General features: G+C 42.3%; 2 protein-coding genes across 8 annotated transcripts; one reads left to right on the top strand and one right to left on the bottom strand.

Annotated features, from left to right (window-relative positions):
* The first annotated feature begins 14,013 nt into the window (after positions 1-14,013).
* Positions 14,014-49,006, top strand: LOC139413615 (natural resistance-associated macrophage protein 2-like). Of its 7 annotated transcripts, none has more exons than XM_071161218.1 (17): positions 14,014-14,414; positions 18,999-19,094; positions 22,517-22,653; positions 27,190-27,309; positions 32,756-32,875; positions 32,992-33,098; positions 33,318-33,388; positions 33,504-33,571; positions 33,737-33,892; positions 34,164-34,322; positions 34,481-34,567; positions 34,745-34,864; positions 35,057-35,206; positions 35,597-35,670; positions 35,959-36,112; positions 36,320-36,382; positions 45,637-49,006. In XM_071161218.1, the coding sequence occupies exons 2-17, from the start codon at positions 19,061-19,063 to the stop codon at positions 45,706-45,708; spliced, it is 1,692 nt and encodes a 563-aa protein (XP_071017319.1). In that variant the 5' UTR covers positions 14,014-14,414; positions 18,999-19,060; the 3' UTR covers positions 45,709-49,006. The 7 variants fall into 7 exon arrangements, with proteins under 7 accessions (XP_071017319.1, XP_071017318.1, XP_071017320.1 ...); XM_071161217.1 differs by having other exon boundaries at positions 14,099-14,414; positions 18,995-19,094; positions 45,637-46,081; XM_071161216.1 differs by lacking the exon at positions 14,014-14,414 and adding an exon at positions 15,219-15,434 and having other exon boundaries at positions 18,995-19,094.
* On the bottom strand, positions 48,947-62,141 carry LOC139413617 (HIG1 domain family member 1A, mitochondrial-like). Its single transcript, XM_071161223.1, has 5 exons — positions 62,131-62,141; positions 51,818-51,870; positions 51,206-51,298; positions 50,528-50,662; positions 48,947-50,363 (listed from the first exon to the last, which is right to left on the bottom strand). The coding sequence occupies exons 3-5, from the start codon at positions 51,291-51,293 to the stop codon at positions 50,299-50,301; spliced, it is 288 nt and encodes a 95-aa protein (XP_071017324.1). The 5' UTR covers positions 51,294-51,298; positions 51,818-51,870; positions 62,131-62,141; the 3' UTR covers positions 48,947-50,298.
* Between the last annotated feature and the right edge of the window lie 4,592 nt (positions 62,142-66,733).

Below are 66,733 nucleotides of genomic sequence, written 5' to 3'. Positions count from 1 at the left end.
TGATGAGAGAGACAGGGAGGTGAGGGACACAGCTGAGTCTTGTCAAAACGAGGGGTATCTGTCTGAGACACAGGTGACAACACTGCAAATTGAGGAAAGGCATATAGTAGAGAGTCAGAAAGCTGGGGAAGTGAGAAACTCTGAGGGGGAGGAGAGCAGAGTTTTGGACAACGTAACCACTTCTAAAAATATATCTGGTGGCGTTATGGGTGATGAGGGTCAGTGTGGATGCGTGGCTAGAGGAAAGTGATAATGGGCAACACCATAACAATGGTGAAACAGTTTACAGTGCACAATGCACTGAGGTGGTGGAAAGTTTTAAGGAGATGTGTAGCAATGTGGCAACAGGAAATAACCTTTTGGACAAAAAAAATCCTGTGACTCATTCTTAATGGAGAAGTTCTCTCAGGAGGATATTCTCTGTCAGTCAAATCAAATCAAATCAAATTTATTTATATAGCCCTTCGTACATCAGCTGATATCTCAAAGTGCTGTACAGAAACCCAGCCTAAAACCCCAAACAGCAAGCAATGCAGGTGTAGAAGCACGGTGGCTAGGAAAAACTCCCTAGAAAGGCCAAAACCTAGGAAGAAACCTAGAGAGGAACCAGGCTATGTGGGGTGGCCAGTCCTCTTCTGGCTGTGCCGGGTGGAGATTATAACAAAACATGGTCAAGATGTTCAAATGTTCATAAATGACCAGCATGGTCGAATAATAATAAGGCAGAATAGTTGAAACTGGAGCAGCAGCACAGTCAGGTGGACTGGGGACAGCAAGGAGTCATCATGTCAGGTATTCCTGGGGCATGGTCCTATGGCTCAGGTCCTCCGAGAGAGAGAAAGAAAGAGAGAATTAGAGAGAGCATATGTGGGATGGCCAGTCCTCTTCTGGCTGTGCCGGGTGGAGATTATAACAGAACATGGCCAAGATGTTCAAATGTTCATAAATGACCAGCATGGTCGAATAATAATAAGGCAGAACAGTTGAAACTGGAGCAGCAGCACAGCCAGGTGGACTGGGGACAGCAAGGAGTCATCATGTCAGGTAGTCCTGGGGCATGGTCCTAGGGCTCAGGTCCTCCGAGAGAGAGAAAGAGAGAAGGAGAGAATTAGAGAACGCACACTTAGATTCACACAGGACACCGAATAGGACAGGAGAAGTACTCCAGATATAACAAACTGACCCTAGCCCCCCGACACATAAACTACTGCAGCATAAATACTGGAGGCTGAGACAGGAGGGGTCAGGAGACACTGTGGCCCCATCCGAGGACACCCCCGGACAGGGCCAAACAGGAAGGATATAACCCAGTCAGTCAATTCAATAGGACTGCAAGAGGTATTTCATGCTATCAGAGCATGAACTTGCATAACATTTTGAATTAGCTACTTAACATTTTAAATTCCTTCAGAGCCATATATTGAGATTGAGGAAACGTCTATGTGTGTGGGCTCTGACTATTTATAGATATACAGAATTTCAAATAGTAGAATAAGGGTATTTATTTTATTAAAGCGGCAATCAGCAGTTGAAACAATAACAAGGCGTCCCATCACAGTATTGCTAAAAAGCTGAGAGATGGTCTGGAGAAATGTAACCCTCAAATTCATATACAGAGCCAGGGATGCAAGGACTGACCAGCCATGATATATGGTTTTAAACATGTTTTGAGGCTATACAGTGTGTTTACATTTACTTTGTTTACAAATACTGGAGTAAAACAAGGTTATATTTTGGGTTCTGATGGGTTACGACAGTCAACCTATGCTTTTGAGGCATTACTAAGTTATATTTTTCAAGAATGAATGGGGACATATAATTCATTTATAAGTCAAATCTGTAGCAAATACAAATGCACCTTTAAAGGGCATTTTGCAAAACCTCTGAGATTTATTGTATGGCAGGGTGTAGTTATTGCCAAAGCATCTCTCAATGGTCACAATCTCTTTGCTGTGTTTGGGAATAGAGATACTTTTCCATTAATATTTATGATGTGAGATTATTGGCTTAGAGATGTGCATTTAGTATGATGCATTTTGGCGTAATTATGTTTCAATAATTGTGCCGTTTTAATAAAAAAAATACTTAATAAATGACAAGTGGACTACGGACGTAATCCGCCCGAGGGGTTCTTCAACTGGCTACTACGTCGCGACGTCCCCTGAATGCCCATCTGCTAGCCGTCTGGAGTATATTGGACTGTTAGCTGAAGAGATCCATCGGCCAATTTCTTGGGCCACTATACCTATTTTGCCAATTGGACTGGACCCGTTTACTACACTACTAATGCATCACAACTGGACTACTGACGTAACAGCACGAGGAGGCTCCGCACGAGGAGGCTATAACAGACTTCTTCCGTCGCGACGTCCCTCTAAGGCCCTTCTGCTAGCTTGCTAGCCCTGGCCTGCTAGCTGTCTGAATCGCTGTGTCGCTGTGTCTCCAGCCAGCCTAACTACTCACTGGACTCCTATGATCACATGCCTCTCCCTAATGTCAATATGCCTTGTCCATTGCTGTTCTGGTTAGTGATTATTGTCTTATTTCACTGTAGAGCCTCTAGCCCTGCTCAATATGCCTTAGCTAACCTATTAATTCCAACTCCCACACATGCGGTGACCTCACCTGGTTTAAATGATGTTTCTAGAGGCAATATATCTCTCATCATCACTCAATGCCTAGGTTTACCTCTACTGTATTCACATCCTACTATACCTTTGTCTGTACATTATGCATTGGATCTATTCTATCCCGCCCAGAAACCTGCTCCTTTTAGACTCTGTTCTGAACATACTAGACGACCAGTTCTTTTTTTTTTTTTTTATTTAAATTTTTTTTTTACCCCTTTTTCTCCCCAATTTCGTGGTATCCAATTGTTGTAGTAGCTACTATCTTGTCTCATCGCTACAACTCCCGTACGGGCTCGGGAGAGACGAAGGTTGAAAGTCATGCGTCCTCCGATACACAACCGAACCAGCCGCACTGCTTCTTAACACAGCGCGCATCCAACCCGGAAGCCAGCCGCACCAATGTGTCGGAGGCTACACCGTGCACTTGGTTAGCGCGCACTGCGCCCGGCCCGCCACAGGAGTCGCTGGTGCGCGATGAGACAAGGACATCCCTACCGACAAAGCCCTCCCTAACCCGGACGACGCTAGGCCAATTGTGCGTCGCCCCACGGACCTCCCGGTCGCGGCCGGTTATGACAGAGCCTGGGCGCGAACCCAGGGACTCTGATGGCACAGCTGGCGCTGCAGTACAGCGCCCTTAACCACTGCGCCACCCGGGAGGCCGACGACCAGTTCTTATAGCCTTTAGCTGTACCCTTATCCTACTCCTCCTCTGATCCTCTGGTGATGTAGAGGTTAATCCAGGCCCTGCAGTGCCTAGCTCCACTCCCATTCCCCAGGCACTTTCATTTGACTTCTGTAACCGTAAACGCCTTGGTTTCATGCATGTTAACCTTAGAAACCTCCTCCCTAAGTTTGTTTTATTCACTGCTTTAGCACACTCTGCCAACCCGGATGTCCTAGCCGTGTCTGAATCCTGGCTTAGGAAGACCACCAAAAATCCTTAAATTTCCATCCCTAACTACAACATTTTCCGACAAGATAGAATTGCTAAATGGGACAGAGTTGCAATCTACTGCAGAGATAGCCTGCAGAGTTCTGTCTTACTATCCAGGTCTGTGCCCAAACAATTTGAGCTTTTACTTTTAAAAATCCACCTTTCCAGAAACAAGTCTCTCACTGTTGCCGCTTGCTATAGACCTGCCTCTGCCCCCAACTCTAGAATAAGAGCACCTCCTCCCAGCTGCCCACTGCTCTGAGGCTAGGAAACACTGTCACTACCGATAAATCCACTATAATTGAGAATTTCAATAAGCATTTTTCTACAGCTGGCCATGCTTTCCACCTGGTTACACCTACCCCGGTTAACAGCCCTGCACCCCCCACAGCAACTCGCCCAAGCCTCCCCCATTTATCCTTCACCCAAATCCAGATAGCTGGTGTTCTGAAAGAGCTGCAAAATCTGGACCCCTACAAATCAGCTGGGCTAGACAATTTGGACACTCTCTTTTTAAAGTTATCTTCTGAAATTGTTGCAACCCCTATTACTAGCCTGTTCAACCTCTTTTTCATATCGTCTGAGATTCCCAAAGATTGGAAAGCTGCCACGGTCATCCCCCTCTTCAAAGGGGGTAACACTCTAGACCCAAACTGTTACAGACTATCTATCCTACCCTGCCTTTCTAAGGTCTTCGAAAGCCAAGTTAGCAAACAGATTACTGATCATTTCAAATCCCACTGTACCTTCTCCGATATGCAATCTGGTTTCAGAGCTGGTCATGGGTGCACCTCAGCCACGCTCAAGGTCCTAAACAATATCATAACCGCCATCGATAAGAGACAATACTGTGCAGCCGTATTCATCGACCTGGCCAAGGTTTTCGACTCCGTCAATCACCACATTCTTATCGGCAGACTCAACAGCCTTGATTTCTCAAATGACTGACTCGCCTGGTTCACCAACTACTTCTCTGATAGAGTTCAGTGTGTCAAATCGGATGGCCTGTTGTCCAGACCTCTGGCAGTCTCTATGGGGGTGCCATAGGGTTCAATTCTCGGGCCGACTCTCTTCTCTGTATACATCAATGATGTCACTCTTGCTTCTGGTGATTCTCTGATCCACCTCTACACAGACGACACCATTATGTATACTTCTGTCCCTTCTTTGGACACTGTGATAACTAACCTCCAGACAAGCTTCAATGCCATACACCTCTCCTTACATGGCCTCCAACTGCTCTTAAAAAATGCAAGTAAAACTAAATGCGTGCTCTTCAACCGATTTCTGCCCGCACCTGCCCGCCTGTCCAGCATCACTACTCTGGACGGTTCTGACTTAGAATATGTGGACAACTGCAAATACCTAGGTGTCTGGTTAGGCTGTAAACTCTCCTTCCAGGCTCACATTAAGCTTCTCCAATCCAAAATTAAATCTAGAATCAGCTTGGAGTTATTATCACACAGTGTCTCTTATACTAGTTGAATCTAGTTTTGAATGTAAATAATAATCAGCCTCATTGTCATGTTTCTGTTGAAGTTACTTATCGCAACAAGCATCCTTCACTCATGCTGCCAAACATACCCTCATAAAACTGACTATCCTACCAATCCTCAGCTTTGGCGATGTCATTTACAAAATAGCCTCCAACACTCTACTCAGAAAATTGGATGCAGTCTATCACAGTGCCATCCGTTTTGTCAACCAAGCCCCATATACTACCCACCACTGCGACCTGTATGCTCTCGTTGGCTGGCCCTCACTTCATACTCGTCGCCAAACCCACCAGGTCATCTACAAGTCTTTGCTAGGTAATGCCTTGCCTTATCTCAGCTCACTGGTCACCATAGCAGCACCCACCAGTAGCAAGCGCTCCAGCAGGTATATTTCACTGGTCACCCCCAAAGCCAATTCCTCCTTTGACCGCCTTTCCTTCCAGTTCTCTGCTGCCAATGACTGGAACCAACTGCAAAAATCACTGAAGCTGGAGACTCATATCTCCCTTACTAACTTTAAGCACCAGCTGTCAGAGCTACTACCTCATCCCCATACTGTATTTATTTATTTATCTTGCTCCTTTGCACCCCAGTATCTCTACTTGCACATTCATCTTCTGCACATTTATCACTCCAGTGTTTAATTGCTATATTGTGATTTCTTCGCCAGCATGGCCTATCTATTGCCTTACCTCCCTTATCTTACCTCATTTGCACACAATGTATGTAGACTTTTTTTCTACTGTATTATTGACTTCTATGTTTGTTTATTCCATGTGTAACTCTGTGTTGTTGTATGTGTCGAACTGCTTTGCTTTATCTTGGCCAGGTCGCAGTTGTAAATGAGAACTTGTTCTCAACTAGCCTACATGGTTAAATAATGGTGAAATAAATAAAATTATTTAAAAAATGTAGAAACTGTGTCAAAAGACACACCCTCGTCATTTTGGTGGGCGGTCCAAATGATGAGCCACGCTAGGGAAGTTTTCAACTTAAACCCTTCAGCCTTTGTTTTTCGTCAGCTTTGCTAGATTGCGGTCCAAACACTTAAAAGACACCCTATCCCCATAGCCATCAAATTAAGTGGACACTTCTGATGACGTTTGATGAGTATACACTTGCAGGGCAAGGAGCGAGGGAGGAAGGAATGACTTTTTTTATTTTTTTATTTTTTTATTAACAAAAAATCTATACATAAAGCACATGAGGGAACACAAGCATACATAGAATACAAACAATGGACAATCGAGCTAGGGGGTACAATATCACATTGCAATTACACAAGGACCTTAAGGGACATACATATACTTACAATTCTAACAGCTTTTTTGTTAGTAGAGCATTTAACAGTCTTAAAATACAGTTCAATTTATTTTTGTAGGGTACGAAAATGTGGTTTTCTGTTTGTAAATTTACATTTGTGCATATGAAATTTGGCCAAAAGAATAATGAAATGAATTACATAAAAATGTTTCAGCTTATTTCTATTGTATGTAAAGAATCCAAACAGTACATCTCTCCACAATAGTGTAAAATCTTCATAAATGTGTTCAATTATAAACCTACTGATGTCTTGCCACAGTTTTCTTATATGCATACAATGCCAAAAAAGATGCAACACTGTTTCTGGGTGGTCATTACAAAAGGAGCAATTTGAGCTGATGTTTTCCTTAAACTTCTTTATATAGTGGTTGGCAGGATAATATTTATGAATAATTTTAAAGGGAACTTCCTTAATTTTGTGGGTGGCAACATGCACACTTTTTTTCAACAGATATTATCAATAAATCCATTCCAATAAGGTTTGCATACAACATCCTGCTGAAACAAGGTTCGAATCGCTCTGTTGTTGAATGGACCAAAAGAGAAACAAATCTTTCCTACTGATGAGTCAACAGGGTCAATAGAAGGTAGGCTCTGAGGGTCAGGTCTTGACACGTTCCTGAATAACATAGCAACACCTGAGGAAATGCCATCTAAAACAATTGCAAAATCTTTAGGTGTTACAGGGACCTTGTAAAGTGATAAGAATTCTTTATAACTGAGTAAAATACCCTCTGCATTTACCAGTTGGCTCACCAATAAGATATTATTTCGGAACCAATATTCTAAAAACAAAGAAGTATTTTTATACAATATATCTCAATTATTCCATATATAATATCTGCGTGGAGAAAATTTGTGTTTATAAATTAAGGACCATGACAAGAAAACCTGCCGATGAAAAGCAGAAAGTTTCACTGGAACTTTGTCAATTATAATTGCAAAACAACATGAAGTTAAGGCCACCAAAAGTAGAGAAGACATGATGATGAATACAATTCCAGATAGAAGAGGGTCTTAGGAATTGTTTTATCCAATTGATCTTAAAAGTATTTTTTAAAGTAGTAAAGTCCAGAAAATTCAGTCCACCATTCTCATAAGTGTTCATTACAACAGTTTTCCTAATGTAATGGGTACGGTTTCTCCAAAGAAAGTTGAAAAGCATCTGGTCTATCTCCTTGCTTATTTTACTGTCAAGATATAAAGATAGAGTGCCATGTGTTAGTCTAGAGATACCTTCAGCCTTGGTTATTAGGACTCTACCTTTTAAAGATAAGTCCCTCTGTAGCCATTGATTTAGCTTCTTCTGGGTTTTTTAATAAGAGGGTTAAAATTTAGTAAGCCTCTAGACTTCTGATCCTTTGTAATGGTTATGCCTAAATATGTAAGTTCTTATTTTACTGGAATACCATAATATGAAGGTCTCACACAAGCTTTGACAGCTATGAGTTCACATTTATTAATGTTAACATATAGACCAGACGCTTTGGAAAAGGATTCTATCACATTGATCGATATGGGAATTTGGTTAGCGTCTTTCAGAAAAAGTGTAGTATCGTCAGCCAGCTGGCTTATAATAATTTATTTACCAGCTATGGAAATACCTTGTACAGGACTATTATTTAAAGAATTTGCAAGAAGTTGGGTGATTCATAAAAACAGGTACGGTGTCACGTTCTGACCATAGTTCCTTTGTGTTTTCTTTGTTTTAATGTTGGTCAGGACGTGAGCTGAGTGGGCATTCTATGTTGTGTGTCTAGTTTTCCCGTTTCTATGTTTGGCCTGATATGGTTCTCAATCAGAGGCAGGTGTTAGTCATTGTCTCTGATTGGGAAGCATATTTAGGTAGCCTGTTTTGTGTTGGGTTTGGTGGGTGGTTGTCTTCTGTCTTTGTGTGTTTGCACCAGACAGAACTGTTTCGGTTTTTCACATTTGTTGTTTTGTATTTTGTAGTGTTCATGTTTACCGTCTTTATTGAACATGATGAACACTAACCACACTGCGCTTTGGTCCTCTCCTTCGTCCACAGAAGAAAGCCGTTACAGAACCACCCACCAACCAAGGACCAAGCGGCGTGGTAACAGGCAGCGGCAGCAGGAGCAGCGCAAGAAGGAGGAATGGACATGGGAGGACGAGTTGGACGGAAAAGGACCCTGGGCAGAGCCAGGGGAATATCGCAGCCCCAAAGCAGAGCTGGAGGCAGCGAAAGCCGAGAGGCGGCATTACGAGGAGCTGGCGACCTGAGCCAACTCCCCCTGTTTTCCGTAGGAAGCCAAGGAGGAAACCAGAGCCGGTCAGCGCGGTAATGGAGCAGTAGGCGAAGTTGAGTGGTGAGTCTGAGATTGTCGAGGAGTTTTTGGACAGATTGGAGGAGAGTGAACGGAGGGGAGATTGAGACATTCGAGGAGTTGTTGATGAAATTGGAGGAGAGTGAGGAGAGAGAGCTGTTGGTTTGGCACAGTATGCACGGCACTCGTCCTGAGGTGCGTGCTAGCCATCTGGTTAAGACTGTGCCAGCCTCATGCACCAGGCCTCCTGTGCACCTTCCTAGCCCTGCACGTCCGGTGCCAGCTCAGCTCTACAGTGCTCCTAGCAGTGCTAACCGTGGCGGGCGTTGTACTGGTCAGGCACCGTGTTATACGGTGGAACGCACGGTGTCCCCAGTACGCGTGCTTAGCCCAGGGCGCTACATCCCAGCTCCCCACATCCAGCCAGGGCGGATGGTGCCAGCCCTGCTCTCAAGATCTCCAGTACGCCTTCACGGTCCGGTCCATCCAGTGCCACCTCCATGCACCAGCCCTCCGGTGGCAGCCCCCCGCACCAGGCTATCTCTCCGTCCTTTGGCTACAGGTGCTCCCGCCTCTCCAGAGCCGCCAGAGTCTCCCGCCTGGCCAGGGCCGCCGGAGTCTCCCGCCTGGCCAGGGCCGCCGGAGTCTCCCGCCTGGCCAGGGCCGCCGGAGTCTCCCGCCTGGCCAGGGCCGCCGGAGTCTCCCGCCTGGCCAGGGCCGCCGGAGTCTCCCGCCTGGCCAGGGCCGCCGGAGTCTCCCGCCTGGCCAGGGCCGCCGGAGTCTCCCGCCTGGTCAGCCAGGAGCCGCCAGAGCCGGCAGTCTGTCCGGAGCCGCCAGAGCCGGCAGTCTGTCCGGAGCCGCCAGAGCCGCCAGGTCAGCCAGGAGCCGCCAGTCAGCCAGGAGCCGCCAGAGCCGGCAGTCTGTCCTGAGCCGCCAGTCTGTTATGTGCCGCCAGAGCCGTCAGTCAGCCAGGAGCCGCCAGAGCCGTGAACCAGCCTGAGCTACCTCTCAGTCCTGAGCTACCCCTCAGTCCTGAGCTACCCCTCAGTCCTGAGCTACCCCTCAGTCCTGAGCTACCCCTCAGTCCTGAGCTACCCCTCAGTCCTGAGCTACCCCTCAGTCCTGAGCTACCCCTCAGTCCGGAGCTGCCCCTCAGGAATTTGTTAAGTCCAGAGGTGTCCCTCAGTCCTGTGGGTCTATTTATTAGGGTTCCCAAGTCAGGGTCGGCGGCAAGGGTCGTGAGCTGAGTGGGCATTCTATGTTGTGTGTCTAGTTTTCCCGTTTCTATGTTTGGCCTGATATGGTTCTCAATCAGAGGCAGGTGTTAGTCATTGTCTCTGATTGGGGACCATATTTAGGTAGCCTGTTTTGTGTTGGGTTTGGTGGGTGGTTGTCTTCTGTCTTCGTGTGTCTGCATCAGACAGAACTGTTTCGGTTTTTCACATTTGTTGTTTTGTATTTTGTAGTGTTCACGTTTACCGTCTTTATTAAACATGATGAACACTAACCACACCGTGCTTTGGTCCTCTCCTTCGCCCACAGAAGAAAGCCGTTACATACGGAGAGATAGGACAACCTTGCCTAATTCCTCTCTTTAACTCAAATCTAGGAGAGGTGCCATATTTCAATTTGATAGAGCTTTTACCATTTGCATAGAGAGTCTTAATAGCCTTACAGAAAAAGTCCCCAAAGCCAAGTCTCTCAAGGGAGTGGAAGAGAAACTGATGCTCTACTGTGTCAAATGCTTTATAAAAATCTAAAACTAATATGAAGCTATCCTCAGTTATTAGGTCTGAGTAGTCAAGTATGTCTAATACTAGCCTGACATTGTTAGAAATATGTCTGTTCCTCATGAAGCCAGACTGTGTTTCATCAATGATTGCATCCAGGACCTCTTTAATTATTTTTGCAAGTAGTAAGGCTAATATCTTATAGTCATTATTAAGAAGACAAATTGGACGCCAGTTATCGATGAGCAGCACTTCTGACTCATTGTAGGAGGGAGAACATTGTTTTTAATACTCTCTAAAAAGACTTCAAATAGGAAGGGAGCTACTTGTTCAGAAAATCATTTGTACAATTCTGATGTAATTCCATCAACACCTGGTGATTTATTGTTCTTTAGATGTTTGATAGACTCTATAATCTCTTCAACTTTGATGGGTTCATCAACACTGAGCGAACATTATTCAGTGAGTTAAAAAACATATCTGTGGATTCCTGACAGTACGTAGAGCTATACAATTTCCTGTAAAAATTGCTACAGTATTTAGCGATTAATATTTGGTCATCTGTAATAACACCAATGTTTAACTTATGGATAGTTTTATTTTTTGAGTGAAATTTCTCAAGTCTAAAGAAATAGGATGAATTCTGTTCTCCCTCCTCAATCCATTTTTTTCCTAGATCTAATAAAGGCTCCTTCTGCTTTTAATTTATATATCTTATCCAGTTTATTTTGTAACTCAATTAGTTCCATCGTCTCCTCCCCCGAGAGGTCGGCTGGGGACCTCTGAGAAAGGGAAGTTATCTTAATAATCACCTTTTCCTCCTCAGCTCTTCTGGTCTTAGCAAGTTTACTACCATATTTTCTAAGGTATTTGGACACCTCAAATTTAAAGAGCTCCCAGTTCTTGCAATAAGATTTTTCTTCACAAGCCCTTTCCCAAAAGTGTGAGAGCAGATTTTTAACCTCAAATTGAACTATATCATTATTTAATAATGAGCTATTTAGCTTCCAGTAGGATGCTCTACCAAGGTTAGTATCAGGGGTAAATATTTTGATATCAATGTAAATAGCCCTATGGTCTGTCAGGGGAGTAGTACAAATATTTGTAGTAACACACTCACTATCAATACATTTGGATTGAAGAAATTATTTTTAAATGGACTACTCTTGGCTTGAAATTCGTGACTCGTTCATGCCGCGATGATTGTGTTTTCAGCAACCGGTAGCTTGTGGGTGTTTTTTGATACATTCAATTGAGTGCATGTCTACTTATATTTAACATAATTATTAATATACGCCTACTGTATGATAGCTAGCAAATTAATTAGCTAACTAACGTTAGCCTGCCTAACTGGGACTGCTGAAGAAGGGAAATGTTTTAGTTCTACAATTTCCCAAATAATACTTTTTACGTAGTAGCGCAATTTCTAACTTATTTGCGTTTGTTTTTACTTTCACTTGTATGTTGACCCTTCCATCGATGTTGTTTTTAAGTTTTGGCGGACTTTCCTTAGCGGATGTACAATCGTCACTTATTGAATTATGGGGAGTAGTGATGGGTCGTTCGCGAATGAGTCGACATTAACAGCCGGCTCTTGTAGGTGAACGTTGGGAGGCGGCTCGCATATCAGAAGAGCCGAATCTATTTATTTAAACATTTTAAAATGAAGATATGAATAATCAAAATATTTAAATTAATATAATTAACTTATTCAAAGAACGAAAAAAATATATATAATATAGGCCTAAATGCTCAAGCACACACACATTCATTTTGACTGTCTGCTCAGACTAACAGCCTCACCTGTTGATCCTGTCAATCAGACACGCAGTGTCAACCAATGAACCAAAGACGTGTGAGGGAAGGCAGAGCCAACTCACTCACAGACACACACTTAGCAGCTGAGGAGAGAGAGGAAGGGGAGCTGTGAAAACAACAGCTGGAAAATGAGTCTGAAGCGCAGTAGCATGTGGATGCATTTTAATAATGTAGACAATGTCAGAGCACAGTGTAGAATTTGCCATAAACAAAATATCATATAAAGCCGGTTCTACGCACAACCTACATCGGAATATGCGAACTGTGCACACAACTGTGAAGCTAGCTGTAGCGGAGCTTCGAGGAACTAGCGGGCCTGCTAGTGATAGTGGTGGACCCAGCACCTCCACACGTGGAGATGTATCCACTCAGTCAAGTAGGCCTACTCCGCGACCCACGGCAAAGCAGTTTTCTATAGACCAGTTTATGCCAAAGTCTATGTCTGTAGCAAAACAAGGCCAAATTGATATTGCATTGGCTGAAATAATTGCCACCAATTTCGAGCCATTTTCGATTGTGGACAGAGATTTTAGAAATTATAGCAATAGTCTAAATCCAATGTACACAATTCCAAGCAGGAAAACCCTTTCAAAATCACTTATTCCACAACTGTATGAGAGCACCTAGGCTTCAGTGCGGGAAAGAGTCCAAAAAGCCTTACCACTGACTCCTGGACATCAAGGGTAACCACTTCTTACATGTCGGTTACATGTCACTTCATTGAAGATTTTTCGATGTCTAGCTGTCTTCTGGACTGCTTTGAGTTCAGCGACAGACACCTCAAAGAACTTGGCAGAGGAACTGTTGAGAGTGGCCAGAGAATGGCAAGTAATATGGAAAAGTGTTCTGTTGTGTTAGCGAAAATGCAGCTAACATAACCAAACTCATGAAAATCTTAAAATGGACCCATCATCCATGTCTTGCCCACACAATCAGCCTGATTGTAAGAGATGCTCTGAAGGTGATGAAGCCCACTGTGGACAAAGTGAAAGCAGCTGTGGAATACTTCCACAGGAGCACAGTAGGTGCTGAAAAACTCAAGTCTACCCAATGCCAGATGGGGATGCCGGAACTGAGGCCTAAACAAGACTGCACTACAAGGTGGAATTCAACATTTTATATGTTGAAGTGGTTTCTTGAGTCAAAGGATGCCATCACCTCTACCCTGGCCATTGTCAATGTACCTGTTGATGCTCTGACCCAAGAGGAATGGGAGGAGGTATGCAGAGTCCTGGAACCCTTTGAGCAGGTCACTGTGGAGATCAGTGGAGAGAGGTACAGTAAGCAGTTATTACTACATCGTTATTTAATCCAGTATTATATTATACATTTCTGAATGCAAATCTCTCAGAAAAGCAATATATGGTCAGCATTGCTGTGTGCTGCTGGTTATATGGCAATGAAGAAGAGAGAGAAAAGAGGGACCAGTTTAATGTTTTAAGTGGGATGCTGCAGTTTTGCACATTGTTATTTACTTTTCTTTGATATGGTGCAATATTATATTATTATGTTGTTCAGATTGTATTCGTTTTGAATTGTTACATGTATATGCACTTTGTTAATATACATTAAAAAGTTATACTTTAAATGCACATGTTTAATAGCATTATTTTCCATAACAAACCAATGCATTTGTAAATACATTGTGGTTAAGGTAGAGTATGATTTCATTTAATAATTTAATTAGAATTGTTTTAACACCAATCATAGTCAAACTATCGCAAACTGTTTGACTTGGAAAAAATACAAAACATATTTTTTTAAAGAGCCGTTTGGGAGTCAAAATAGCCGGCTCTTTTTGGTGAGCAGAGCCGAACGAGCCGGCTCACTGAAAAGACCCGGAATGCCCATCACTAATTGGTGAGTTTCGGGCCTCGGAGAGAACATAATTGTACACTCGCAAAGCCGAATGAAAACGAGGGCTGAGGGGCTTAAGTTGCAAACTTCCCTTGCTTGGCTAATCATTTGGACCACCCACCAAGATGGCGACGGGTATTCCCCCAAGGGTTTTAGGCGAGGGTTAGTGGACGAGGGTGTGTCTTTTAAGTGTTTGGACGGTAGACGGAGTGTGCATATAGGTTCACTCCAGGGCCTGAAACTCCCCATAATTAAATTCGCGACGATTGTACATCCGCTAAGAAATGTCCGCCAAAACTTAAAAACAACGTCAATAGAGAAGTCAACATACAAGTGTAAGTAAAAACGAATGCAAGTAAGTTAGAAATTGTGATACTAATGCACATGACGGCACAAACACGTCTTGTAAAAAGTACATATGTTTTTGTTGTGTTATCTTTTGGAAAATGTAGAAATAAAACATGTTATTTTTCAGAAGTTCCAGCTAGGCAAGCTAACTTTAGTTAGCTAATTAATTTGCTAGCAATCATACAGTAGGCGTATATTAATAATTATATATTAAATATATCGGTAGAAACGCTTTTATGCGAAAATATTGATATAATAACCATATCAAAGTAAACTTGGAGTCACGACATTTTGTGTGGTCCTCCCACTACGACTCGTCAGGAAAACATGCAGTTTGTTAGGGTACAGATTAAATGAATGATGATGAACTTCATAGGGAGGTGAAAGTGCAAGGAGATGAGCTTGTTGCACCTTTCCAATAAATATCGAGGGTCTTATTCTGGTGACATGATGATCGATGCTTGGCTGCATTTGACAAATACAAATAATCTCATAATGTAGGCTATACAAATATTGCCAGCAAACCAGAAATGCAAGGTGAAGCAATTCAGGCATTCTTAAAAGTCAGGACTATCATTGTCCTGCAAAGACACATTTTTATATTAGATTTTTTTTTTTTTTCGCATTTAGAATTAATCATGGAGTGGAGCTTTATGGTTACGTTACGCGGTTACATCGCGTGCCCCGTGTATCTTCAAATGATTCCGCAATCATTATTTATTCGAGGGAAAAAATGTTTCCATAATTTGTCGCAATGAAGAAAGTTCGACAAAATAAAAATCCACCTCAGTCTAACGGATAAAAATGTCGATCTTTAGAAATTGCCGTTTCCATTACACATGTCGCAATGACTTTCTTTTTTTGTTTTTGCGACATTGCTTTTTGTCGAATAAACCTGGGTCAATGGACAACGTCCTACTGTCCTAGTGTTATGTCAGTTTATCTATTCGTTATTTAACGTAATGAAATTGACAAGAACACACGTTTTGTACATAAGCTATATCCAGGTAAGACGACGCTGATACATTCATTCCGGTGCTTGTTTTACTTGAACTTTACATCTAGCTTTCTAGCCGGCTAACACCATGGCATCCAAGTTAGCTAGCTAGCTAAGCTAATTGCTTGCCACATCATAGGTCAAAGTGAACTAACTAGCTGGTTAGTTAGTTAGCTGTCAATTATTTACTGTAAAATGTAAGTAGACAGCTATATAAATTAAATAACACTTATTTGTGGTATTTTATATTATTAATGCAGCATAAGTTAGCTAGCTAAGTTACACGTTTGGTAACTAGCCAGCTAGAGTCCATGTTAACGTTAGTTGCCCAATGTTCCATCGCTAGCCGGGGAATGTAGTTAGTTTACCTGTGGTTTGCTAGCTACCTATCCAAGGTTTTGGCGATAATCTATGTTTCTTAAGATATATAACAGTTAGTTAGTATAGACGTCAGAATACTGTTCAGCCAGGAAATTTGGCTCATGTAGTTACTCAACTGACTTCTTACATTTGCTCAGATTCCATTGGTTTGTTATGGTACTCCTTTGACGCTTACTTTTACTTAATTTCAGATAGCTGCCATAGAAATGTCTAGACTTTCTGCTCCCCCTTCCTATCCAGTTTTAACCACACTTGCTTGCTAGTCATTTGTTATTGACTGGGTTTCAAAGTGAGCCCATGATTTGACTGCGTTCCAATGTCAAAGTGAGCCCATGATTTGACTGCGTTCCAATGTCAGTGAGCCCATGATTTGACTGCGTTCCAATGTCAAAGTGAGCCCATGCCACCAAACAGCTTAAAATAAATACATCTAGTATATGCAGTGTAGATGGAAATGAATGGACAGTTTTTACATTGCACAAGTTTGAATAAATATCAAATTACCTTTAATCACTTCACTGTTTAAACCACAACCTTTGAGACTTGATCTGAAAATGGTCAGTCTGACCTTGGGTTGACAGATATGTAGGCCTAATCATTGATTTGGACAAACTATAACATGTTCTAAACTTGCCAGACTGTTGCCACAGGCATTTATTCAGCCCTCAGACATTTCTAGGCCAAACTGTTCTGTTTCCTGATTTCAAGCCTACTCCTTGTGTCATGTGAGGAATATAGCCTAAAGGTTTGTGTTTTCTTCCTAGGCTGCTATACCTTAAAAGAGATGGGTGTGTGTGTGTGTGCGCAAGGTCCTTGTTCCGTTAGGGAGGTTATATAGAGTGAGCTGTTTTTCACAGATTAGGTCTGTTGGAGAGAGGAGGGGGGAGAGGAAAGGCCCCAGGTTAGGGGAAGAGCAAACTGCTCCCACTCTGTTCTCTCTCTCCCACCCCAAGTTTTCAATGAGTCATGACTTTATAGTTGCACGCTTTCACAACCCCCCATTCTCCTCAGCCTCATGCTTCTGTTTCTTGGGAAGAATGAATGATCAGGCTTCTTATTTGACAATTTTAACTGAGTATATACACAGGTGTTGTACAACTTATTTTATTTACATTGATAGGGGTGTTTGCCCAAGGTTGACAGGATAGCGTCTCCTGATTAGATTTTTTCTTGTTTGGGCATTTGTAAAGTGTTGAAGATACACTGTGTGAATGTCAGGAGGTTTTTGTTAACTTCCCATTGAGGGAAGTGAAATTTGCTCAGTGGCGACAGAATAATATGTATTCTAACCACAGAGACCATGTTGAGGTCAATTTAAGGCTTTTGTACCAAATATTCTCACAGGGTAATATTTTTTTGTATTACATTGTTATTGATTACGACACTGTTGGGGTTAGCGCTTGCTAGAAAGGCGTTACACTGTACTTGTACATGTGACTTTAAACTTGAATGAAGTAGTCATGTGCATTTGCTGAGTCATTTTGCTGTTGCAGAACTAGTTACTCAGCAGCATCAATATCAGTTGTCTCCTGTCATGGGTTATTGATACAAGTTTCAAGAGTGCTTATTTCCCATTGTAATGAATACCTTTTTTCTAGGTTACCTTTTTTTAGTTTATCTTGTCTTGTGTAAGATCTGGTCTAACGCTACAAATTAAAGCATGCACCAGTCAGCCTCTCACCATTTTCTATAGCGGTCCTGCTCTTCTCTGCCAGAGCAGTATTTAGACCCAAGTGGAGAAATGGTGGAAAGAAATGGAACTCTAACCCAGGTATTCACAAACTTTTTCACTCGGGGGCGCTTCCAGCATTGGAATTTTTCTGTGGACACAAGCACTGTTCATGACACAAACTGTTGACACCTGTTTTGTTGGTGGAGATAATATTGCAGGTTTAAAGTTTATTTCCTGCAATTCTACACATTTTGTCATGAGGTGCAAAGAAAACGTTGCAGTTTTAAAGCATTTTTTGTTGTTGTAATTTTATACATTTGACCTGTCTGTGTACTCGTGTTATTTGAGTGACAAAAAACAACAACAATATCTATGGGCTAAAAAAAAGCCAATAAAAAAAAAAACATTTGCTGACATAGGCTAGTTGAACTGGACATTTCTGCTAAGTTATAAATAGCTCTCTAAGGTAATGTAATGTAACAAAAGGAACTAATGATGCACTACTCAATTTCAAAATTGCACCACCTTGTGCATTGTACTATCAACCCCCCCCCCCCCCACACCCACACACACACACAGATCCCTTGGGCGTTTGGGAACCACTGCCCTAATATAGAGATGCTCAGTTTTTTTTTTTTTTGACACTACACTCCAAAAAGGCTCATGTTTTGTCTAATCTTGATTATAGTCCAGTCGTGTGGTCCAGTGCGACGAGGAAAGACCTAGTTAAGCTGCAGCTGGCCCAGAACAGAGCGGCACGTTTTGCTCTTCATTGTAATCAGAGGGCTGATATAAATACTATGCATGCCAGTCTCTCTTTGCCAAGAGTTGAGTAGAGACTGACTGCATCACTTCATCTTTTTATAAGAAACATTGTGTTGAAAATTCCAAATTGTTTGCATAGTCGTCTTACGCACAGCTCTGACATACACACATATCCTACCTGACATGCCACCAGGGGTCTTTTCATAGACCCAAATCCAGAACAAATTCAAGAAAACGTACAGTATTATATAGAGCCCTTACTGCATGGAACTTCTTTCCATCTCATATTGCTCAAATAAGCAGCAAACCTGGTTTCAAAAAACAGATAAAGCAACATCTCTCGGCACAACGCCTCTCCCCTATTTGACCTAGATAGTTTGTGTATGCATTGATATGTAGACTACGTGTGCCTTTAAAAAAAAGAAATGTATTTCTGTCCTTGCTGTTCTTGTCAAAGGATGTTTTGTGTGGACCTCAGGAAGAGTAGCTGCTGCTTTTGCAACAGCTAATGGGGATCCTAATAAAATCCCAAACCAACTGTTTACTAACACTGATCCTTCAGTGATTCAGTGGGTGACTGGACTGACAGCCTGCAGATACCCACAATGACCAGAGTTTAATTGGTCAGAAATTAAGGCTAGAGATGGAAGCATACTTTTTTCAAACCCAAAATAAGTGTTACTGGTCTCTGCAGTGTTGTATAATATATATTTCTCTTAATATTTAGTTTAATTTCAGTTGCCTGTTTCCAGACAGATCTCCAGTCTCTGCGTTTCCAGAGCTCTCCCTCCGCCCCCCTTTAACCCCAACCCTCACTGATGGAGACAGAGCGGGAAGCCGACCTTCTGGAAGGTAACGTTAACAGAAACAAGACATTCCACCACACTAACTCCCACGACTTACTGTGGTCAGCTTAGCAAACATGGTGCACTATAGGCTCTATGCCAGTATACACAATACATTGTAGAAAAAACAACTCCTGAACACACGATTTACCTCTGCACATTTTCGATTCAATACCTTTTTTCAAGACAAAGTGAGATTCACCTTGTTGTTTTTAGGGCATTAACTCCCAGCTCTACAATGAGATAATCTTGGTGGTAGTGTGTGTGATAACCCTCTTCTAAAGTGTCAAGAAGTGACACTGTGCTCTTTTGGGGAAACAGCATGGTCATGGTTTTCAATTTAGGAACTTGTGCCTTGGACTTAGAAGGGATGTGTTATTATGTTCTTGCATGACTGTTTTTGTGTGTGTGTGGGGGGATGATGATGATGTGGCAATAATCGAAATCAGGAGTTTGTGACCAAGCTTTCTTTCCATGGGTTGAAGGGGAATGGGTTAGTAAGTTAGTCTTTGTCATCCTGAGTCTGACTCGTGTATTGAAATAGGAAGTTATTGAGACATTCATTGAGTTAGGCTATATATAGCCTATGTAAGCAACGCTCCTGTTAGAAGAAGTAGACTTGGACCCAAAGAGACTGTAGTGCGAGAGGAACCTTTGGGAGATGAAGGAAGAGAAGCCCAATGAACATTCCAACCTGAGTAAGTACAGATCATTGTATCAGACCATCGGTAGAGTGGTACACTGTTAGTGTAAGGAGGAGGATGCATTAAGGGTCTAGAATTCTTGTGTAATGATGTGATTATTGGGCTTTTGATTCATATGATGTGACAATTCATGTGATCACTCTGTTCATATTTAACCTGTTACGCAAATAGATATTTGGCCTTAGTATTGCTCTTTGTTTAGCCTACTTTTCAGAGGTATGATGTAGCCTATTAATGTAAAAGGTGCATTGAAAGAGAAAAATGACACCTATTAAGCTATTGGGTGGCAGGTAGCCTAGCGGTTAGCGCATTGGTCTGGTAAAGGATAGGTCGCTGGTTCGAATGCCAGAGCCAACAAGGTGAAAAATTAGCCGACGTGCCCTTGAGCAAGGCACTTAACCCTAATTTGTTCCAAGGGCGCTGTATTACTATGGCTGGCCCTGTAAAACAACACATTTCACTGCACCTATCCGGTGTATGTGACAATAAAAATATTGTAAAAAAAAATGTTTTACAATACGTATCTTTTACTTTATAACCTGAAGTGTTTCAAAATGTGTCATAAAAACAGGTTTGTTGGCCCTTCCTGGAGACTCAGCCAGGTTAAGAGAGTTGATTGACACTCCATTTACAGTGGACTTTAATGTGGCACTTCCTTGTTGAAGTTGGCAAACGCTTCTGTCATTAGAGAGAGACTGAAAGTATGGCTTTCAATCTCTTTACTGTGGCAAGGTTGCCAATTAATGTCTGCTTTAATCTGCAGCTGAATCAAATCAAATGTTATTTGTCACATGCGCCGAATACAACAGGTGTAGATTAATAAACAGTGAAATGCTTATTTACAGGCTCTAACCAAAAGGTGTTAGGTGAACAATATGTAAATAAAGAAATAAAACAACAGTAAAAAGACAGGCTATATACAGTAGCGAGGCTATAAAAGCCCTTGACCAATAATACTATTTTCTTTTCTTAAAACTGCAAGTATTTACTCAAATAAACTGAAGTAAATTAAAAAATAATAATAATTAAGGAGTGACAAAATAACAGTAGCGAGGCTATATACAGGGGGTACCAGTACAGAGTCAATGTGCTGGGGCACTGGTTAGTCCAGGTAATTGAGGTAATATGTACATGTAGGTATAGGTAAAGTGACTATGTATGGAAAATAAACAGAGTAGCAGCAGTGTAAAGGGGGGAGGGGGGCGACAATGCAAATAGTCCCGGTAGCTGTGTGATTAGCTGTTCAGGAGTCTTGTGGCTTGGGGGTAGAAGCTGTTAAGAAGCATTTTGGACCTAGACTTGGCGCTCCGGTACCACTTGCCGTGCGGTAGAAGAGAGAACAGTCTATGACTAGGGTGGCTGGAGTCTTTGGCAATTGTTTGGGCCTTCCTCTGACATGCCTGGTATAGAGGTTCTGGATGGCAGGAAGCTTGTCCTGGGCCGTACGCACTACCCTCTGTAGTGCCTTGCGGTTGTACCAGGCGGTGAAGTAACCATGCTCTCGATGGTGTAGAACTTACTTTTTGAGAATTTGAGGACCCATGCCAATTCTTTTCAGTCTTCTGAGGAGGAATAGACTTTGTTGTGCCCTCTTCACGACTGTCTTAGTGTGTTTTGGACCATGATAGTTTGTTGGTGATTTGGACACCAAGGAACTTGAAGCTCTGAACCTGCTCGACTACAGCCCCGTCGATGAGAATGGGGGAATGCTCGGCCCTCCCTTTTCCTGTAGTCCACAATCATCTCCTTTGTCTTGATCGCATTGAGGGATAGGTTGTTATTCTGGCACCACACTGCCAGGTCTCTGACCTCCTCCCTATAGGCTCTCATCGTTGTCGGTGATCACTGTTGTGTCGTCAGCAGACTTAATGATGATGGTGTTGGTGTCGTGCCTGGCCATGCAGTCGTGGGTGAACAGGGAGTAGAGGAGGGGACTGAGCATGCACCCCTGAGGGCCCCCCCCCTTGTTGAGGATTAGCGTGGCAGATGTGGTGTTACCTACCCTTACCACCTGGGGGCAGCCCGTCAGGAAGTCCAGGATCCAGTTGCAGAGGGAGGTGTTTAGTCCCAGGGACCTTCGCTTAGTGATGAGCTTTGAGGGTACTATGGTGTTGAGCGCTGAACTGTAGTCACTGAGTAGCATTCTCACAAAGGTGTTCCTTTTGCCCAGGTGGGAAAGGGCAGTGTGGAGTGCAACCTCTGTGGATCTGTTTGTGCGGTATGCAAATTGGAGTGGGTTTAGGGTTTCTGGGATAATGGTGTTGATGTGAGCCATGACCAGCCTTTCAAAACACTTCATGGCTATGGTTCGGTATTCATTTAGGCAGGTTACCTTGGTGTTCTTGGGCACAGGGACTGCTGGTCTGCTTGAAATATGTTGGTATTTCAGACGCGGTCAGGGAGAGGTTAAATGTCAGTGAAGACACTTGCCAGTTGGTCAGCGCATGCTCGGAGTACACGTCCCGGTAATCCGTCTGGCCTTGTGAATGTTGACATGTTTAAAGGTATTACTCACATCGGCTACGGAGAGCATGATCACAGTCGTCAAGGAACAGCTGATTGTCTCATGCATGCTTCAGTGTTGCTTGTCTCGAATCAAATGGTGTGGAACATAGCTTGGTCATGGGAAGAGTGTGGGTAGAATAGAATCTCTCTTCATATTGCTCAGGTTCATGTGATCACAGTAGTTTTCATGTCTCTCACTCACTCTCTCTCACACACACAGAGGAACCTCCTCAGGAGAATGGGGTCATCCAGAGCACCCAGGGCCTGTACAGCTCCACCTCCGCTCCGGCTTCAGACGACGAGCCTTTCTCCACATACTTTGAGGAAAAGGTTCCCATTCCAGAGGATGTCACCCAGGTACTGAGGCCATGTGCCCTATGACCTCACAGGGATTATTAAAACAGAGCCCAGGACCTCACACAGACTATTAACACAGCCTAGAAAACCCCAGGGATTATTAACACAGAGCCTATGATCTCAGGGTCTATGACATCACAGTAAGTATTAACTCACAGAGGGTTATGACGTCAAGGTCTATGACCTCACACAGATGAACCCAGAGCCTATGGCATCACATGCGCAATTATGACCTTATAAAATACAGTACCAGTCAAAAGTTTGGACACACCTACTCATTCAAGGGTTTTTCTTTTCTTTTTACTATTTTCTACATTGTAAAATAATAGTGAAGACATCAGAACTATGAAATAACACATGGAATCATGTAGTAACCAAAACAGTGTTAATCAAAATATATTTTATAAATTAGATTATTTGAAGTAGCCACCCTTTGCCTTGATGACAGCTTTGCACCCTCTTGGCATTCTCTCAACCAACTTCATGAGGAATGCTTTTCCAAAAGTCTTGAAGGAGTTCCCACATATGCTGAGCACTTGTTTGCTGCGTTTCCTTCATTCTGCGGTCCAACTTATCCCAAACCATCAATCAAATCCAATTGTATTTGTCACATGCGCCGAATACAACAAGTGTAGTAGACCTTACAGTGGAATGCTTACTTTCAGGCCCTTAACCAACAATGCCATTTTAAGAAAATACCTAAAAAAATATTTAAAAAGAGAAAAGAATAACAAATGATTAAAGAGCAGCAGTAAATAACAATAGCGGGGCTATATACATGGGGTACGGTACAGAGTCAATGTGCGGAGGCACTGGTGTCGAGGTAATATGTAGGTATAGGTAAAGTGACTCTGCATAGATATAACAGAGTAGCAGCAGTGTTCCAGAGGGGGGAAGGTAATGCAAATACTCTGGGGAGCCATTTGATTAGCTGTTCAGGTGTCTTATGGCTTGGGGATAGAAGCTGTTTAGAAGCCTCTTGGACCTAGACTTGGCACTCTGGTACGGCTTGCTGTAGCAGAGGGAACAGTCTATCACTAGGGTGGCTGGAGTCTTTGGCAATTGTTTGGGCCTTCCTCTGACACCGCCTGGTATATAGGTCCTGGTTTGCAGGAAGCTTGGCCCCGGTGATGTACTGGGACGTACGGACTATCTCTGTAGTGCCTTGCGGTCAGAGGCCGAGCAGTTTCCATACCAGGCAGTGACGCAACCAGTCAGGATGCTCTTGATGGTGCAGCTGTAAAACCTTTTGAGGATCTGAGGACCCATGCCAAATCTTTTTAGTTTCCCGAGGGGGAATATGTTGTCGTGCCCTCTTCAAGACTGTCTTGGTGTGCTTGGACCATGTTAGTTTGTTGGTGATGTAGATGCCAAGGAACTTAAAGCTCTCAACCTGCTCCACTACAGCCCTGTTGATAAGAATGGGGGCGTGCTCGGTCCTCCTTTTCCTGTAGTCCACAATCATCTCCTTTGTCTTGATCCCGTTGAGGTTTGAGGAGGTTGTCCTGGCACCACAGGGTCAGGTCTCAGCCTATAGGGAGTAGGTCCCTCTCATCATTGTTGGTGATCAGGCCTAGCACTGTTGTGTCATCAGCAAACTTAATATTGATGTTGGAGTCGTGCCTGGCTGTGCAGTCATGAGTGAATAGGGAGTACAGGAGGGGACTGAGCTCGCACCCCTGAGGGACCCCCGTGTTGAGGATCAGAGTGGCGAATGTGTTGTCACCTAACCTTACCACCTGTGGGTGGCCTGTCAGGAAGTCCAGGATCCAGTTGCAGAGGGAGGTGTTTTGTCCCAGGGTCCTTCGCTTAGTGATGACCTTTGAGGGCACTATGGTGTTGAACGCTGAGCTGTAGTCACTGAGTAGCATTCTCACATAGGTGTTCCTTTTGTCCAGATGGGAAAGGGTGGTGTGGAGTGCAATAGAGATTGAATCATTTGTGCATCTGTTTGTGCGGTATGCAAATTGTATTGAGTCTAGGGTTTCTGGGATAATGGTGTTGATGTGAACCATGACCAGCTTTTCAAAGCATTTCATGGCTACAGATGTGAGTGCTACAGGTCGGTAGTCATTTAGGCAGGTTACCTTAGTGTTCTTGGGCACAGGGACCATGGCGGTCTGCTTGAAACATGTTGGTATTAGACTCGGACAGGGAGAGGTTGAAAATGTCAGTGAAGACACTTGGCAGTTGGTCAGCGCATGCTCTGAGTACACGTCCTGGTAATCCGTCTGGCCCTGCGGATTTGTGTATGTTGACCTGTTTAAAGGTCTTACTCACGTCGGCTATGGAGAGCGTTATCACAGTCGTCCGGAACAGCTGATGCTCTCATGCATGCCTCAGTGTGGCTTGCCTCGAAGCGAGCATAGAAGTTTTTTAGCTCGTCTGGTATGCTCGTGTCACTGGTCAGCTCTCGGGTGTGCTTCCTTTTGCAGTCTGTAATAGTTTGCAGGCCCGCCTCATCCGATGAGTGTTGGAGCTGGTGTAGTACGATTCAATCTTAGTCCTGTATTGATGCTTTACCTGTTTGATGGTTTGTCGGAGGGCATAACGGGATTTCTTATAATCCCCCGGGATGGAGTCCCTCTCCTTGAAAGCGGCAGCTCTACCCTTTAAGCTCGAATGTTGAATGTAGTCCATGGCTTCTGGTTGGGGTATGTACATACCGTCACTGTGGGGACGACGTCCTCGATGCAGCCTATGCTGCTCTGTACCATCACTCATTCATATATCCTTATGTACATATTCTTTCTCCCCTTACACTGTGTACAAGACAGTAGTTTTGGAATTGTTAGTTAGATTACTTGTTGGTTATTACTGCATTGTCGGAACTAGAAGCACAAGCATTTCGCTACACTCGCATTAACATCTGCTAACCATGTGTATGTGACAAATAAAATTTGATTTGATCAAGCAAGTGACTGATGTGGTGTACTCCTTAATGCCATCGGAGAAATCCCGGAACATATTCCAGTCTGTGCTAGCAAAACATTCCTGTCGTTTAATATCTGCTTCATCTGACCACTTTTTTTTATAGACTGAATTACTGGTGCTTCCTGCTTTAATTTTGGTCAGATTTGCCAAATAGAGGGCAAGGGAGAGCTTTGTACACTTCTGTGTGTGGAGTAAAGGTGGTCTTGAATTTTTTTTCTCTGGTTGCGTATGTAATATGCTGAAGAAATGAGGTAAAACTGATTTGTTTTCCTGCATTAAAGTCACTTGGAGTGCCGCCTCTGCATGAGGGTTTTCCAGTTTGCTTATGGCTGTATACAGCTCATTGAGTGCGGTTTCAGTGCCAGCATCGGTCTGTGGTGGTAAGAAAAACACAGGTGTTTTACCAGAGACTGCTGTTCTGTCCTGTCGATAGTGCCAGCTGTATGTTCTTAATGTCGTCGTTCAGCTACGACGGTGGGAACCACACACGCAGCGATTATCCGTTCACCTACTGAACCAAAAATCTCATATTTAGACTCCTCAGACCAAAGGATAGATTTCCACTGGTCTATTGTCCATTGCTTGTGTTTCTTGGCCCAAGAAAGTCTCTTCTTATTATTGGTGTCCTTTAGTAGTGGTTTCTTTGTTGCAATTTGACCATGAAGGCCTGATTCAATCAGTCTCCTCTGAACAGTTGATGTTGAGATGTCTGTTACTTGAACTCTGTGAAGCATTTATTTGGGCTGCCATCTGAGTTGCAGTTAACTCTAATGAACTTATACTCTGCGGCAGAGGTAACTCTGGGTTTTCCTTTCCTGTTGCGGTCCTCATGAGAGCCAGTTGCATCATAGCGCTTGATGTTTTTTGCGACTGCACTTGGAGAAACTTTCAAAGTTCTTGAAATGTTCCGGGTTGACTGACCTTCATGTGTTAAAGTAATTATGGACTGTCGTTTCTCTTTGCTTGTTTGAGCTGTTCTTGCCATATGGACTTGGTATTTTACCAAATAGGGCTATGTTCTGTATACCCCCCTATCTTGTCACAACACAACTGATTGGCTGAAACGCATTAAGAAGCAATGAAATTCCACAAATTATTTTAACAAAGCACACCTGTTATTTGAAATGCATTCCAGGTGACTACCTCATGAAGCTGGTTGAGAGAATGCCAAGTGTGCACAGCTGTCATCGTGGCAAAGGGTGGCTATATTGTATGTTTAGTTTAACACTTTTTTTAGCTTACTACATGATTCCATGTTTTTTCATAGTTTTGATGTCTTTCCTATTATACAATGTAGAAACATTAAAAAAATTAAGAAACCCTTGTTTGAGTAGTATGTCAACTTCTGACTGGTACTGTATATTACATCACAGTTGAGTCATAGAGCCTATGGCATCATCATGACATCACAGGGCCTATCTTCTAAGTGCGTATGACCTCAAAGAGCATATTATGCTAATCTGATGACCTGAATAAAGTTATACACAAAGATACTATTAGTATAGAATAATTTAGAAATTATTACTTCAATGACTGGTAATACTTCATGCTAAGATTTATTTTCAGGCGTTGATTGTAATATTTGCGATCCTCTCTTTTCAGATGTTCAGTTTCCGTAAACTCTGGGCCTTTACGGGACCTGGTTTCTTGATGAGCATCGCCTATCTTGACCCAGGGAACATCGAGTCCGACCTGCAGTCTGGAGCTAAAGCTGGCTTTAAGGTGAACACAAACCTTCATTCAAGGGACAGGGGTACCAAGTCAAATCAAATGTTATTCGTCATGTGCTTCGTAACCAATAGGTGTAGACCAACAGTGAAATGCTTACTTACGGGCCCTTCCTAACAATTCAGAGAAAGGAAAAATAGAGAAATAATAGATAAGTAATACACAATGAGTAACAATAACTTGGCTATATACATAGGGTACAAATACCGAGTTGATGTGCTGGCGTACGAGGTAATTGTGGTAGATACAGTGGGGCAAAAAAGTATTTAGTCAACCACCAATTGTGCAAGTTCTCCCACTTAAAAAGATGAGGCCTGTAATTTTCATCATAGGTACATTTCAACTATGACAGACAAAACGAGAAAATAAAAATCCAGAAAATCACATTGTAGGATTTTTAATTTATTTATTTGCAAATTATGGTGGAAAATAAGTATTTGGTCAATAACAAAAGTTTCTCAATACTTTGTTATATACCCTTTGTTGGCAATGACAGAGGTCAAACGTTTTCTGTAAGTCTTCACAAGGTTTTCACACACTGTTGCTGGTATTTTGGCCCATTCCTCCATGCAGATCTCCTCTAGAGCAGTGATGTTTTGGGGCTGTTGCTGGGCAACACGGACTTTCAACTCCCTCCAAAGATTTTCTATGGGGTTGAGATCTGGAGACTGGCTAGGCCACTCCAGGACCTTGAAATGCTTCTTACGAAGCCACTCCGTTGCTCGGGCGGTGTATTTGGGATCATTGCAATAGCAGGAACGCCTACCAATTGTGCTATTGTGGGTTTTTTTTGTGTTATTTGTAAATGATTTTGTACATAATGTTTCTGCAACTGTATCTTATGGCAAAAAAGAGCTTCTGGATATCAGGACAGTGATCACTCACCTCGGATTAGACAAATATTTTTTTCTACAACGAGGACAACGCGCAAGACATTCTCCAAACACCCCACAGGGCCGACATCCCCATTATTTGCAAGAGGAAGCAACGCAGGTACAGAGGTCAGAGAGCCAGATGCCTGGTCAGGACCCGGAGAAGGCGACTGGGAAAGCTGCCGTTATCGTCAATACTACTCGACAACGTGCAATCATTGGACAATAAATTAGACAAGGTACGTTCACAAATATCCTACCAACGGGACATCAAAAGCTGTAATATCCAATGTTTCACGGAATCGTGGCTGAATGACATGGATATTCAGCTAGCGGGATATACGCTGCACCGGCAAGATAGAACAGCACACTCCGGTAAGACGAAGGGGGGGTGGTCTGTGCATGTTTGTAAATAGCTGGTGCACGAAATCTAAGGAAGTCTCTAGATTTTGCTCGCCTGAAGTAGAGTATATTGTGATAAATTGCAGGCCACACTACTTGCCTAATTTTTGTGGCTTTTTATTTACCACCACAGACTGATGCTGGCACTAAGACCGCCCTCAGTCAGCTGTATAAGGAAATAAGCAAACAGGAAACCACTCACCCAGAGGCTGCGCTCCTAGTGGCCGGATACATTCATGCAGGGAAAATTGAAATCAGTTCCACCAAATTTCTATCAACATGTGCAACCAGAGGGAAATAAATGTGCAACCAGAGGGAAATAAATGTGCAACCAGAGGGAAATAAATTCTAGATCACCTGTACTCCACACAGAGACGGGTACAAAGCTCGCCCTCCATTTGGTAAATACGACCACAACACTATCCTCCTGATTCCTGCTTACAAGCAAAAATTAAAGCAGGAGGCACCAGTGACTTGGTCTATAAAAAAAGTGGTCAGATGAAGCAGATGCTAAACTACAGGACTGTTTTGCTAGCACAGACTGGAATATGTTCAGGGATTTTTTCGATGGCATTGAGTACACCACATTAGTCACTGGCTTTATCAATAAGTGCATCGAGGACGTCGTCCCCACAGTGACTCCATGCCCCAACCAGAAGCCTTGGATTACAGGCAACATTCATACTGAGCTAAAGGGTAGAGCTGCCGCTTTCAAGGTGCGGGACTCTAACCCGGAAGCTTACAAGAAATCCTGCTATGCACTGTGATGAACCATCAAACAGGCAAAGCGTCGAGGGCCTCCCGGGTGGCGCAGTGGTTAAGGGCGCTGTACTGCAGCGCCAGCTGTGCCATCAGAGACTCTGGGTTCGCGCCCAGGCTCTGTCGTAACCGGCCACGTCCGGGAGGTCCGTGGGGCGACGCACAATTGGCCTAGCGTCGTCTGGGTTAGGGAGGGCTAGGTCGGTAGGGATGTCCTTGTCTCATCGCGCACCAGCGACTCCTGTGGCGGGCCGGGCGCAGTGCGCGCTAACCAAGGTTGCCAGGTGCACAGTGTTTCCTCCGACACATTGGTGCGGCTGGTTTCCGGGTTGGATGCGTTGGACGCATGACTCTCGACCTTCGTCTCTCGCCCAATTTATCACGTCTCTCGCCCGCTCTTCGCCCGTACGGGAGTTGTAGCGATGAGACAAGTGGCAAGATACCATGCAATTGGGGCGAAAAAGGGGTAAAAAAAAAACAACAACAAAAAACAGGCAAAGGGCTAAGATTGAATCATACTACACCGGCTCCAACACTCGTCTTATGTGGCAGGGCTTGCAAACTATTAGACTACAAAGGGAAGCACAGCTGCGAGCTGCCCAGTGACACGACCCAGACGGGCTAAATCACTTCTATGCTCGCTTTGAGGCAAGCAACACTGAGGCATGCATGAGAGCATCAGCTGTTCTGGACGACTGTTATCATGCTCTCTGTAGCCGACGTGAGTAAGACCTTTTAAAAAGGTCAACATACACAAGGCTGCGGGGCCAGACGGATTACCAGGACGCGTGCTCCGGGAATGTGCTGACCAACTGGCAGGTGACTTCACTGACATTTTCAACATGTCCCTGACTGAGTCTGTGATACCAACATGTTTCAAGCAGACCACCATAGTCCCTATGCCCAAGAACACAAAGGCAACCTGCCTAAATGACTACCGACCCGTAGCACTCACATCTGTAGCCATGAAGTGCTTTGAAAAGCTGGTAATTGCTCACATCAACACCATTATCCCAGAAACCCTAGACCCATTCCTGTTTGCATACCGCCCAAACAGATCCACAGATAATTCAATCTCTATTGCACTCCACACTGCCCTTTCCCACCTGGACAAAAGGAACATTTATGTGACAATGCTATTCAGTGACTACAGCAATTGCTCGCACTCTGACCGCAAGGCACTACAGAGGGTACTGGGCCGTACACACTACATCACTGAAGCTAAGCTGCCTGCCATCCAGGACCTCTACACTCGGCGGTGTCAGAGGAAGGCCCTAAAAATTGTTAAAGACCCCAGCCACCCCAGTCATGGACTGTTCACTCAACTACTGCATGGCAAGCGGTATTGGAGTGCCAAGTCTAGGTCCAAAAGGCTTCTTAACAGTTTTTACCCCTAAGCCGTAAAACTCCTGAACAGGTAATCAAATGGCTACCCGGACTAATTGCATTGTGTGCCCAACCCCTCTTTTTACGCTGCTGCTACTCCCTGTTTATCATATATGCATAGTCCCTTTAACTATACATTCATGTACATACTACTTCAGTTGGGCCGACCAACCAGTGCTCCCGCGCATTGGCTAACCGGGCCATCTGCATTGTGTCCCACGACCCGCCAACTCCTCTTTTACGCTACTGCTGCTCTCTGTTCATCATATTTGCATAATCACTTTAACCATATCCACATGTACATACTACCTCAATCAGCCTGACTAACCGGTGTCTGTATGTATCCTCTACTTTTATAGCCTCGCTACTGTATAGAGGTAGACCAATTAATCGGAATGGCCGATTTAATTAGGGCCGATTTCAAATTTTCATAACAATCGGAAATCGGTATTTTTGGGCGCCGATTTTAACTTTATTTTTTTTATAAATACCTTTTTAACTAGGCAAGTCAGTTAAGAACACATTCTTATTTTCAATGATGGCCTAGGAACGGTGGGTTAACTGCCTTGTTCGGGGGCAGAACGACAGATTTTCACCTTGTCAGCTCGGGGGATCCAGTCTTGCAAACTTAGTTAACTAGTCCAACGCTATAACGACCTGCCTCTCTCTTGTTGCACTCCACAAGGAGACTGCCTGTTACGCGAATGCAGTAAGCCAAGGTAAGTTGCTAGCTAGCATTAAACTTATCTTATAAAAAACAATCAATCATAATCACTAGTTAACTACACATGGTTGATATCACTAGATATTATCTAGCGTGTCCTGCGTTGCATATAATCTGACTGAGCATACAAGTATCTGACTGAGCGGTGGTAGGCAGAAGCAGGCGCGTAAACATTAATTCAAACAGCACGTTCGTGCATTTTGCCAGCAGCTCTTCGTTGTGCGTCAAGCATTGCACTTTTTATGACTTCAAGCCTATCAACTCCCGAGATGAGGCTCGTGTAACCGAAGTGAAATGGCTAGCTAGTTAGCGCGCGCTAATTGTCATTGTGTTGCTGGTTCGAGCCCAGGGAGGAGCTGCCGGTTGGAAGGTGGAGACTACGGTGTCCGAGGCGGAGGGACTGTTCCTGACCACTGCCGATGTGTGGTTGATTTTTCTGGTGCTTTATTGCAGTAGAAGCATCACTCAGTTGGGTGTTACACTGTCAACAATGGAGGATCAGCTACCTATGGAGGAGTGGCTACTATGAAGGAACTGGGAACTTCGGACAAAGGGATGGACCCTGATGAAGAGCTTCTGGCTTGACCGACAGACTGACTTTCTCCCTGGCTGTACTGTAGCATTGATGCTCCCTCGCAAGCCATAGAGTTTTCCAAACTGCCTCAACCCCATTCGTTTTCCATCTTTCATTTGTTGATTAATGTTAACTTGAAGTTTCTAAACATTATTATTTATTTTTTTCCTTGATGATTTGCAATGTATCCACATGTGTGATCTATTGTGATTTTATTGTCAAATATAGCAGTCTTATGGCTTGGGGGTGGTAGAAGCTATTCAGGGTCCTGTTGGTTCCAGACTTGGTGCATCGGTCAAGCTTGCTGTACGGTACCAGAGAGAACAGTCTGTCTTGGGTGGCTGGAGTCTTTGACAGTTTTTAGAGCCTTCCTCACACCACCTGGTATAGAGGTCCTGGATGGCAGGGAGCTCGGCCCCAGTGATGAACTGGGACATACGCACTACCCTCTGTAGGGCTTTGTGGTTGGCAAACTCCGTGGTGATGTAGCCAGTCAAGATGCTTTCAATGGTGCAACTGTAGAGATTTCTGAACCATGCTCAAATTCAAAGACAAATAGTTTACTCAAAGGCGTAGTTCTATCTCTGGTTGGACAGTAATGTTTTATTCTATAATCAGCATTCCCTATTACATCTGATCTTTTTGCTCTTGATTATGTTTAATTTACTCCAATGCTTCATCACCATTATTTTGTCCCCCACTCTCGCTCTCTTTCTCTCTCAGCTCCTGTGGGTGTTGTTGGGGGCCACCATCATCGGCCTCCTCCTGCAGAGACTGGCTGCGCGCCTGGGGGTTGTCACAGGGATGCACCTCGCAGAGGTCTGCAACCGCCAGTACCCCACTGTAAGTAACTTTCCCTTGCCCTACACCATATAGAAGGGTTTAAATTAATTGAATGTGATTGCTTTGTGTTATATCCAGTCTTGTTATTCACTCCTCCATCCCCTCCTCACTCCCAGGTTCCTCGTATTATCCTGTGGCTGATGGTGGAGCTGGCCATCATCGGCTCAGACATGCAGGAGGTCATCGGCTGTGCCATCGCCTTCAACCTCCTCTCTATGGGCAGGTAGCTACAGTACCATCCGCCAGCGCCCAACCAAGCCACACTTTACTACACTACACAGAGTGCGTCCCAAATGACACCCTATTCCCTATATAGTGCCCCCTGTTCGAAAGTAAGGCACTATAAAGGGTGACATTTGGGATGCTGACAAAGGCATACAACAGGTGCTCTAGAGGTCAATGTATTGGGGTCAAAATAACATTGTTGTTTGCTATCTACCAGGATTCCACTTTGGGGAGGTGTCCTCATCACCATCATTGACACCTTTGTGTTCCTGTTTCTAGATAAATATGGTGAGTTTCTTTGACACATTAAGATGTCTGTGATTTTTAAGTCCTTGGGCACAGGTGTGTGTATGCATTTCTGTCTGGGCGTGTTTCAAAATTATTTCCGACTTTTGTTTTTTAGGCTTGAGGAAACTTGAAGCCTTCTTTGGGTTTCTCATCACCATCATGGCTGTAAGCTTTGGATATGAGGTAAGAACAAGCTTTTCCCTGTGTTCATCTATAAAAAAATACCCTTCTGTAAACCTGCCAGCTGGTTTTTTGTAGTATATAGCGCAGCTTTGATAGAATTTGGTAGGTTTTTTTTTTCTGCATTTGTGTGTATCTGACTGCCGTCTCTTGTGTATGTGCCTGTAGTATGTGATGGTGCGTCCGGACCAGGGGGAGCTGCTGAAGGGGATGTTTCTGCCGTACTGTGAGAACTGTGATTCTGCCCAGATGGAGCAGGCTGTGGGCATCGTAGGAGCTGTCATCATGCCCCACAACATCTACCTACACTCTGCCCTCGTTAAGGTAGGTCTCTTGCATTATGACATAGTGAAAGTCTTACACTCCTCTATAGTATGACATAGGAGTCAAAGACCTGCTTTATGACTTACTACAGAGTCAAAGATCTTCACTATGACATAGTAGAGGGTCGTCATTGACCTTTACTATGACATAAAATATTGGTAACGATTGAAACAATCATTTATACATTTTTGGGCCTTACAACCAGAAAGTACAATGTCACAAGAATTGTGATTTATATTTTAATTAATTTTAATGATATTTTATTGTCTAGTCTCGGCAAATAGATCGTGGGAACAAGAAGGAGGTGAAGGAGGCCAACAAATACTACTTCATCGAGTCAACTATTGCTCTCTTCATCTCCTTCCTCATCAACGTCTTTGTTGTAGCAGTGTTTGCTGAGGCCTTCTACGACAAAACCAACATTGAGGTGGTGGGTATAATGACTAACCAGACCCAGCATGTCTCCTTGCCTCGGACTGTAGCAATCCTTTACAGATTGTTTATACATTAATATAGCATCAGTATGGCACCTCTAAACCAGTGACCTCCCTTGTTTGTGATGTGCTGCTGTTGTTCTGTGTGTCACAGAATGCAAAATGCAATGCATCAGGCAGTCCTCACACAGACCTCTTCCCTCTGGACAACAGCACGCTACAGGTGGACATCTTCAAAGGGGTACATCTTTCAAGGATTAACGACAATCTATATAACCTGTGATATGAAATCACTTTGATACTGTATATACCTGCTATCTCAGTCAATCATTTTGCCATGAAATTAACATTTGTTTGGTGTTGATAATATGAATAACCATGGGGGGAATTTCTACAATCTCCCACTCACTCTATACAGGGCGTGGTGCTGGGTTGTTTCTTTGGCCCTGCGGCCCTCTACATCTGGGCCATCGGGATCCTGGCTGCCGGACAGAGCTCCACCATGACAGGCACTTACTCTGGCCAGTTTGTCATGGAGGTGAGAACGTGCACAAGTACCCAACTACCGTGTTTGTTTGTGTATGTGAGAGTGCACATTGTATTGTTAACCTTTAAGTCAGTCCTTGTGTATGTGTGTGTTGGTGTTTTGTATGTAAACACCTCAGTGTTTTGTCAGTAGGGATGTGTGTTTGTCTGTATGTTGACTATTTTCTCTCTTCCCCTGCCTCAGGGTTTCCTGAACCTGCGTTGGTCCCGTTTTGCCCGGGTGCTTCTCACCCGCTCCATCGCAATCTTCCCCACCCTGCTGGTGGCCATCTTTCAGGACGTACAGCACCTAACGGGCATGAACGACTTCCTCAACGTATTGCAGAGCATGCAGGTCAGAGAGAAGACATGACCAGAGCCCTATCAAAAGTAGTGCAAAAAATTGGGACTAGGTTGCCATTTGTGATGCCGAAGGGGTCTGGGAACATGCAGAGAGAAGAGACGGGGCTTGCTGTTTGGGGTTTTAGGCTGGGTTTCTGTATAGCACTTGGACATCGGCTGATGTAAAAAGGGCTTTATAAATATATTTGATTGATTAGGGAGGAGGGTGCAGGACGGAGATAGTGAAGACTTGGGCTAGGGACTGCAGGTTAGAGAGAGGGGTAGCAGCTACTCTGGGCTGGCTTGGGAGTCTGGGGGTGTTAAACTGATGCATGTATTAAAAGCTATTGAAGGGACAGAGACAGAATGTCATCAGTTCTTTCTGTCTCTCTTTGTTCCACAGCTGCCGTTTGCTCTGATCCCCATCCTGACCTTCACCAGTCTGACATCCATCATGGATGACTTTGCTAATGGACTGTGAGTCACCATAACCCTCAACCCATGTAACACTGAAGATTGCTTCTGTATTTGCACTGACAGACCAGAAAATTAATAAATGTGATGACGGGGGATGCATCTCAAATGGATCCTTATGTCCTACATAGTGCCATACCTAGTGCACTCTGTAGGGAATAGGGTGCCATTTGGGACTTAGTCAGATTTATTTCTGTATTTTCACTGATTGACCAACTAATTAATAAATGTGATGACAGTGACCCTTTATCATTGATGCCTAACTGTTTCGTCTGTGACTGTGCTCCTGAGGGTGTGGAAGATTGGCGGAGGGGTGGTCATCCTGGTGGTCTGTGCCATAAACATGTACTTTGTGGTGGTCTACGTGACCAGCCTGAACAGTGTGGCGCTCTACGTGCTGGTGGCCTTGCTCTGCATAGCCTACCTAAGCTTTGTGTGCTACCTGGTGAGTTACTGTAGTAGTCATTATAACAGCATGGACTGGGTTGGATAAGCATACAACACTGTAGATCAATTCCCAAATAAAGAGGCTACCGTTCGATGCGGAATACTAGATACTGAATGCAGAGATATGGTTTGAAAAGATGGATTGTAAACTATTATAAGGAGTGCAGTGATCCTCTTCTGACCTCCCCTCTCTGTGTGTCTACAGGCGTGGCAGTGTCTGATAGCCCTCGGTGTGTCCTGTCTGGACGTGTCCTGTCTGGGCAACAGGGTAAGCAACAACCGCCACGCTGTGTTCATTGAGGAACAGCCAGCGTATGACACCTAAAATGGAACAGGACATTGTTTTAAAGGACAAGACAGACCAAGACGAACGTTGGCTGTGCACAGCAGATCACCTGCTAGGTGTCGACAAACGTTGGAGATGTAAAATCGTTGGGAAATGAACAGAAAATGACGCACTCGCTGCACATAATGTTCTTGTTGGTCTGTCATGTCCTTCAGGCTTTGAGAGAGACGTACACCTTTTTATAGAGAGATCTTAAGACCTATCCCGATATCAACACTTCAGAGAACATTTTCCCTCCACTGTTCTAATGGTTTTATCGTGTTCTGTTGAGCTACTGGTATGTGGGGTTTATTATGTAAAACCCAATTACGGCGACCCCCTGTCCCTTTTTAGAGTCCTCAGGGTTTAGTTATAGTTTATATCCTATCTCCTGTATTTTCATGCTCAAGCAGAGCGGGTGTGACATTCTTATGCTTTTCAATTGGAAAATTAATTTTGAATTCTATTTCTCAAATGATTGCAGTCCTATTCCAGGTTAATATGTGACAAGTTATGATCTGGCAAAATGGCTATTCTTAACCTGCTGACATAATAAGCTGAAGTCTACAGTATTTGGCAGCTGCTATCGGTCTGTTTGGTCATTTACTTTTTTCCGTTATTGTACCTCTGTGTGAAAGCACCATTTATGATTATTTGGTCAAATGTAGAACTGAAGTATATCTCTCCTCGCTGTATTATTGAATTCATTTTAGATTTTTGTTCATTATAATTACAGTTCTCACCTTTTCAGCAAAAGAAACCATGGGAAAAGAACACTTTTAGTTTGGGTTGAGCATAATTTAAAAATTACCTCTTTTAGTCAGTAATTTCAACACACATCTCTCCATTCAAACTGATTTTTTTCAGAGTGCATGTGTTTTGACTTCAAAACTGTTAATATAATCTGTTCGTAAATTGGGGTTGTTCCCCACTAGAAGTGAGGCTTTGGACTGGACACGTATGTACAATTTGATGTGACTAGGAAGGACAAAAAACTTTTTAAGTGTAATATCCTTGTTATGGCGAGTAATTAAATAATTCTCGCATATCTTTTAATTGAGAGTTTTGCCAATTGTCTAACACTGTGGTAGACTTTTTGTAATGTGGTACTAATAACATGCCCCTTGCAACCTTTACTAAATTACGTATGTTATAACATACCACTTGAGGTTAGTTCTATCTTGAATGTTAGTTGTAATGTTTTTGATAAACATCAGATTGGAATTACAGGACTGTTAAAAGCATTCATGAGTAATTTCCTATAATGCCTCAATGCTTTTTCATAAGATTCTATGGTTGTTTTCATTCCAACAAATCCTTGGATAGATAACAAAAACCTATAATTCCAAGTGAGATCGAAGTCAAACGCTGAAATTCTATTTTAACAAGTTGATTGCCCTTAAAGGGATACTTCAGGATTTTGGCAATGAGGCCCTTTATCTACTTCCCCAGTCGGATGAACTTGTGGATACCATTTTTGTCTTTTGATGCGGATGTTGCCACTTTGACGGAAGTTGCTAAATAGCATTAGCGCAATGACGAAGTCTAGTCATTGAGCTAATGCTAATCAGCATTGGCTCGCAAAACTAACTTCCTTCATACTGGACACAGACATAAAAATGGTATCCACACGTTAATTTGACTGGGACATCGCTTTAAAGAAAAATTACATCCCAAAAATAAAATATATTTTGTTATTTGGTTCATTAGTCCACTGTTGACAAAGTCCCAAAATGTTTTGCTTGTCAGCAATATATTGTTTTAAGATTGAACATACATATACAGAACTGGTTTCTTGCTGATGTTTAATGCAACAGACCAATCTGTAAACTTAATTCATGCAGTTCTTACATGGTCAAGCTCAATCTATTTGACTAAGAATAATATTCAGCAGCTATAAAAGGTTTTAAGGATTTTACTATGTTTTTACCAAGGTTTTAAGAGAACTCAAATGCAACTATCTGTATTGTCACACCAGTGCATCTCTCTCTCTGTGTAATACAGGCAGGCAGACTCTCTTAGCAGTGCATTGTTCTGACTAGAGGTGTGTTTGAACCCAGCAGAACCAAGTGAAGCATACTGTAGATATAAGCTATACGACAGTGTCTGTCTCACTACTGAATAAAGCAACACCATGTATCAAAAATAAAAATCAAAACAAACATGGATATTTCTAGATGTCTTGTGTCTTGGTGTTCGATGAGAGGATTTAAGTTTAACTCCCCCCCCCCCCCCCCCTCTTTAATAATAAATAGTTGGGTGTATACATTTGTCCTATTTCACACATGCACAAGTGTGTATTATACGCATGTGTGGATTGAGAGTGGTGTCAGTTCCAGGGATCAGCCATTGACGGTGACCCTGGAGCACTTAATCTTAAGTGCCTTGCTCAAGGGCACAGACAGACGTTTTTTTTCACCTAGTCGTTGCGGTGTTGACCTTTTGGGTTACTGGTCTACCAATCTTAAACTGTGAAATGCTTACTTACAAGCCCTTCACCAACAGTGCAGTTCAAGAAGAGTTAAGAAAATATTTATCAAACTAAAGTAAAAAAGTAACACAATAACGAGGCTATATACAGGGGGTACCGAGTCAGTGTGCAGGGGTACAGGCTAGTTGAGGCCCGCTCATTCTTGGATTACCAGGATGTGTACTCAATCTGGCCCTGCGGCTTTGAATGTTGACCTGTTTAAAGGTCTTGCTCACATCGGCTACCGAAAGTGTTATCACACAGTCATCCAGAACAGCTGGTGCTCTTGTGCATGCTTCAGTGTTGCTGTCCTTGAAGCGAGCATAAAGGCATTTAGCTCACCGGGCAGATCGCATCCGAGTTTCCCTTTGTAGTCCATAGTAGTTAAGCCCTGCCACATCTGACGAGCGTCAGAACCGGTGAAGTAGTATTCAATCTTAATCCTGTATTGACACTTTGCCAATTTGATGGTTCGTCGGAGGGCATAGCGGGATTTATTTTAAGCGTCAGGATTAGTGCTCCTTGAAAGCGGCAGCTCTAGCCTTTAGCTCAATGCAGATGTTGCCTGTAATCCATGGCTTCTGGTTGGGATATGTACGTACGGTCACTGTGGGGACGACGTCATCGATGCACGTATTGATGAAGCCGATGACTGAGGTGGTATACTCCTCAATGGTATTGGATGAATCCTGGAAAATATTCCAGTCTGTGCTAGAAAAACAGTCTTGAAAGCGTAGCATCCGTGTCATCTGACCACTTTCGTATTGAGTGAGTCACTGGCACTTCCTGCTTTAGTTTTTCCTTGTAAGCAGGAATCAGGAGGATAGAATTATGGTCAGATTTGCCAAATGCAGGGTGGGGGAGAGCTTTTTATGCATGTCTACGTGTGGAGTAAATGTGGTCTTGAGTTTATTTATTTAATTAAATAAAAAATCTCTGGTTGCACGTGACATGCTGGTAAAACTGATTTAAGTTTGCCTGCATTAAAGTATCTGGCCACTAGGAGCGCCACTTCTGAATGAGCATTTCCTTGTTTGCTTATGGCCTTGGATGAGTGCGGTCTTAGTGCCAGCATCGGTCTGTGGTGGTAAATAGATGGCTACGAATAATATAGATAGTGTGGTCTACGGCTTATCATAAGGCACTCTACCTCGAGCGAGCAATACCTCGAGACTTCTTTAATAGAAGACATTGCGCAACAGCTGTTTTTGACATGGCTTCTCTGTTCTGCCTGTGCATGGAAAATCCCGCCAGCTCTATATTTATTTAACCAGGTAAGCCAGTTGAGAACAAGTTCTCATTTACAATTGCGACCTGGCCAAGATAAAGCAAAGAAGTGCGACACAGAGTTACACATGGAATAAACAAGCGTACAGTCAATAACACAAAGTCTATATACAGGGTGTGCAAATGAAGTAAGATTAGGGAGGTAAGGCAATAAATAGGCCATAGTGGTGAAATAATTACAATTTAGCAAATCAACAGTGGAGTGATAAATGTGCAAGTACATTTAAAAAAAAATATATATATAATTATTATTTTTATTTTTTTTGCAATTCGTTCCAGTCATCGGCCACAGAGAACTGGAAGGAAAGGCGGCCAAAGGGGGAATTGGCTTTCGGGGTGACCAGCGAAATATACCTGCTGGAGCGCGTGCTACGGGTGGGTACTGCTATGGTGACCAGTGAGCTGAGAAGGCGGGGCTTTACCTAGCAAAGACTTATAGATGACCTGAAACCAGTGTGTTTGGCGACGAATATGAAGCAAGGGCCAGCCAACAAAAGCATACAGGTCGCAGTGGTGGGTAGTATATGGGGCTTTGGTGACGAAACGGATGGCACTGTGATAGACTGAATCCAATTTTCTGAGTAGAGTGTTGGAGGCTATTTTGTAAATGACATCGCCGAAGTCAAGGATCGATAGGATAGTCAGTTTTACGAGGCTATGTTCGGCAGCACGAGTGAAGGATGCTTTGTTGCGAAAATAGGAAGCAGATTTCTAGATTTAATTGTGGATTGGAGATGCTTAATGTGAGTCTGGAAGGAGAGTTTACAGTCTAACCAGACACCAATGTATTTGTAGGTGTCCACACATTCTAGGTCCGAACCGTCCAGAGTAGTGATGCTAGGCGGGCGGGCAGGTGTGGGCAGCGATTGGTTGAAGAGCATGCATTTAGTTTTACTTGCATTTAAGAGCAGTTGGAGGCCACGGCAGAAGAGTTGTATGGCATTGAAGCTCATCTGGAGGTTAGTTAACAGTGTCCAAAGAAGGGCCAAAAGTATACAGAATGGTGTCGTCTGCGTAGAGGTGGATCAGAGAATCACCATCCGCAAAGCGACATCATTGATTTATACAGATGTCTATTGATGTGTGTATATATATATTATGTCTCGTCATTCAGCAATGGCTCTGTGAAACATAAGATATTACAGTTCTTAATGTCCCGTTGGTAGGATAAACGTAGGTCATTTTATTTTATTTTCCAATGATTGCATGTTAGCAAGTAGGACAGATGGCATTGAGAGTTTACTCGCTCACCCACGGATTCTCAGAAGGACTTGTTAAAGGAAACAGCTTCTTGCAGTTCGTGGTGAGTAATTGCTGTTTTGATGTCCAGAAGTTATTTTCGGTCATAAGAGACGGTAGCAGCAACATTTGTTGTACATAATAAGTTTAAAAAATAGTTTACTAACAAAATAGCACAATTTGGTTAGGAGCATGTAAAACGTCAGCCAACATCTTCGGTGCCATCTTAAATACCTGCTTTTCAGCAAAAAACTATTTCTCAAGCAATAATTGTGCTAGGACTGTCTGGGAGTGGTCTGGTGCGGGGCAACCTGAAAACTGGCTGTTAACTAGTGGTTTGGAACTTTATTTTTTATTAGGGGGTGTGGATAAGCTTTAATATTGCGGATAGATTGTTGCTTCCATCAGTAATTTTATTTTATAATAATTTCCAATTCCCCATATATTTTTGGGGTCACTTAGAAATGTCCTTGTTTTTGAAAGAAAAGCGCTTTTTTATTTTGTCCATTTTAAAATAACATCAAATTGATCAGAAATACAGTGTAGACATTTGTTAATGTTGTAAATTACTATTGAAGATGGAAACGGCTGATTTAAATAAAATAAAAATGGATTAATGGATTATCTACGTAGGCGTACAGAAGCCCATTATCAGCAACAATCACTCCTGTGTTTCAATGGCACGTTGTGTTAATGGCACGTTGTGTTAGCTAATCCAAGTTTCTAATTTTAAAAGGCAAATTGATCATTAGAACACCCTTTTGCAATTATGTTCGCACAGCTGAAAACTGTTTTACTGATTTAAAGAAGCAATAAAACTGGTCGTCTTAGACTAGTTGAGTATCTGGAGCATCAGCATTTGTGGGTTCGATTACAGGCTCAAAATGGCCAGAAACAAATAACTTTCTTCTGAAACTCGTCAGTCTATTCTTGTTCTGAGAAATGAAGTCTATTCAATGTGAGAAACTGAAGATCTCGTACAACGCTGTGTACTACTCCCTTCACAGAACAGTGCAAACTGGCACTAACCAGAATAAGAGTGAGAGGCCCCGGTGCACAACTGAGCAAGAGGACAAGTACATTAGTGTCTAGTTTGAGAAACAGACTCCTCACAAGTCCTCAACTGGCTGCTTTATTAAATAGTACCCGCAAAACACCAGTCTCAACGTCAACAGTGAAGAGGCGACTCCGGGATTCTGGCCTCTGTCCAGTGTCTGTTCTTTTGCTCATCTTGATATTTTTTATTTTTTGGCCAGTCTGAGAGATGGCTTTTTCTTTGCAACTCTGCCTAGAAGATTAGCTAACACAACATGCCATTGGAACACAGTAGTGATGGTTGCTGATAATGGGCCTAGGTAGATATTCCATCAAAAATGTGCAGTTTCCAGCTCCAATAGTCCACACTGTATTTCTGATCAATTTGATGTTATTTTAATGGACAAAATATTTGCTTTTCTTTCAAAAACAAGAATTTCTAAGTGACCCCAAACTTTTGAATGGTAGTGTGTGTGTGTGTGTGTGTGTGTGTGTGTGTGTGTGTATGTATGTATGTATATATGTATATATGTATATATACACCTACCTACCTACCTACAGTGGGGCAAAAAAGTATTTAGTCAGCCACCAATTGTGCAAGTTCTACCACTTAAGATGAGAGGCCTGTAATTTTCATCATAGGTACACTTCAACTATGACAGACAAAATGAGAAAGAAAATCACATTGTAGGATTTTTTATTTATTTATTTGCAAATTATGGTGGAAAATAAGTATTTGGTCAATAACAAAAGTTTCTCAATACTTTGTTATATACCCTTTGTTGGCAATGACAGAGGTCAAATGTTTTCTGTAAGTCTTCACAAGGTTTTCACACACTGTTGCTGGTATTTTGGCCCATTCCTCCATGCAGATCTCCTCTAGAGCAGTGATGTTTTGGGGCTGTTGCTGGGCAACACGGACTTTCAACTCCCTCCAAAATATTTTCTATGGGGTTTTCTATGGGGTTGAGATCTGGAGACTGGCTAGGCCACTCCAGGACCTTGAAATGCTTCTTACAAAGCCACTCCTTCGTTGCCCGGGCGGTGTGTTTGGGATCATTGTCATGCTGAAAGACCCAGCCACGTTTCATCTTCAATGCCCTTGCTGATGGAAGGAGGTTTTCACTCAATCTCACGATACATGGCCCCATTCATTCTTTCCTTTACATGGATCAGTCGTCCTGGTCCCTTTGCAGAAAAACAGCCCCAAAGCATGATGTTTCCACCCCCATGCTTCACAGTAGGTATGGTGTTCTTTGGATGCAACTCAGCATTCTTTGTCCTCCAAACACGACGAGTTGAGATTATCAGTGGTCTTGTATGTCTTCCATTTCCTAATATTTGCTCCCACAGTTGATTTCGTCAAACCAAGCTGCTTACCTATTGCAGATTCAGTCTTTCCAGCCTGGTGCAGGTCTACAATTTTGTTTCTGGTGTCCTTTGACAGCTCTTTGGTCTTGGCCATAGTGGAGTTTGGAGTGTGACTGTTTGAGGTTGTGGACAGGTGTCTTTTATACTGATAACAAGTTCAAACAGGTGCCATTAATACAGGTAACGAGTGGAGGACAGAGGAGCCTCTTAAAGAAGAAGTTACAGGTCTGTGAGAGCCAGAAATCTTGCTTGTTTGTAGGTGACCAAATACTTATTTTCCACCATAATTTGCAAATAAATTCATTAAATCCTACAATGTGATTTTCTGGATTTTTTTTTCTCATTTTGCCTGTCATAGTTGAAGTGTACCTATGATGAAAATTACAGGCCTCTCATCTTAAGTGGTAGAACTTGCACAATTGGTGGCTGACTAAATACTTTTTTGCCCCACTGTATACACTGCTCAAAAAAATAAAGGGAACACTAAAATAACACATCCTAGATCTGAATTAATGAAATATTCTTATTAAATACTCTTTTCTTTACATAGTTGAATGTGCTGACAACAAAATCACACAAATTATCAATGGAAATCAAATTTATCAACCCAGGGAGGTCTGGATTTGGAGTACCTATGATGAAAATTACAGGCCTCATCTTTTTAAGTGGGAGAACTTGCACAATTGGTGGCTGACTAAATACTTTTTTGCCCCACTGTATATGTTTGTAAACGTACCATTAAAAAGTAACATGATTGTCTATATAGCTGCACCATGATATTTGCATTGCTACTAAGTAAACCTACAATTGGTACCCACTATTCGACCTGCTAAAACCCCTCATCCCGCGTTGGGTTGTCATCCTAATGACCGGCAAAAATTGGCAAAATTGGGAGATTTGATTAACCATCCTAGGTGATGGAGATCAGATATACCCCCTTCCCCTGAAACAGTCCGACCTTTGATTTTGCGCCACTAGGGCCACAATAATATGCCCCCTCTCTGAATGTCAGAGTGTGACCCTCCCCATGGGTTACTGCAGCTAGTGTTGCCAGTACTGCCAGGGTGGGGGCAATCCACACCGGAACTCTTTGTTATTGGTCTATTAATACATTTACCACATGGTGATCATGGAAAGACAAAACTCCCACCCATGAGCCTAGTTCAACGGGTATACCCCATCAGAACCAAAAATATAAGCTTGTTTTACTCCAATGTCTGTATTTGGGTTAAGTTTTTTACGCCCGTTTCTGTTCACTTACAGTGCATTTGGAAAGTATTCAGACCACTTCCCTTTTTCAACATTTTGTTATTCTAAAATGTATTAAATAAATGTTTTTCCTCATCAATCTACACACACTAGTGGTCTGTAGCAACCACTACATAATAAAAGTCCTGATCCTATACTCCCGCAGCTACGCATTGCACTGGGCTGACCACATTTTATGCTCCTGAACTTGTACTGTGATTTCACAATAATGAATACATACCACCAGGCCCAATGAGCAAAAAGTGTTGTGTTGGTAAGCACATACTATGTTTTTGGTTGGTGTCAGTGTCTCAATTTGAGACTATAGATGACAATCCCAGTCGCAAAACTTGATAAAGTGCTTTGCTGCTTACAGTTCGTAGCCTATGCATAGTCAAAACACAACCGCTTAAGCATGCCAGTAATGATTATTGAGTTGATGAACGGGACGTCCCACATATCGAGTGCTTCTGACTTTGAGTAATAAGATAATCAAATTCAGATTACATGAGATGAACCATCTCTCACCCTCCCCTCTTCTCAACAGATGAGGCTGATGGGCCACACAGACGTTTACCTGTTGAATGACATGGACAGCAACACGATGGTGGAGAGATAAGGAGGCTATGTTGGAGGGGTGGATATTAGCAGTGGTAAAGTCAGTAGCTAGACAGGGGTGACCTAACATGGTGGAGGCATGGGACCACAGGCTCAGCCAGTACAGTGCTCCTCCTCCTTTGCCTTAGTGCCAACGAGACCTTTGTAAGTGCCCTTCGTCATCATCTATCCCTTACAAGAAGCCTTGAACTTGACATTCCACTAACTATGATTGGCATCTTAAAGTTAGTACCAATGAGTTGTTGGTTTTTATCATGTTGAGCATGCTTTTAAAATTCTGCAAGTACGCCGGCCTTTTCTCAGGTCAGCATTTCCATATGACTTTGAAACGCTGTTATAATTTTAGATGGGAAATACACAGTATGTATTACACAGTTTGTTTGTTTGTCCTCCAATTAATATGCATGTACAGTACCAGTCAAAAGTTTGGACACCTACTCATTCCAGGGTTTTTCTTTATTTTTACTATTTTCTATATTGTAGAATAATAGAGGACATCAACTATGAAATAACACATGGAATCATGCAGTAACCAAAAACAAATCTAAATTTGTTATATTTTAGATTATTCAAAGTAGCCACCCTTTGCCTTGTTGACAGCTTTGCACGTTCTTGGCATTCTCTCAACCAGCTTCATGAGGTAGTCACATGGAATGCATTTCAATTAACAGGTGTGTCTTGTTTAAAGTTCATTAGTGAAATTTCTTTCCTTCTTAATGTGTTTGAGCAAATCAGTTGTGTTGTGACACGGTAGGGGTGGTGTACAGAAGATAGCCCCATTTGGTAAAAGACCAAGTCCATATTATGGCAAGAACAGCTCAAATAAGCAAAAGAAAAATGACAGTCCATCATTACTTTAAGACATGAAGGTCCGTCAATCTGGAAAATGTCAAGAACTTTGAAAGTTCCTTCAAGTGCAGTCGCAAAAACCATCAAGCGCAATGATGAAACTGGCTCTCATGAGGACCGTCACACAAAAGGAAGACGCAAAGTTACCTCTGCTGCAGAGGATAAGTTCATTTGAGTTACCAGCCTCAGAAATTGCATCCCAAATAAATGCTTCACAGTGTTCAAGTAACACACATCAACATAAACTGTTCAGAGGAAACTGCGTGAATCAGGCATTTTTTTTTCTAACCGCCATGTCTTTGTGAGACACAGATTAGGTGAACGGATTATCTCTGCATGTGTGGTTCCCACCGTGAAGCATGGAGGATGAGGTGTGATGGTGTGAGGGCGCTTTGCTGGTGACACTATCAGTGATTTATTTAGAATTCAAGGCACACTTAACCAGCGATACGCCATCCCATCTGGTTTGCGCTTAGTGGGACTATCATTTATTTTTCAACAGGACAATGACCCAACACACCTCCAGGCTGTGTATGGGCTATTTGACCAAGAAGGAGAGTGATGGAGTGCTGCATCAGGTGACCTGGCCTCCACAATCACCCGACCTCAACCCAATTGAGATGGTTTGAGAAGAGTTGGACCACAGAGTGAAGGATAAGCAGCCAAAAAGTGCTCAGCATATGTGGGAACTCCAAGACTGTTGAAAAAGCATTCCAGGTGAAGCTGGTTGAGAGAATGCCAAGAATGTGCAAAGCTGTCACGGCAAAGGGTGGCTACTTTGATGAATCTCAAATATAACATTTTGATTTAACACTTTTTTGGTTACTACATGATTCCTTGTGTTATTTCATATTTTTGATGTCTAAACTATTCTAAATTAAATAAAATGGTAAAAATAAAACCCCTCAATAAGTAGGTGTCAACTTTTGACTGGTACTATATGTTGTAGATTTTTTTTATTTATGAGAACAAATAACTTCACTTTGGTAAGAATTGAGAAGATATATAATACTTAAAGGGCCAAGTTGCTACATAAATTGTTTTGCATATAAATTAATATACACAGTGTAAAAAACATTAGGAACACCTGCTCTCTCCTTGTGGAGTCGATGCCCCAACGAGTTGATGCTGTTCTGAAGGAAAAGGGGGGTGCAACTCAATATTAGGAAGGTGTTCCTAATGTTTTGTGCACTCAGTGTATATTGATTCTTGAGGAATATTGTTTCTTAGAAATGCCTCATGAGTTTAATTCAACTGGTATACCCCATCAGAACCAAAAATATAAGCTTGTTTTACTGTAATGTCTGGAAACATTGTAAATGTAAACCAACTCTATATCTTCGACACGTGCCTAAAGCTATCATTTTGATATCTTGTAAGGTCAGGGCTTGCTTTCATAGCTCGGTCTATGAATTTGCGTGGTTACATTTCTCCAGGCCCATACCTCAGCTTTTTACAAAACACAGGTGGGGTGACGGCATTGTTAACGTCTTTTTATTTTTTATTTAACTTCCTAACCTAATTGGTCAGGCACTTGGAATATATTGGCCACCATTTTTATTTATTTTCAAAAGATATATGCATATGCACCCACTGCCCTGCTTAAACTGGGACAGGGGTGCTCAAAATAATTATACATTTTATCAAATACAATTTCACACCCAAGGCACAAATAGATATATTGGGTGTACTCATTGAAAATCTGTATAATTTGACCCTTTTAATTTCCTGCTATTGTGGTCAAAGCACCACAGTAAAACTGTTGCTTTGGCTTTAAATTGAAAGGCATCAAAGCCCACGTCATGCCCAAATTATCCCATTACCTGAGGATCAGTTAAGGGAAAGGACGATGTGATACTAACCTTTGTGTAAGCCATTGTTTTTTTTTGTACAGAACTCTACCCATTGAAATTCCGTTAAAGTGTAAGTTGTCTCCAAAGCCCATAACAAATGAAAGATGTAGGCCTTTTCTGCTGCTTGGCGCTGTCTGAAGTCAGGTGTCACTGCTTAACAGTTCCTGATGACAATATGAATCAACCATGACACAATAGTGATCAATGTTGTTTCCATCTGACATTGAGTGTAGATCATAAATATAAGGTCTCTGCATGGCCACCACTTTAGTCAAGTTATTACTCTGGATTGTTTTGTCATTCTAACAGGAATCATCCACTGTGGTATATAGTTAAACTGATTTTATATACTGTAGAAAGCCAGGTCAGTACTCGTAATTTGTCAATTGTAACAATTAAGTAGATATTTTGACTAGTGTATTTTTTTATATATTTTAAGGAAAACCAAAGTAACAGTTTGGATGTTAAGTTGTTGATACCATACATTTTGTATGAATACAAGTACAAATTATGCTCAAAAAAAATATTTATTTCTGGTCACTTTTCAAAAATATATATTTATTTTTCAAAGTACAAACTCATGAACAGTGAGGCTGGACAGAGTGACCACCTTAGCTCGATAAGGTTTTTTGCCAATACTTCTCGTTAGACTAGTTAGTGTGTGGATAGTTAGTTGAAAGTACAACCTACTTCTGTACCTGTTCATGTAGAATAAAAACAACAGTTCACTCACATGTCAAAGTAAATAAGCTAGATATACACACACACACACAAATGACTCATTGCGAGGATCAGTGTATGGATTAACTATAGTAGTCTATGGGTTTAGTTACCTAAAAGGTGATATTTTACTAGTGGTTTACAGCAGCTGTCTAGCAGAGAGAATGATAAACAGAACACACAATGGATGTGCTGGCCAATTTCCTGACATGTATATACTTTTTCAAAGTGATTGCCAGATTGAAATGCTACTAAACAAAAAGACAACCTCATCCAAAATATACAGAAAAATATAAAACGTAAAGTGTTGGTCCCAAGTTTGATGAGCAAAAATTAAAGAGCCCAGAAATGTTCTATAAGCAAAAGTGTTCTCTCATTCTATGCACAAATGTGTTTACATCCCTGTTAGTGAGCATTTCTCACTTGCCAAGATAATCCAGCCACCTGAGAGGTGTGGCATATCAAGAAGCTGATTAAACAGCATGATCATTACACAGGTGCACCTCGTGCTGGGGACAAGGCCACTAATAATGTGCAATTTTGGCACACAACACAATGCCACAGATGTCTCAAGTTGAGGGCATATGCAATTGGCATACTGACTGGAGGAATGTCCACCAAAGCTATTGCCTGAGAAATAAATGTTAATTTCTACCATAAGCAGACTCCAATGTCGTTTTAGAGAATTTGGCAGTACTTCCAAATGGCCTCAAAACCGTAGACCAAGTGTAACCACGCCAGCCCAGGATCTCCACATCTGGCTTCGTCACCTGCGGTATTGTCTGAAACAAGCCACCTGGACAGCTGATGAAACTGAGGAGTATTTCTGTAATAAAGCCCTTTTGTGGGGAAAAACTAATTCTGATTGGGTGGGCCTTAGCCCTCCCAGGCCCACCCATGGCTGCACCCCTGCCCAGCCATGTGAAATCTATAGATTGGGCCTCATGAATTTATTACAATTGACTGATTTCCTTATATGAACTGTAACTCAGTAAAATCTTTGAAATTGTTGCATGTTGTGTTTATATGTTTGTTCAGTATAAATTACTTGCCATCAATGGAATGTTACTTTGACAGATATGATCCATTCTAGGACTTCTATTTTAAAAAGTACAATGCAGGAATGGCAGGCTTGATGCGTTCTCTGGTCAAGCCAGTTGCTGATTGGCTCACTTGCCGTCTTTACCCAGGTCCTTGTGGGCACTGTATTCTTTGTACATGGAGTAGATCACCCCTACAAATAGACAAACAAAGTCATGTTAGCGGTCTATTTTATGTTAGTGTGTAAGGACAACACGGTCAGTCTTGTGTGGTACATGTTTCCCCTGTAAATTGATAGAGATATTAGCTGTTGGACCTGTGCATCTGTTATACAGCACATATTGGATTAGGATTTACCTAATGTCATTGCGCCTACTATAAAGCCTTGAGCTCCAACACGCATGTGGATGAGGTGGACTGACATCTTTGTGTTCCCCCGTGACTTCAGCCTCCACAGACTAAAGGCTACCACTGCAGCACATCCTGCCATGCCTGTCAAACACACACATGGGAAATGTAATGATGACTGGGTGGGTGTATTCCTACCCAGTGCTCGACTTGGACTGAAATAGGTGCCGGTACTTATTTTGGGTACCGTTTACTATTAGGTGCAGGAGCTCCACAATCTTTTTGATCTGTTTTTCTAGGGAGGTGCAGGACCTCAAGCTGTAGAAAATGTGAGGTGCCAGTACTCAGTTCCAGTGAGCTCCTGCCCAAGTCAAGCACTGAGCTTAGTGGAGTTGACAACCGGATGCATTTGGTTCAGGGACACAGCTAATTCAACCTAGCTTCCTTTTCAACTTAAAACCTGATGTGGGAACTCCACTACTCAGTTTGTTTTATGCCTGCCACGTTAGGTTACTGGGTGTACGATATCTAACCATCGAACCAGGGTTGGAAGAGTGGATTGCAATTTATTCCATGACTGACTGGGATTCACTCAAACATGCACTATGGAAAACCTCCACTACAATGAAGCCCCCAACATAATTCCTGCCCTTGAATATGTTAAAAAAATTATACAGCTTCACTTACCTATTGGGACAAACGGCGACTCCTTTGCTTTCCTCATAAATGTTGATTCATTCTCATCAAATGATGAAAAATTGTTGTTGGAGGACATGGTAACTGGGAGGAAAGAGGGGCAGAATCTGTTATACGGACTTGCTAAATTAATGTATATGGTTTTTCCTTCAAGTCCATTAAAAATGCAATAATTTAATCATAATTTATATTCCACATACATTGCTTAAAACACAACATGTCCTTACACAACATACTAGCTACGTGACACCTAGCAGGAAAACGCCTTGAATTTATCTGTTCCAGTTTACGAATCAACTACAGTAGACTCACTACTAGACCGATAGGCCCCCAGTTCGAGCTTCTGCCCGGTAACTCGCATGTTAAACTAACAGATGATGCTCGACAATCATTAGACACCGCTTTGTTTTCATAACAAGTTATTTGTCGTCGTGACCTTAGATTGTCACCTAAAGTTATTAAACTAGCTAACATCCCTTCAAAGGACAGAATCAGGGTTTATCTGGCAATAAAGTATGGTTCAGCATTCACAACATAATCTCTAAGTATTGACATTACACAGCCCTTCGAGTGAGCTTTAACGTTAGCAGGTTAATAACTTACATTCGTGCTCTGTCGAACGATCCGGTTAAATGCTGAAGACGCTCTCTTCGGCTGTCTATTCCAACCTTCGAAGTCAAATCAATTTATCGTATCCGTAATACGCAATATTCCTATATTCTTCTTCGGTGAGGTTTAAAGGCAATTGGCATCCAATAAATGTTGCATTACCGCCACCTACCCAGACTGGAGTATAACTCCCTTATACTTCGCTTGAAAAATAAAACAAATACCCTACCTTCTAACACACACTCACACACATGTTTTAAATAATAATATATATACACAATACTCCAGGATTTAAATCTGTTTAGTGCTACTTCAGGCCAACAGCTTGAAAGGATGGGACACAACCACTTAACACACCCTGTAACTCTGACGTCAAGTCTCGCACATCCAAGTACCTTTCTGCAGCTACCACCACAACCTCTATTTTCTGCTATTTACATTCCATCCCTGCAGTACAGTTGATAACCATTGCTATAAAATTGCTATAAAATCCAATCTTACTAAAACATATATGGGTGATTATGCAACTACGGGTCAATTTTGGGGATCTTATACAAAATAAAACAAATACAAAAAAAGTGTATGTTAAGTTCACACTGGAATACCCCATACTTTAAAAAAAACCTCTCTATCAAGTATTTTAGCTACTTTTTAGATGCATTTTATACCTCAATTTCCCTAATTTGCCCTTGTCCCTGACCCAGACTTTTAAGTTTCTACTATGTTTTTCTATGAGAAAAGATGAATAATTACTCATTATATAATGTTATGTACTACAGAAAGAGGCAATTAAATAAAATCTATATCAATATTTATTGTAAGTATGCCCTTTATATTGTTTTTTTACACAAAATATACCTGTCCTTTGGGAGTGGTGTCATTTCCACCACTGAGGACAAATTACTCATTAATAAAGTTTTTTCAAGAGAATGTTAATTTAGTTACCATGGAAACATATTGTGACACTGAAGCACATGGCTGCAGTGGACAGTTGTTCCAGATGTGATGTCCTAAACTTTAAGAAAAGTCAAGGTAAATATTGCTTGTGTAGAGAATATTTTAATTGTCAGTCATTTCCAAACAGGCTATAATTTCTTTAATTTGTGGTAGAACTTTTGATTTAAAAAATATATATTTGATGTATTTAAGGTAATTTATATGCTAACTGTAATACTAATCAAACCATGCTAAACTGTTTTCTACAGTTTCTGGAGAAAATTGACAATGTTATTTCCATCACAAACTTAAGTGTGGTGGAAATGACAAAGTGGTGGAAATGACACAAATCCATTATCTTATTCGTTTTTACTTAACTTTTTTTTTTTAAACTTTAGCCTTATTTAATCATGTTTAAACGATTTGAATCTAGAAAATGCTCCAAGGTGTGCACAAGTTAAAAACTAAGTAGTATTTGTCTTTATTTTTAGAAGATGCCACATAAAACAACACTGAGGTCACAGACATAGAAACAAAATAAAAAAAATATTCTATATGATACCAGGAACATCTGCAAAAAGACAGGGAGAGATACTGGAATAAAAAAAGAGAAGGGAGAAGTGAAATCTATCTCTGAGCTTACAAAGCGAGAACAAAGAAACGATGGCAATGGAAATGTAACCAACGGTGTAGAAGACAGACTTTAAAGAGAACAGTTGCAATGGAGACCTACCTATCAGCCAACACACCACCTCAGTCACCAGATGACTTGCAGTCAGAACATGAGGCTAGCATACCTGCCCCTAACTTACCTACCCCTGATGCACACCCTGGTACCCCTTCCTCATCGTTTGCAACATGAATGAGAAGTCAAATACTTTCTGGAAGGAAAAAGGTTGGAAGAGATCGCTCAAAAGCATACAGAGATCTTAGTATGACAAATGTCAAACTTGATAATGCTTTACGGAAAGTTAAAATACAAAAAAAGGTATGATCGACTGATGAACAAAATGAAGAGACAAGATTCCCCAAAGACAAAGACAGAACAGCAAATGAAGAGAACTCCGAAGAACGTGAGAAGGATTTTATTGTTTAAAAATGCCATCATTGCAGAGTTAAAACAAAAGTATTAAAAAATGTGCAGTGCCAAAGACAAACAAGTGGCTTCAAAAATTGTCAGAGGCAACATCCTGAGAAAGTATGGCCTGGTCAAAGCGCTAACAGAGAATTAGGATTTTCAGCAAAAGCAACGAGGGCAAAAGCAACGAGGGCAAATGAAAACAGGCCAAGTCTTCAATACTGCAGGAAAAATCAGTGTAACAGAATTAGCACAGCCACAGAAGAGAACATCACTAGATTCTATGAACGTGATGACAACAGCAGAGCAACAACAGGGAAAAGGGACACACTAACGAGGAACAAGAAGGAAAAGCAGAAGCATTTCTTGAATGGCACAATTCAGAACTTTTATCAGAAGTTTAAGAGGGAATATTCAGAAATTCAAATTTCCTATTGTGAATTCTGTAAAATACGTCCTTTTTGGGTTGTCAAGCCAACAGTCCAGGATAGGGACACGTCTCTGCAAAACCCACGCCAACCTCCAGTTCATGGCGGACAAACTACAGTATCACAAAGTGATCAGCTGCAGCAACATTGAGAACCTTAATGAGTCTTTGTGCTGTGAGAACCTGAGGAAAGAGTGCATGTGTACAGAGTGCTCCCTTTGTCAAGCCAAAGAGCTTAAAACATCTGACGTTGATGCTGGTGAGCAGGCATGGTGGTTTGAGTGGAAAAACAAAGCTGAAGAGAGAGAGAAGTTCGCTGTACATTTGACAGTAAAAGAAAAGCTATGTGGCACACTGCATATTCTACTGTAGGGCTTCTCCAAAGGATTGAAAGAGAAGTTGGGGAAACACGTGTACAACATTCAACACCAATACTCAACTGAGAGAATTAAGAGAATCTGGAGAAAGAGGAGATCATTGTGCATATTGACTTTGCAGAGAGCTAACTGTGTAAATACACCAGTGAAATCCAGGCAGTTCACTTTGGTGATTCTCACAAGCAGGTGACCCTCCACACCTGTGTTGGATATACCACAAATGATACAGTTTCACTTTGCTCACTGAGCTATTCTATGCGGCATGACCCCTTTGTTATCTGGGCCCATCTCTCAAAAACACTGGCCTACTTCCTTGAGCTCTGCCCATCGGTTACTGCTGTACACTTTGTGAGTGATGGGCCTTTACAACCCAGTATAGGTCTGAAATGTTTAACAATGGTTGTTGTTCAAAATGTTTGTAATAAAATATTGTTTTCATACGATTTTTTTTTTACATAGATGTAATTTCCACCAAACCTTGTCATTTCCATCACAACCCATATTTTGAGGTAATTGAGTATATTATGTATAATTTACATATATTTATTTGTTTTAGATATGGAAATCATATGGTTGTTATCATAATCGCATAAAAAGGTTGGATGGAAATATATTATTTTTCATGATAAATAAATGTTTTCAGCTTTCACAAAGGCAAGTTTATACATTCAGGTGTTGTGTTGAATTATTAATATTAGGAAAACCTTAAATCACTTTAAATAATATTCAATGCAAGTTCATGTACAAATGTATAAGAAATCCGTTATAAATCAATTGTATGATATTTCATTTTCAACTAAAATTGATGTTTAATGACATGATGGAAATTACATTTCCATACATGTGTATGGCTGTCTGCGAAAATGGACAAAAATATATAAATTCCTGAAGTACGATCGCAGCCATTATCAGATATAATTTCTAGACAAATCAAAGACAAGTACAATACTGGTAAAATGGTGTTTGAATAAGTTTTAATTTCTGAAAGTGTGCATGGCCAAAGTGCCCGAAGTTGCATAATCACCCATACCTTATACATATATCTTATATCTTACTGAAACCCCCACTATCTTAGGCCTCATCCCACCCCCTATCTGAGATACCTACTGCAGCCCTCATCCTCCACATACAACACCCGTTCTGCCAGTCACATTCCTCAAAGCACATACATCCCTGGGTCGCTCCTCTTTTCAGTTCGCGGCAGCTAGCGACTGAAGCGAGTTGCAAAAAGCACTCAAACTGGACAGTTCCATCTCTTCATTCAAAGACTCAATCATGGACACTCTTACTGACAGATGTGGCTGCTTTGCCTGATGTATTGTTGCCTCTACCTTCAAGCCCGTTATGCTGATGTCTTTGCCCAATAATGTTTGTACCTCATTGTAAATGAGAATTTGTTCTTAACTGACTTGCCTAGCTTAATAAAGGTTAAATAAAAAATAAAAATAACTTGTTGGTTTATCCCTCTGTACTGGTACAGATCTACTACTCACACCACTGCTCTCAGGATCCCTCCCCCTTGACCCATCTTCCTCTATTTTCTTCACTGCCTCAGCTTATGATATCTTCTGCACTACTCTAACCCTGGAAACCTCAACCTGCCTCTCTCGCATGACAATATTCCTTTCGTGTTAGAACAGCTGCGGTAATGTTAGTGTGGTGTAATATACTATAAAAAAAAAGGACAAAATTATCCAATATTTTATTTTATTCAATTTTTTTATGTAGGTAACGTTAGGTACCTGTGATTTTTTGAAGATTTTATTTGTTTATTTCAAATGAATAAAAGGTGCTGATTGATCTTAGTCAGCAAGTATGCCTGAGTCATCAAGGAATGGTAGAAGCCGTATGCCAGAGTCATGGGTACCTGGAATGTCTCTGGAAGTGGGCGTGTCAACCAAAGTGGGCGGGTAAATCGAAGAGGCCGTATTTCAAGTGAACGAGCTAATTGGGCAGATTTGTTGTCACTCAAGACCGTTTTGCATGGCTGCTTGTCAAACCTTCAGTGAGTCTTTGTCATGGTTTTGGTAGAAGATGGGTCAAGGGGGAGGGAACTTGAGAGGAGTGGTGTGAGTAGTAGATCTTTACCAGTACAGAGGGATAGGCCAACAAGTGATACTGTATACAGTTCCAGTCAAAAGTTTGGACACATGTACTCATTCAAGGGTTTTTCTTGATCTTTAGTCATCTGGAATGCATTTCAATTAACAGGTGTGCCTTGTTAAAAGTTGATTTGTGGAATTTATTTTCTTCTTGAGCCAATCAGTTGCATTGTGACAAGGTAGGGATGGTATACAGAAGATAGCCCTATTTGGTAAAATACCAAGTCCATATTATGGCAAGAACAGCTCAAAAAAGCAAAGAGGAACAACAGTCCATCATTACTTTAAGACATGAAGGTCAGTCAATCTGGAAAATGTCAAGAACTTTAAAAGTTTCTTCAAGTGCAGTTGCAAAAACCATGATGAAACTGGCTCTCATGAGGACCACCACAGGAAAGGAAGACCCAGAGTTATCTCTGCTGCAGAGGATAAGTTCATTAGAGTTACTAGCCTCAGAAATTTCAGCCCAAATAAATGCTTCACAGAGTTCAAGTAACAGACACATCTCAACATCAACTGTTCAGAGGAGACTGTGTGAATCAGGCCTTCATGGTCAAATTTCTGCAAAGAAACCATTACTAAAGGACACCAATAAGAAGAAGAGACTTACTTGGGCCAAGAAACACGAGCAATGACCATTAGACCTGTGGAAATCTGTCCTTTGGTCTGATGAGTCCAAATTGAGATTTTTGGTTACAACGGCCAGTAGGTGAATGGATGATCTCCACATGTGTAGTTCCCGCCGTGAAGCATGGAGGAGGAGGTGTGATGGTGTGGGGATGCTTTGCTTGTGACACTGTCAGTGATCTATTTAGAATTCAAGGCACACTTAACCAGCATGGCTACCACAGCATTCTGCAGCGATACGCCATCCAATCTGGTTTGCGCTTAGTGGGACTTTCATTTGTTTTTCAACAGGACAATGACCCAACACACCTCCAGGATGTGTAAGGGCTATTTGACCAAGAAGGATAGTGATGGAGTTCTGAATCAGATGACCTGGCCTCCACAATCACCATACCTCAACCCAATTGAGATGGTTTGGGATGAGTTGGACCGCAGAGTGAAGGAAAAGCAACCCACAAGTGCTCAGCATATGTGGGAACTCATTCAAGACTGTTGGAAAATCATTCCAGATGAAGCTGGTTGAGAGAATGCCAAAACTGTGCAAAGCTGTAATCAAGGCAAATGGTGGCTACTTGAAGAATCTATATAACATATATTTTGATTTGATGAACACTTTTTTGGTTACTACATTATTCCATGTGTTATTTCATAGTTTTGATGTCGTCACTATTATTCTACAATGTAGAAAATAAAAAAAAGAAAGAAAAACCCTTGATTGAGTGGACGTGTCCAAACTTTTGACTTGTACTGTATGTTACAGTAAGATTTGATTTTTAGCATTTATAGCAACTGTACTGCAGGGGATAGAACATAAGTTGAAGAAAATGTTGGTTTTGGTGGCAGCTGCAGAGGTATTTGGGTGCGAGACTTGACATCAGAAGAATTACAGGGTGTGTTAAGTGGTGGTGTCCCATCCTTTCAGGTCAATGGCCTGAGGTAGGACTAAATAGATTTAAATAGTGGAGTAGGGTGGTGCTATTTTTTGTGTTGTGTAGATGGTAGGGTATTTTTTTTATTTATTTTCAAGCAAAGTACAAGGGAGTTGTACTACAGCCTAGTAGGTGGCGGTAATGCAACATGTATTGGATGCCAACCATCGTTAAACCTTATCGAAGAAGCTATGTCGAAGGATGACCGGAAGTGGTAGGAGCTGAATCGTCAGATTGTAATCAGATTTTTGAGTGGGCTGATGGAAATGTTGTTTTCGTGGACCAGTGACCACTGTTTGGGAAGCTGTGGCTAGCGAACAATCGATGATAAACAATCACATTTTATTCGGTGTGGCGGTGGTTCGGCTGTGCCGAAAGTAAAGCAAGTATGGAGCATGGTGGTACAAATAAAGGAGGGCGGCGTTGAGCAGCTGGACTGATCAAGCAGGGAAGTAGTGGATTAAAGGGGTGACAACAGGAGTTTCTGTGAGTGTTATATGTGTTATGTGAGAGCTTATGTACCGAAGCCTTTAAGATGTTATAAATGCTAGAGGTTTGGGCATGTGGCAACAGCCTGTAAAGGGAAAAAGAGGTGTGGAGGGGAGTATGGGAAGTGTGGCATGCTGTACAACCAAAGTGCTGCAGCTGTGGGGGTGCTCATAGTGTGGCATATAGTTGGTATGAGGCTATGAAGCAGGCAGTGGAGGTGTAACAAGTGAGAGTGGCAAGAAGGGTGTCATATGCTGAGGCAGTGAGGGTGGTCCAGGGACATACAGATTAAAGGGAGAGATGGGTAAGGAGCATCTAGACCAGGGATTACGGGGCAGGTGGGAGGCGATATGGTATACATAGATAAGAGAATGCTGGTGACGTTCATAGCAGGAGCTATCAATAGCAAAGTAGAGTCTAAAACGAAGAGGATTCAGCTAATAGTGAAAGCTGCTGGGACACATCTGAGTATGACAGGGTTGACATGGGATGAGGTTCGGGATGATCTCAATTAGTGGAGTCATGTATTACTGGATCTTAGTTATGGTGGTAGTGCCACAATGGAATGCTTGAAGCCTGTTGACTAATGGGCAGCAGTTCATTGTAGATATGCCAGCTAAGCCTGATGTGATTTGTGTGCAGGAAACATGGCTCAAACCGAATGTGGCGTGTATCATACGTAGTGGTTTGTAGGGACGGAGATATTTGGGGAGGATGTGCCACCTTCATAAAGCATGCACTTCCTTACAGGATGTTATGGAAAAGGTATTGAACAGGAATGTATGGAGGTGTGGTTGAGGGGGGTGGTAGTGAACTACTATAATCCGTGTCAGATATTGGATTTAGAAGTGCTGGAGAGGGGGAAAAGGCCAGGATAGAAGTATGGTAGTGTGGTGTGGGGATTTTAATGGAAATGGCCAAGTGATGGAAAATCTGATAGGAATGAAAGATCTGGTGTGCCTGAATGATGGCCAAGGGACCAGGATTGATGTAACCACAGTGAAAGAGTCTGCCTTGGACCTCTCTCTGGTATCTAGTGCGATGGCAGGAATCTGTGAGTGGGAAATATTGGAGTCGATGACAGTAGGGAGTGATCATTACCCCATAGTATGCCCAGTAGGACGGAAGGAGGAGGAGGTGTCAGTGGATGGAGTAGGCAGGTGGGTGTTTGGAAGAGCAATGTGGGATCAGTTTCGAGAGCTGAGTGAGCAAGTGATGGCTCGGGTGGATATGAGAGGGGATGTGGATAGTATGAATAACTGGGTGAGAACAGCATTAATGAGGCAGCTACTGAGGCTATACCTAAGAGTTCAGGGAGGAGGAGGAAGCAGTCCCATGGTGGACGGAGGAGTGTGGGGAAATGGTGAGGAGTATGAACAGGGCATTTAGAGTACTGAAAAAGATGCCTAACTTCCAGTACGTCTGACTCAGTATAAGCAGGCACAGGCCCTGGTGAGGAGGGTCGACTCTTTTCTCTGTATATACACATCAATGATGTCGCTATTGCTGCTGGTGATTCTCTGATCCACCTCTATGCAGAGGACACCATTCTGTGTAAATTTGGCACTTCCTTGGACACTGTGCTAATAAACCTCCAAACGAGCTTCAATGCCATACAACACTCCTTCTGAGGTCTACAACTGCTTTTAAATGCAAGTAAAACTAAGTGCATGCTCTTCAACCGATTGCTGCCTGCACCTGCCCGCCTGTCCAACATCACTACTCTGGGCGGTTCTGACTTAGAATATGTGGACAACTATACATACCTAGGTGTCTGGTTAGACTGTAAACTCTCCTTCTAAACTCACATTAAGCATCTCGAATCCAAAATGAAATCTAGAATCGGCTTCCTATTTCGCAACAAAGCATCCTTCACTCATGCTGCCAAACATACCCACATAAAACTGACTATCCTATCGATCCTTGACTTTGGCGATGTCATTTACAAAATAGCCTCCAACACTCTACTCAGAAAATTGGATGCAGTCTATCACAGTGCCATCCATTTTGTTACCAAAGGCCCATATACTACCCACCACTGCGACCTGTACACTCTCGTTGGCTGGCCGTCAGTACATATTCGTCGCCAAACCCACTGGCTCCAGGTCATCTATAAGTCTATGCTAGGTAATGCCCCGCCTTATCTCAGCTCACTGGTCACCATAGCAACGCCCACTCATAGCATGCGCTCCAGCAGGTATATTTCACTGGTCATCCCCAAAGCCAACAGTTCCTTTGGTCGCCTTTCCTTCCAGTTCTCTGCTGCCAATGATTGGAACTAATTGCAAAAATCACTGAAGCTGGAGTCATATCTCCCTGTAACTTTAAGCATCAGCTGTCAGAGCAGCTTACCGATCACTGTACTTGTACATAGTCAATCTGTAAATAGCACACCCAACTACTTCACACCATATTATTACTTACCCTCTTGCTCTTACCCCCAGTGTTGTTTGATTTTGTCACACTGATTTGCTTTATCTTGGCCAGGTCGCAGTTAGAAATGAGAACTTGTTCTCAACTGGCCTACCTGGTTAAATAAAGGTGAAATTTAAAAAAGGAGAACTATCCGTCAGGCAAAATGGTCATGTTGGCATTGGTTCTGTGACACCACTGAAACGGCGACACCTGTGGGAGAAGTGTGGGGGATGAGTAGGGTCAGAAGGGAGTGGAATTATCCAGTGTTGACGAGTGGGAAGGATGTGGCAGTAACAGATGAGAAGGCAGAGATGATGGCCAAAGCTTTTGTCAAAGTGCATAGCTCTGCAAATTTGGCAGAGGGGCAGAAGCGGAGAGGACGAGAGAGTAGCATTCTGGTGTGCTGGATAGGAGGGAGGATGTAAATGATGCGTTGAATGCACCATTTACCATGGCAGAGATGAAAAGGGCAATAGGTAAGGCTGGGTTAACTTCTCCTGGGAAAGATTAGGTGTGCTATGTTATGTTGGCCCATCTTAGTGATGAGGCCCTGGATAAGGTATTGGGGTTCTACAACACAGTATGGGAGGAGGGGAAACTACCAGGCAGTTGGAAGGAGGCAGTAGTGGTACCAATCCGGAAGCCAGGGAAGGACCCAACGAGGCCAACGGCTTTAACATTACATGTATGTAAGATTATGGAACGTATTATTACAGAGAGGCTAACTTACTTCTTGGAGATCAGAGGGCTCGTATCGCCACATAAGGGTGGGTTCAGGAAGGCTCATTAACTTTGAGCTGTGTCTTTGATGTATGTATACTAGGTTTTTATTGCTGTCTAACATTAGCGTGGATATAATCTACCAAGCTAACATTAGCTAGTATGTGGACACCCCTTCAAATTAGTGGATTCTGCTATTTCAGCCACACCTGTTGCTGACAGGTGTATAAAATCGAGCACGCAGCCATGCAATCTCCATAGAGAAACATTGGCTGTAAAATGGCCTTACTAAAGAGCTCATTGACTTTCAACGTGGCACCGTTATAGGATTCCACCTTTCCAACAAGGCAGTTCCTCAAACTTCTGCCCTGCTGGATCTGCCCCGGTCAACTGTAAATGCTGTTATTGTGAAGTGGAAATGTCTAGGAGCAACAACGGCTCAGACTGCATCCGATTTTCTATCACAGTGCCATCCATTTTGTTACCAAAGCCCCAGATTGGCTGGAGTGGTGTAAAGCTCGCCGCCATTGGACTCTGGAGCAGTGGAAATGCATTCTCTGGAGTGATGAACCACGCTTCATCATCTGGCAGTCCGACAGTTTTTGCAGATGCCAGGAGAATGCTACCTGCCCCAATGCATGTTGCCAACTATACAGTTTAGAGGAGGAGGAATAATGGTCTGGGGCTGTTTTCCATGGTTCGGGCTAGGCCCCTTAGTTCCAGTGAAGGGAAGTCTTAAAACTACTGCATACAATGACATTCCAGATGATTCTTTGTGGCAACAGTTTGGGGAAGGCCCTTTCCAGTTTCAGCATGAAAATGCCTGTTCACAAAGCGAGGTTCATACAGAAATGGTTTGTTGAGATTGGTGTGGAAGAACTTGTCTGGCCTGCACAGAGCCCTGACCTCAACCCCATCAAACACCTTTGGGATGAATTGGAATGCCGACTGGGAGCCAGGCCTAATTGTCCAACATCAGTGCCTGATCTGACAAATGCTCTTCGAAGCAAGTCCCCACAGCAATGTTACAACATGTAATGGAAAGCCTTCCCCGTTATACCACCCATGGCACCACCCTCAGGTACTTCATCTGTTTGTTTTTCTCTCAGTTGTATCAATTACTATTGTTGCTGTAGTACTTCTCTATTTGCCTAGTTAAATAAAGGTTAAATCAAATTTAAAAAATTGCAAATCATGTTCATCAATTTAATTTGTTTTTTCAAATAAAAGTAGACACCACCTGCTGTGCTCGCTGCGGAGAGCGTGATCCGCCTGCAAGTTCCCCTCAGGAGTGCAGGTCCGTGGTGCCGTGGGTGTGCTGTGACTTCTGCCAGCATTGGTTCCACTGCAAGGATCCAGAGGTAGCGGTGGAGCAGGATTTTTATCATTATTTTTGTGACAATATAAGGATGGAGGTTGAGATTTAATTGTTTGCTTTGTTTGTTTTCAGATTAAATGATTTATTTGTATAAAAAATAAACATATATATATATATATATATATATATATATATATATATGTATAAAATATGTGTGTGTGTATATATGTGTATATATGTATGTGTATGTGTGTTTATTCAACCCATTTTGTGTATTTCTTCCTTTACTTTCCAAGTGCATGTCTGCAACACAAACTACAACAGTGTTTTCATTGTTTGTCAATGCACATTAATAAAATGTAAATTTTATTTGATGTAAATTATTCATACTCATTTATATTTTACTATTAAACTGGTATCTACTTTCTCACAATATAAAATTAATCTGTAAAACAAATTGAGAGATAATTTGGATAAAGCACTGAAGATGTTGGTGAAGAACCATTTTTAAGAGTCCACAGGAGGGCGCACCAGGCTACGCAACGAAAAGTTGACGAGCAACTAATTTTAGTTATTTTTTTAAATCGGAAGACTAACCAACTAGTCAATTACACTTCGGATACGAGGTTGGTGTCTATTTTTGGAACAAAATGAAACGGATATATCTTGTAATTTTAACAAAATAGTAAGGTGGGCAATAACTGGGCGGGGACCGTATGCCGAACCGCTTATCAAAAAGCTGATAGTATTGCCACAGAAATGTCAAACATTCTAATTGCTAACCAGTTAACTAACATTTTACGACACCAATAATCACAAAACATAGATGGCTTGATCACAAGATAACACCGTTGAAGGTCATATATTTCTTGAAACGCTGTTGAATATGCCGGTAATACGGGGTCCCACGTCAACTATTGAGCGGAGTTGTGGGAGAGACGCACCAAAACGTTTAATTGTGGCGCAGATCGGTGCAGCAGTCATTCAGATTCGGTAGGCAATTAGATCTGGCATCGACACAGGGCTATCACGACTCCTACTTATATCAATCAGTACACGTGTAAGAACCTACTCATTACGAAACCTGTATTCGATCAAATAAGCCACATCATTTATACATACTTTTTACATTCTTCCTCAAACATAATGCCCTATACCAGTGGTTCCGAAACTTTTAATAGTCCCGTACTCCTTTAAACATTCAACCTCCAGCTGCGTACCCCCTCTATCACCAGGGTCAGCGCACTCCCAAATGTTATTTTTTTGCCACCATTGTAAACCTGCCACACACACACACACACACTACGATACATTTATTAAACATAAGAATGAGTGTAAGTTTGTCACAACCGGGCTCGTGGGAAGCGACAAAGAGTTCTTATAGGACCAGGGCACAAATAATAATCAATATTTTTGTACTTTATTTAGCCATATTACATAACCTTACTTGTACATCAAAATTGTGAATAACTCACCACAGTTTAATGAGAAGGGTGTGCTTGAAAGGATGCACATGTATTGGAGAGAGTCTGTCTTTTTCTACACACAATCTGTCCCTGTATTTAGTTTTCATGCTAGTGAGGGCTGAGAATCCACTCTCACATAGGTATGTGGTTGCAAAAGGCAACATCAGTGTCTTGACATCACAATTTGCCAAGGCCGGATACTCTGAGCGTAGCCCCATTCCAGAAATCTGTCATTGGCTTCTGATTAAATTAAATTTTAACAGAACCACTTGTTGCAATTTCGATGAGGCTCTCTTGTTCAGATATCGGTAAGTGGACTGGAGGCAGGGCATGAAAGGGATAACGAATCCAGTTGTTTGTGTCATCTGTTTCGGGAAAGTACCTGCGTAATTGCACACGCAACTCACTCAGGTGCTTTGCTATATCACATTTGACATTGTCTGTAAGCTTGAGTTAATTTGCACACACAAAATCATACAATGATGGAAAGATCTGTGTGTTGTCCTTGTTAATGCAGACAGAGAAGAGCTCCAACTTCTTACTCAAAGCCTCAACTGCGTATATTTTCAGCAAACTTAACCTGTAAATATTTGTATGAACATAACATTCAACAACAGACAAACTGAACAAGTTCCACAGACTTGACTAACAGAAACACTGACATTCCTGTCTTGCAGGAAGTTACGCACAGAACGAGCAGTATGGCTGGTGGCATTGTCATGCTGGAGGGTCATGTCAGGATGAGCCTGCAGGAAGGGTACCACATGAGGGAGGAGGATGTCTTCCCTGTAACGCACAGTGTTGAGATTGCCTGCAATGACAACAAGCTCAGTCCAATGATGCTGTGACACACCGCCCCAGACCATGACAGACCCTCCACCTCGCAATCGATCCTGAGTACCGGCCTTGATGTAACGCTTATTCCTTTGACGATAAACGCAAATCTGACCATCACCCCTGGTGAGACAAAACTGTGACTCGTCAGTGAAGAGCACTTTTTGCCAGTCCTGTCTGGTCCAGCGATGGTGGATTTATGCCCGAATGCAACGTTGTTGCCGGTAATGCCTGGTGAGGACCTACAAGCCCTCTGTCCAGCCTCTCTCAGCCTATTGCGGACAGTCTGAGCACTGATGGAGGCATTGTGCGGTTCCTGGTGTAACTCGGGCCATTGTTGTTGCCATCCTGTATCTGTCCCGCAGGTGTGATGTTCGGATGTACCGATCTTGTGCAGTTGTTGTAAAACATTGTACCGATCTTGTGCAGTTGTTGTAAAACATGGTCTGCCACTGCGAGGCCGATCAGCTGTCCGTCCTGTCTCCCTGTAGCACTGTCTTAGGCGTCTCGCAGTATGGATATTGCAATTTATTGCCCTGGCCACATCTGCAGTTGTCATGCCTCCTTGCAGCATGTCTAAGGCACTTTCACGCAGATGAGCAGGGACCCTGGGACCCCCAACCAAAGAGAGGTGTCACAAAAAGCAGAAATATAGATAAAATTAATCACTAACCTTTGACGATCTCCATCAGATGACACTCCTAGGACTCAATGTTACACAATACATGTATGTTTTGTTCGATCAAGTTCATATTTATATCCAAAAACCTCAGTTTACATTGGCGCCATGTTCAGAAAAGCCTCCAAAACATCCAGATAAATTGCAGAGGGCCACATAAAATAACAGAAATACTCATCATAAACTTTGATGAAAGATGCATGTTTTACATAGAATTCATGATAAACCTGTTCTTTATGCAACCGCTGTGTCAGATTTCAAAAAAGCTTTACGGCAAAAGCACAATATTCAATAACCTGAGAACAGTGTTCAGCCAAAAAAGCAAGCCATAGCCGCCAAATTGTGGAGTCAACAAAAGTCATAAATAGCATTATAAATCTTCACTTACCTTTGCTGATCTTCGTCAGAATGCACTCCCAGGACTCCCACAAGAAATGTTTGTTTTGTTCGATTACGTCCATATTTATGTCCAAATACCTCAGTTTTGTTCGCGCGTTTAGCTCACTATTCCAA

This window comes from Oncorhynchus clarkii, chromosome 7 (assembly GCF_045791955.1).
Source record: "Oncorhynchus clarkii lewisi isolate Uvic-CL-2024 chromosome 7, UVic_Ocla_1.0, whole genome shotgun sequence".
In the NCBI taxonomy this organism is placed as follows: domain Eukaryota; kingdom Metazoa; phylum Chordata; class Actinopteri; order Salmoniformes; family Salmonidae; genus Oncorhynchus; species Oncorhynchus clarkii.
The sequence above is the reverse complement of the archived record's forward strand: the minus strand, read 5'-3'. Positions and strand labels throughout refer to the sequence as shown.

Excerpts from the sequence above, each read along its gene's own strand:
- LOC139413615 (XM_071161218.1), top strand. The coding sequence starts at position 19,061 with ATGGAGACAGAGCGGGAAGCCGACCTTCTGGAAG. Across the intron at positions 22,654-27,189 it reads TTCCAGAGGATGTCACCCAG|ATGTTCAGTTTCCGTAAACT; the intron begins GTACTGAGGCCA and ends CTCTCTTTTCAG. Across the intron at positions 34,865-35,056 it reads CTGGCCAGTTTGTCATGGAG|GGTTTCCTGAACCTGCGTTG; the intron begins GTGAGAACGTGC and ends CCCCTGCCTCAG.
- LOC139413617 (XM_071161223.1), bottom strand. The coding sequence starts at position 51,293 with ATGTCCTCCAACAACAATTTTTCATCATTTGATGAGAATGAATCAACA. Across the intron at positions 50,663-51,205 it reads GTCGCCGTTTGTCCCAATAG|GCATGGCAGGATGTGCTGCA; the intron begins GTAAGTGAAGCT and ends TGTGTTTGACAG. Across the intron at positions 50,364-50,527 it reads AGTAGGCGCAATGACATTAG|GGGTGATCTACTCCATGTAC; the intron begins GTAAATCCTAAT and ends GTCTATTTGTAG.